General features: G+C 36.4%; 2 protein-coding genes, 1 long non-coding RNA gene and 1 pseudogene across 4 annotated transcripts; 1 reads left to right on the top strand and 3 right to left on the bottom strand.

Annotated features, from left to right (window-relative positions):
- Positions 1-22,330: 22,330 nt before the first annotated feature.
- Positions 22,331-23,857, bottom strand: LOC134282243 (uncharacterized). Its single transcript, XM_062764668.1, has one exon. It carries the CDS (start codon positions 23,855-23,857, stop codon positions 22,331-22,333), a length of 1,527 nt encoding a protein of 508 aa, XP_062620652.1.
- A 995-nt stretch (positions 23,858-24,852) lies between these two features.
- Positions 24,853-29,518, bottom strand: LOC134282244 (uncharacterized). Its single transcript, XM_062764669.1, has 3 exons — positions 27,991-29,518; positions 25,782-26,012; positions 24,853-25,619 (listed from the first exon to the last, which is right to left on the bottom strand). The coding sequence occupies exons 1-3, from the start codon at positions 29,516-29,518 to the stop codon at positions 24,853-24,855; spliced, it is 2,526 nt and encodes an 841-aa protein (XP_062620653.1).
- Positions 29,519-34,700: 5,182 nt separating this feature from the next.
- On the top strand, positions 34,701-43,426 carry LOC134282245 (uncharacterized; annotated as a pseudogene).
- Positions 43,427-62,099: 18,673 nt separating this feature from the next.
- On the bottom strand, positions 62,100-64,648 carry LOC134282240 (uncharacterized). Of its 2 annotated transcripts, none has more exons than XR_009995250.1 (3): positions 64,507-64,648; positions 62,589-62,697; positions 62,100-62,303 (listed from the first exon to the last, which is right to left on the bottom strand). It is a non-coding gene; the product is annotated as an uncharacterized LOC134282240 (long non-coding RNA). The 2 variants fall into 2 exon arrangements; XR_009995251.1 differs by lacking the exon at positions 64,507-64,648 and adding an exon at positions 63,821-64,465.
- Between the last annotated feature and the right edge of the window lie 7,441 nt (positions 64,649-72,089).

Here is a 72,089-nt window from a genome sequence, read left to right on the forward strand (position 1 = left end):
CCCCAGCAACCATCAACTCGAAAGCAACAATAACCACCGATCAGTCACTGCCATTACCCCAGCAACCATCAACTCGATAGCAACAATGACCACCGACCCCTGGTCCACAGAATGGATACCACAGCAATTACACGAACATCGTACATGGAGTACGTCAGAACTTAATCTTCTTTAATATTGTGAAGAAAAAAGCAATACCAAGTAAAAAACAAATATTTAATGACCAAATATAATAACAGTGCTATATATGTGAGAGTTTGTGTGCGTACACATTATCTGGTATGTAAATGAGGTTTTCATTTTACTAAAAAAATACACTTCACTTTGCTGTTTTTAATCGCGATTTTACGAAAACATCGGTGTCCGTTTTTGGTTTTAACATTTATAACAGAGTACTAGATTTACCGCTGATTCAGATAGTCCATAGGCTTTGAGCTTCAAAAGAAGTACTGTAAACCAACTTTAATTCGCGACGACTTTGTTTCGCGATTTACCAGGGGTAAACTAGTTTGCGACGATTAATTTTCGCGATCAAGCCTTTTTTGGATCTGTTACTAATAGACAAAGAGACCTTAAGGATCGGTTCGCAGCGAGAAATATTCGCGATGACGAGGATCTCGCGAACCTCGCGAAAATTTCTCGCACGCGAATAAAAGTTGGTTTACAGTAGTTCATGGGGAAGGCAGTCGAAGGCCTTGGAAAGATCCATTAAAATTGCTGCAGTATATTCATTTTTATCCAGTGCATATTTCCAGTCTTCGATTACTCTCAATAGAGTTGACTGACATCCAAAACCTGACCGAAAGGCTGATAAAAAGGGATTAAAAATATCATTTAAAAGTTTGTTAACTGTGTTTCTATTGCTCTTTCGTAAAGTTTTGATATTGTTGGAAGGACACGAACTGGTCTATAATTTCCCTTCTCTAAGGTACTATTTTTTTGTATTGGAGTAACCTGAGCAATTTTCAGATTATCAGGAAAAGTTGATGTTACCAGGGATAGATTAATTCCTTTGGTCAAAGGTTTACTGATAACTGGATTAGCAATATGCAAAAGTTTTGGAGAAATTCTATCAATAGCTTTTTTTACATTGATTTTTTAAAACTTTTACAAACAACATCTTCCTTAATGGACGAAAAAGAAAGTGTACTCAGTTGTGTTGTACCTCGAGTACTATCTCTGATTGCCTTGATGCTTGGGTGGTCCTCATCAACCTTTTCATCTTCATTTCCAATATCTTTGGCTACGTTTATAAAAAAAAATCGTTAAAAATCTCACTTATTTCATTTTGGTTATTAATAAGTTTTGAATTTTCTGACAGAGTTGCATCTTTTTGTGTGAGAGACCCTTTATTTGTTAAAAATGTTATTTGTCGCTATATCACCCGAAATAAGAACCATTTATTACCATTTGATGTTACATCTATGCCTAATGACTCTATGTCTTTGAATTCAAGGGTGGGTTAACGGTCTCCTGCTACATCAGATCTTAGGTATGCTAGCACTCCACCACCATGCTTATTTAAGTCGGCCCTCCATACGGTGTAATTATCAGCAGCAAACTGGGCATCAGGATAGGAGTTGTCGAGATTAGTTTCTGATAGGAACAGTATGTCAATAAGATTTCGCCGTAGTATATCTTGGATCTGTTCATGCTTTTCTGCGAGACTGTTAATGTTAAGGTAACCACAGATCGGCTGTGAAGGGTGTGTTCTCCTGACTTTAACAAGCTCCTGCCAGATGTCGTGATAGCTATTTTAGTCTTCGTCGTTGGATTCACATTTGTTTATGTGATGCACTGTTTCCGGCATCCCGATCCCGGTCCGATTCATATTGATTGTTTCAGCATCTGATGCTGTTGGCGTGGTGTTATATGACATGATATCTGGTAAAATTGTACATTTTGGACATAAACAGGATGACGATAAAGAAGCTTGGCTGCCATTATAACATTTAATGTGACATCTCACACTACATTGTATGCAGATCGCCAATTTCTGATTTGTTCGAGTTTGTTAACTGCAAACCGTCTAGACAGGGAAATTTTATTGGCCCAGGTTTTGTCGCTATATCACCCGATAAAGAATTCTCAGTATTAAAATATATTTTCCGACTGAGCCGTGTCTGAGAGATTTCTCGTTGTTGTTGATAAACAGAAGGAATTTCTGGCGGGTACAGTTCATATAATAAATAATCAACTAAATATTATTCATAGTTGAATCTGGACTTACAAATGTCTTCTACGGATGTTACAGAGTCATCTGTAGTAGCATTTCGATGAATAGGTGGTGTTAGTCTACAAATCATCGATGTGATGACCTGAGCTACTGGCCAGTGAACTGTCCGTTCCGCCATGTCTAGTGTCCATCTTCAAACTTTCCGCTTAAGTTTTTCAAAGTGTCCAAGTTTTCGCCAAATTTTTCAAAGTGTCAAAGTTTTCGCTTAAGTTTTTCAAAGTGTGAAAGTTTTTCAGTGTCAAAGTTTTCGATAAAGTTTTTCAAAGTATCAAAGTTTTCGATAAAGTTCTTCAAAGTGTCCAAGTGTTCGATAAAGTTTTTTAAAGTTGCAAAGTTTTCACCAAATATTTTCAAAGTTTCAAATTTTTCGAAAAGGATTTTCAAAGTGTCAAAGTTTTTCAAATTGTCAAAGTTTTCGATAAAGTTTTTCAAAGTATCAAAGTTTTCGATAAAGTTTCAAGTATTTATGCGTAATTTTAGAGTGACCAATACGTATTCTTGATATAATTTCTTCGTCTTGACGTTTAAGACCGAAGTCGCATGATTTGTTAACTTTGTTTTCAATAGCATAAAGCTTACTTTCATCGCAATAAATTTGCCAAAGAGAAACAATATAATCTTTTACAAGATATTGAAGAAGACAATTGTTTAATTCGGAAGAGGGGGATAACATCTTTCAGTACTTTTATGTCTGGAAAAAAAGGGGATATTTGATATCTAGGTAAACCATAATCAGAAATATAATTATCAATTTTTTGTTGGTGTGGCTGTGGGCTTCCACCACAACACCGGATCAACACGGCAACACCGTTCATCAAAATCAAAAACCGATACACAGAATTATGTATCTTAGTGTAGGCTAATTGTTTGCCAAGTTATATTCATCTTCGCTAGCCAAGGGTTTCTGATACGCTTTTCTCCTCATAAACCCTTGGCCTACGGTGTTCATAGAAATCGGGATTTTTTTCCAGAGTTCTGATTGGATTTCAGTACACTCAGGTCGACCAATCAGCAATTGTTTTTTGTAAATGACGATATTTGCACAGAACATCTTCACTCTTTAATCTCGGAAATGAAAAACGCAAGTAAACAACGATCCGTAAGATAACATTCAATTCTATGAATAGCCATGGTGTCATCCAATATCTTCTAAATATGTGATTAAGAATCTATATTGAGGCTTCATATTTGTTCTATAAATAATGAATAAACATAACTCAATTATTGCTTCTTAATTATTCTTGAAAAAACTTTGATTTAATTTTTTTTTAATACGTGTCTTTATTTCTGGCGATGACGCAATTTGTGCGTACCTGATAGATTCGAGATCACGTGACGGAAAACAATCCCGTCTTTTGACTTCACCGTATGCCTGTCAGTGCCGAAGATTTATATTGAAATCAGACCAAAACTGTAGGAGGAGTAGCATTTTGCAAGAATTTCACAGAAATTTATTTTTAGTTACCACGGCAACACCGTTCTTCGAAATCTAAAACCGATACACAGAATTATGTATCTTAATGTAGTCTACTTGTGTGCCAAGTTTTATTGAAATCAGACCAAAACTGAAGGAGGAGTAGCATTTTCTATTTTTAGTAACCACGGCAACATCATTCATCAAACTCAAAAACCGATACATAGAATTATGTATCTTAGTGTAGTCTACTTGTATGCCAAGTTATATTGAAATCAGACCAAAACTGTAGGAGGAGTAGCATTTTGAAAGAATTTCACAGAAATTTCTATTTTTAGTAACCACGGCAACACCGTTCATCGAAATACACAGAATTATTTACAGTTATTGAACAATTATTTTGGGTATCACGAGATATTCTGATGGGTGGCGAAAAAAAAGAAAATGACGTATTTGAAGGTTTTCCGAAGTTGTCTATGTCTCAGACAATGCATGAATATGGACTAACCAAGCCGAACGACATATCCAACGACATGGATATTATGTCATCAGAATACACAAATACTGGAAACTTTGACCTGGATTTTCTTGATTCGAAGCCTTTTGTGAAGGAATCTGCGGCAAGTAACCGTTTTATTACACCCCTGTCATAGACTGAAATTAAGGATTTGATAGAGTCCCATGAGAATCGCAATACCAAGAAGTTCATGGTAGCCAGCATAAAATAAAACAAGAGGCCCATGGGCCACATCGCTCACCTGAGAAGCTTTGACCATTCTGTTCTTTACCAGATTTCCCCCTTGTAATACATAAAGCATCCCCACCCTACCCCACTGATCATAATTTAGACATTTTGAAATCTACACTACCCCATGATCCTTCCATGGGCACATATGTTTCAGCTTTTTTGGCCCAGTGGTTCCTGAGAAGAAGATTTTCAAAGATTTTTCCTATATATTTCTATGTAAAACTTTGATTCCCTATACTGGCCCCGCCCTTCCCCCGGGGGTCATGATTCCTACAATTTAGAATTTACACTACCCCAGAATGCTTCCACATAAGCTTCACTTTTTCTGCCCCAATGGTTCTTGAGAAAAAGATTTTCAAAGATTTTTCCTATATATTTCTATATAAAACTTTGATTCCCCATTGTGGCCCCGCCCTTCCCCCGGGGATCATTATTTGAACAATTTAGAATCTACATTATACCAGGATGCTTCCACGTAAGTTTCAGCTTTTCTGGCCCAATGGTTCAAATTGAGAAGAAGATTTTCAAAGATTTTTCCTATATATTTCTATATAAAACTTTGATTCCCCATTGTGGCCCCGCCCTTCCCCCGGGAATTATCATTATTTGAACAATTTAGAATCTACATTATACCAGGATGCTTCCACATAAGTTTCAGCTTTTCTGGCCCAGTGGTTCTTGAGAAGAAGATTTTCAAAGATTTTTCCTATATATTTCTATATAAAACTTTGATTCCCCATTGTGGCCCCGACCCTTGGGGGTCATGATGTGAACAATTTAGAATCTACATTATAAATGCTTCCACATAAGTTTCAGCTTTTCTGGCCCAGTGGTTCTTGAGAAGAAGATTTTCAAAGATTTTTCCTATATATTTCTATGTAAAACTTTGATTCCCCATTGTGGCCCCGCCCTTCCCCCGGGGGTCATGATGTGAACAATTTAGAATCTACATTATACCAGGATGCTTCCACATAAGTTTCAGCTTTTCTGGCCCAGTGGTTCTTGAGAAGAAGATTTTCAAAGATTTTTCCTATATATTTCTATGTAAAACTTTGATTCAATAATGGCCCCGCCCTTCCCCCGGGGGTCATTATTTGAACAATTTAGAATCTACACTATACCAGGATGCTTCCACATAAGTTTCAGCTTTTCTGGCCCAGTGGTTCTTGAGAAGAAGATTTTCAAAGATTTTTCCTATATATTTCTATATAAAACTTTGATTCCCCATTGTGGCCCCGCACTTCAAAAGGGGGTCATGATTTGAACAATTTAGAATCTACATTATACCAGGATGCTTCCACATAAGTTTCAGCTTTACTGGCCCAGTGGTTCTTGAGAAGAAGATTTTTTAATGACCCCACCCTACTTTTGTCTTTTCTTGATTTCTCCCCTTGCGAGGGGATATGTCCCTTATTTTAACAATTTAAATTCCCCTTCACCCAAGGATGCTTTGTACCAAGTTTGGTCAAAATTGGCCCAGTGGTTCTTGAGAAGTCGAAAATGTGAAAAGTTTACAGACGGACAGACAGATTTAACGGAAATTACGGACAGACGGACGGACGACGGACAAAATGTGATCAGAAAAGCTCACTTGAGCCTTCGGCTCAGGTGAGCTAAACATTGTTTGACACGTCCTGTCATGTTGCTTTCATTCTCAGGTAGGCTAGGCTTACGGTATCATGTATATTTCGGATGTTATTGTACATGCAATAACTTCCGAAATATACATGATACCGCATGCACTTACCTCAGCCTCCTCAACGGTATCAAGATTTAATGCACAGCAATCTTCAAAGGAAAAACACCACAGCCATGATACAATGTATCTTAGTGTAGTCTAATTGTGTGCCAAGTTACTGTAGACGTACTTTTTTCCACGGGGTCATAATTTCGCGGAATCTCAATTTCTGTTTTATTCGCGGGTAGAAAATTACGCAGATTTTCTAGATTGTCACTATATGCCTTACATTTGTATTAAGTACGCTTGGACAAATTTCCGCGGAAAATTTGTGTTCGCGTACATAGCGTAAATTAATACCACGCGGAATAAAGTACTTCTACAGTATATTGAAATCAGACCAAAACTGTAGGGGGAGTAACATTATGAAAAATTGTTTACGGACGCCGGACGCATTACTATCGCATAAAGTCTTCTGGTCTCTGACCAGTAGAGCTAACGTTTATGCTGTTTGTCTATATTTTGAAATATTTATTTGCACGAACTAGATTATTTTCCTTGTAAACAACGATTTAAAAATCGCACTTACACCGTAGGAATATCCTCTCACAATTCGGCGAGGTACGCCACATACCACTGCACAAATATAAGAACCAAAACATGATCGAGACTTTTACTCCTGTCTGTTCAATAACTTTGAACTCTGTTTCATTTATTTTTCTTTTCAATACACAAGAATGGAAAAGAGAATTTCTCACATTGTTTCAATTCATTCTCATCCAGAGATCTCAATAGCCTCCATACATTTCTTCCTATACCATGAAGACAGCGACAGTTGTATAGCAGTTGTAAAGAAGATTACAGAAAATGAAACGAGAAATTTAGTTCATCCAACTGTCATTCATTTATTCAAGATAGATCAAAAATTTGATGCTGCTGAATTCTCTTTTGTCTCTGTGGGCAAATTAGAGGGAAAACTGTTGTATCTCTCAGGGATCCCAGACTTTCCATGTGTATCTAAATTGCCAAATATTTTTGGTCAGTGTTCATAGAACATGTATAATGAAAAATAAAGTCAGCTTTAATCAAATAAACTTTATCAATGAATTGATGTTTTTCATTTCCTTTTCAATTAAATGAACATTTGTAAAGGTAAAATTAACTAACTCAGGAATATTTACATGACTAGAACTTATTCTAATCATTTAGTTTTGACACAGTCACAGGCAACTTCTTTTTCATTGATTGATTTTACTGTTTCAAACGTAGATAAAAAATATACTGTTAACTGTCACACAAAAGATGGTCATTGCAAATGATTAGAAAGCTCCGATTTACCATGCTCATGTCAGGACTTTATTTGAAATCTTTACCAGAACAGGATCTTCCCTGGATTTTTCAGGACCTTTATAAATGATCAAAGTCTTGACATCAGGAATTCTCAGGACTCTGACATTTTCTGAACTTAAATCAACTGAATCAAGCAAGTCCTGGGAAATCTTGAGATGGGGACTGTTGAATTTTAAGGCCCTGCAATTACCGTGAATCAAGACTTTTTCATTTAATACTGATTTCAAAAATAAGAATATATATTTTCCAGGCATTTTCTCATGAGGTCCTCTGTATATTTTATTTTGAAAATTTTTAAATATTTCCTTGATTGATCAATATAGAAGAGATGTTTTAATTAACACAATGATTTCTTTAATGTTTCTTATTTTGAGTTAAAGTTATTTATACTGATAATGTTAACTTAAATCTGTTTACATTTTGTGTGTTTTGAATTTCCATAGCAAATGTTTGTAGTTACTTCTTATTTAGTTAAATGATTTTGATTCGATTTTGTTATAGAGTGGATAATGTTTGTATTGCTTGATTAGGTGAGTTAGGGCACCAACTTTTGTGATGCGTAATGCAGTTAGAAATGTAATTTAAATTCTATCTGGTGACTACATATATGATACATTTTTGTCGGAGACCTAATTAAAGTAGTATCGTTTACTTAATCGCTTATTTGTCTAATTTCAGAGTTGTCCAAAACCTATTTGAGCTGAACATTACTTCATTTGGGATCCTCTTCACTGCCAACGAGTTTAATCCCCAAAATGCATATCGTAACCAAAAGCAAGAGCTCCATGATGTCAACACAATCCAATGCCACTGAAGATTGCCACTGAATCGCTGCCGTTCTGTTTAGCTGGAGCCGCTGAGTTATGGTTCTTCTCGCTAGATGAAACTGTGAAGCAGTCCCTTACCGCTATCAAGAAGACCATCCACCAAAGATTTCAGGCGTCCTGAAGAAACTATCATGAGCTTGAGTTCAGAAAGGTGGCAGGCCGAGCAGAAGTTGATTGAGAGACGTCGGACCAATTCCCTTGCCCTTGCAGGAGGAGAATACGAACCTTAACGTGCTTTTTTAAATGCTTTACAGGAAATTAGAGACGAGATGAGAGCCAACCAGAGGATATTTTCCTCTAAGCAGCCCAAACGTCCTTGAAAGCTAAGACCGCAGAAAGGGTACCGACCACCACCTCCCCAGGGTTTTCATCAGTCACTGCCATTGCCCCAGCAACCATCAACTCGATAATAACAATAACCACCGACCCCCTGGTCCACAGAATGGATACCACAGCCTTAAAACAAGGGTACGTTTTGAGATTCTGGCTGTAATGATTCTTTATTGATTAGGTGTTTTTAAAAAGGTGTCCAGATTTAGGTAATTTGAACACACATTGCCCACAAAAACAACATCATTACAGTTCACAATACCCACACACCTTACAGCAATCTCAGCCTTATTGAATATATGTCAAAACAATAGGGGTGTGCGCCTGTCTTTGGAAGCAATTTTGAAGTTAGGCAACACACAGACCCTGTCTCATAGTAACATTTAGTTGCTCACATGCCCAAAACCACAATCCCAATGTAGGTGGTTGGTCGTAACACACGTGTTTTAATTGTTACATTATTAAATTAAACGTACATCCTGTTAAATTAATTACAAGAAAAATGAAGAAGATGATATTGCTACCAGTTTTTGTAGTTATATGAATATATTCATAAACTTGTATACCAATTTCTAAAATAAATCTGATAAATGTGGAGTCAACGCGCTCGGAGAAAGGACTTAAAGAGGCTTTGATTCTTGTAGAAAGGTTTGTAATATCTGTGCGACTGTCCCGTGGTACGACCTACTGACAAGGTGACGTCAGATGGCGGGACAGTCGCACGGACCTCTTTTTCCACCAAGGATGGCAAGGAAGACAGACGCATTTGACAGTCGGTGAGTCTCAATCCGGGCCAGGACCCACCCCGGCATACAGTGTATATTGTAACCTATATGTTAATAAACCGATAGTTACCATACCTTGGGGTTTACTTTACTGGCGCCCAATTCGCAGGGCCCGGTGCTATTGATTCCCGCGCTCCTGTCAAACTTAGGGTTTTTTTGGCCATCACCCTAGCCGCCATTTTTGTTGCTGAATGCGCGGGTTATTTTTGTACACTTCTTTTTCTAATCTAATTTCTAATTTTTTGATTAGAATGAACTGGAATCAATTTGTATCTGCATTTATAGCAAGTGATTAATTGATTTGATTTATTTGACATTTATTTTGTGAATTTTTATATTGTATGGATATGTCTTTGGAGGAAGCCGCGTCGGCCTTAGGTCTGGGAAGTATCCCGGCGGTCACACGGGCAAATGCCTGCCTCAGTCCCTATAAATGCGGGAGTGTCCCCTGTATTGATGCAGTCGGAATCGCCAAGCAACCTAGCCTCGTGGCCTTTTGATACTGGCGTGACTGCCGCCAGACCCCAGCCTGCACCAGTGTACGCGACCTCTATAAGCACACCTTTCCATGCGCCCCCATCTGCTCACATCAACCATGGGGGTGGGCATGCCCAACCCCCAATCCTTGATCCACCCCAGTCTGTGCTGTACCGTGGTGAGAATACCCCGGCCACACCCCCGAGTATACCTTTGCCCAGTGCCTTGCATCACCAGGGTATCCCCGCATCTATGACATGTAGCCCCGCCCATACTGATGCCCCACCCTGCCATTTTGGAAGGGAGGGGGTGAGGATAGCGCATGTGCAGCCAAACATGTATGCTGCAGCCCGGCGGGATACTCTGTCAATCGGTCAGTCCCGGCAAACCCAGCCCGTAACTTAAGTGCACTGACGCAGTATGGCTCACCTGGATACCACAGCACCATGCCATACACCGGAAGAACGGCCTCGGGAAGCAAGCCTAGGTACAAGGATCTCCAGTATGATGGCAAATCCAGTTGGAAGGCATTTTTGCACAAGTTTTTCAGGTTGTCTCGCAGTCAGCTGTGGACTGAGGAGGAGCAACACAACCAGTTCCGTTTTTCCCTTGAAGGGGTAGCAAGTGAATACTACACCTTGCTACTAGAAACGACTACCCTGCTCCCTCTAGGCGAGATTCTGCAGAGGTTTGAGATTTCCAGTCAGCTAGCCAGAATCCTGGAGAGGCCCTTCGACAATGGGCAGACCGGGTGCTGACCTTGGCGACCCGGGCCTTCCCGTGCGTGCCCGACGTGCACACTCATGCTATCCCCAGGTTGTTATGGAGCCGAGGACCGGGACGCAGGCCTTTATGCCCTGGACGGTCACCCTCGGACTGTGGATGGATGCTGTGTGCTGTTACATAGACAAGGCTCAGAACTGCTGGGATGAACATCTTGCCCAGATAGCGGGTGCCCTGCGCTCAGCTGTTAACAGGAATACCGGATTTACGGCAAACAAGCTTATGTTGGGCAGCGAGGTTAATATCCCGGCTGACCTGATGTTGCTCCATCCCAGAAGGATCCAGCAGTCGACCTTGAGGGCTATGTGGTTAATCTAGGGGGATGCTCCCTTGAGTGAGGCCCCTGGGCCTTCCCACCCGAGTTCATCCTCTGACAACCCTCCCCGTGCACCGAGAAAACGGGGGCGCCCGCGTAAGGTACGGTCGCCCTCTCCCGAGTCTACCAAGTCATGAGATGGGGAGCTGACTGACTCAGAATAGTATTGTTTCTGTCGTAAACCAGGTAAGGGGGTCTCATGATCCAGTGTGATCAGTGTGACAGTTGGTTTCATGGGGTTTGTGTGGGGGTCACTTTCCGTGAGGCTTCCTCTCTGGATCAGTACATATGCCCAGATTGTAGGGGGGGGGGGGGGGCGGGTAGCTAATATGGGGTCTGCTTTCTTTTGCAATACACCAGTGGAGGGTCAGTTTTCTGACCTATTATCACATGTGGCAGAGTCGCCTGTAAGAGGCTGGAGGAGGGAGCGCCCTCCCACCGAGTACAACCAACGGGTCCCGGAATGGAAGGACAGGTCCCCTGAGAGGACGGTGCCCTCATCCCCGGGGCGTCAGGAGTGTCCAGAACCTGTGTTTCAGCCATACTCTAGAGATACCCCTTGGCCCCCATCGTCACCACCCTCCGAAGGGCCTGATGGATCCAACTGGGTCCCGGACAGGCCTCCCAGACCCCAACCCACTTCCCATAGGAGCAGAGATAGAGCTAGGAGGGAGCATCCTCCCTCTCCCTGCCCCCTTCTGTGTGGGGCTATGACGAGGAAGTTGAGGGACCATATGTTGCGGTACCACCTCCCTGCCGTATTTCGACGCGGGGTACCCCCTACCCCGGAGGTCTCCGCCCTACGTATGGAGGCCCTCAGTTGGTTAGCCCACCAGGGCCTGGGCGAGGATGGGATGTTCAAGACCTGGCGGATGGTATCCGGGGGAGGCAGTCTTTCCAGATAGGAATAGCCTCGCCACACAAGACTTAGTCCAGGCCATGGATGCCTATGCTATTACGTCGGGGAATCCCCCCCGGCCGTGTACATTATGACGGGCCCACTACATCCCGCCCTGCTGCTGCCCTGTAGAGCCCATGCCCACGTTTTGCAGCGCCTGTCTCCCCGTCTCCGATGGGCATACCTTACAGCCTTTAATGGACGTAGGATCGGAAATCGTAGGGTCACTAGTTTTGGGACGAGCTTGCCTTCCGGTGTTCCCGGCGGACTCTCTGACCGATGTGTGTGGCGCCAGCCCACCCCTTCAGCAGCCCTCGTTCCTGTCCGCCGCCTTGAGGAGGATCCCCAGGAGGACACAGACAGTGAGGAGACCTCCTCTATTGAAGAAATCCCCCGTCCTGAGGAAGACTCTGCCCCCTCCCGGCCTCCACCTGGAACCAACACTGGGGCATTGTCACCATGGAGATGCCTCAATTGTGGCCTGGGGCTAGGAGGGTGACCCTCGCAGTAGTGCAGGAGTGGTGAGTTAGTCAGCCGACTTGGACTCACCCCAGTATTGTTCAGGATTCTCATTATCCGGGAATTATCCCGGACATAGGACATTGATTGCAACTGGGAGCAATCCTGGACCCCCTTTACTCAGGAATTCTCCTGAGCGTGCCTTATTTGGGGCTTGCCCCGGCCTTAAATGTTCCTGGGCGGTCTGCCCGGGCGGGCGTAAATAGCGCCCCATCGCTGGAGATGGTCCCGGACCCTCCTCCCATTGACGACCTACGCCTATAAAGAAAACGGGGGAAATGTAGTATATGTGCGACTGTCCCGTGGTACGACCTACTGACAAGGTGACGTCAGATGGCGGGACAGTCGCACGGACCTCTTTTCCAACGAGGATGGCAAGGAAGACAGACGCATTTGACAGTCAGTGTGTCTCAACCCGGGCCAGGACCCACCCCGGCATACAGTGTATATTTGTAACCTATATGTTTTATAAACCGATAGTTACCATACTTTGGGGTTTACTTTAGGTTGCTTAAACTGCTGAGGATTTTCAGTGACTTTATTTATGGACTGCTTTCATTGTTTCATATGATGTGCATTTGTTAAGTCAAATTATTTGTTACCAGTGACAGATGCTTTATAAATTGCTAAGATTTGACTACGTACTCGTAGTCTTCTTTCCTTCCGCATATTTCAAGACAATATTTTTTTATGAATGAACTTTTATTTTAAAAGAACAAAAAGAATTGTAGGAAACGTTAAGATGGTTGGATACTCGGGATTTGAAAGAGTCTAGTAAGTGTGCATCATATAGACCATTGCATGTACACGAGATAGTTCTGACAGTGTGTATGATTCATCAACAAATCATAGTGTACAATAATTGTTTATTAGATATGCCTATTATATCAAGATTATTGTTTTTATATCTGGTTTATATTGAATATAGGTTATTTGACATTATTTTCCCGTGTTCCGTTCCGCTTTCCTCCTGCGTTTTAGCAACACCCAAATTTTTAAAGTTTGTTCAGATTTATACAGTTTTACAAAAAAATGTCATTATATAAGTGTGCTTGCTTCTTTGTGTTAAGTTATACAATCATGATAGTTTATAAATGAATATTAAATTTCATAATAATGCTTCTGGGTCTAGGATAAACATTGTCTCTTCATCACTTTCAGCTAGCTTTGATAATCATTCTACCCTTACTCCTTTAGATCAACGACCACCATCTGCTGTTTCAAACCCTTTAACAAAGTTCACCTCATTAACAAATTCAGACTTTCCTCAATCCAATCCACGTGAAACATGTTTCGTGAAAGAACAGAGGTATGAGAGTCTACAGATGTACACTGATCAGGTAGGGAGGGATTTAGAATACTGGAGAGGAGAAGCCACCAGACTAAAAGACGAACTTGGATCTTTTTTTTATTTACATTACATGTAAATTTTTTTTTGTCATTGAATCCTCCCTTCAATTAACTGTTTATGTATGTATGTATTTTATGCATGTATTAACCATATGAATATATAAACCATATACTTGTTTCATAAAAGTTCTAGTGTCTTTTGTTTTAAGGTCGAGTAGTTCATATTTTTTACAGAATTTTTCTGGAAAGAAGACAATTAATTGTATATATGTATATTGTTTAACGTATAAAATTTTTCACTCATATGGAGACGTCGGAAAGAAGACGAGGAATAGTGTGCAAACAATATAGCATTATTATCGAGTGAGGTCCACTACAAATTGAAAAGAGGCATCAAGACAAACAAATGTCATTATGTAAGTGTGCTAACTTCTCTGTGTTAAGTTATACAATCTTGATAGTTTACAAAATGAATATTAATTTTCAAAATAATGCTGCTGGGTCTAGGATAAACTAGAACTATTCCACAGTACATGAATGCCCCGACGAGGGTATATTAGTAATGCAACATGAAAATTTGTATGAAATTTGATTAGAATATCTTGAAAAGTTATGCAGTTGAACTGCTTTCATCAGTATGTATCAGCATATCAGTATATGAAGTTTAACACTTATTTTAGAAAAGTGAGGTCAAGGTCAAAGGAAAGACCAAGGTAAAAAACGCTGATATAGTTGAAAAGCTCTCTTCAGTATGTATCAGCATATAAAGTTGAAAAAAAAATATGAATGGTTTCTTTAAAACGGACATAAACATAATTTGATAATAGTCAGGTCACGGTCAAATGAAAGGCCAAGGTCATGTTGATGTACATGTAGTTGAATCGCTTATGTATCAGCATATTAAGTTTAACACTAATTTTGGAAAAGTGAGGTCAGAGGAAAGGCCAAGGTCAAAAACCTTGATGCAGTTGCATAGCTCTCATCAGTGTATGAAGTTTGATAAAATATATTGGATGGTTTCTTTAAAACTGAGCTAAACCTTCTTATAAGAAGTGTGGTGAAGGTCAAAGAAAAGATCAAGGTCAAAAACGTTGATGCAGTTGAACAGCTCTCATCAGCATGAATAATTTATGCATGTCTGTTTTCTAAGTCATTTTACTCAGACATACGCAGAATTTCTAAGTGTATTCTGTTTTCTACGTTATTTAACTCAGACATATGCAGAATTTCTAAATGTATTCTAATGCTTGTCTGCTTTCTAAGTAATTTTATTCAGTCATATGCGGAATTTATGCTTGCATGTTTTCGAAGTAATTTACACAGACATGTGCAGTATATCTGCTTGTCTATTTATGTCGCCCCGAACGAAGTCGGGTGACATGTTGAAATTGTACGCATGTTTTTGTTTTCCAGGCTGTTTCTCGCAGATGGCTGGGACAATATTCCTGAAACTTTCCTCAAAGGACGACCATGGTTGTAGTTGTGTTGTATGGTCATTCAGTTTCAAAATGGCTACCGTTGCCATGGAAACCTGCAAAAAGCAACGAGTTTTGTCCACGAGTGTTCTCTCTGGTCCCTTGAACATTCGTCATGAAACTTTTTTTATTTTAGTGATAAGTAATTGTAGTTGTGTGATTCGCATTTAAAATTTTCAAATAATCTATTATTGCCATGGAAAACAGGGGAAAGTGAAAATACTTTAACTTTGATTTTTAAATCAAAGTACTGAAAGGACTGATACGAATTGATGATTGTCCAAGCTTAGCTAATGAGTATTATTTTAGTGATACGAAAAATGAAAGTCTTGTCCAGTATGGGGCGACATACGCTATTGCTTGGAATAGCAGACTTTCTAGTTTCTAACTAATTCTATACTCAAAAAAAAAATACAGAATTCTTCAGTTCTATTGGTTTTTCTTTGTTTTCTAAATAATTTTATTCAGACTTGTACAGAATTTACTATTTTGTAAGTAATTTATTCAGAAACGTACAGAAATTTTCAGTGTATTTTGATGATGGTCTGTTTTCTACGTCAATGTATTCATATATACATAGGTGTTTATTCTGAATTGGAAGTAAAATTGTTGTTATAGAGCAACAATTCTATTACAGTCCACTTTTAAGAAAGCTTGTCGTGTACAGAATTACTATGTACATGGAATCTCATACAGGCAAATCAATATTAAGTATTTAACACCTGTTTTAATCATTTCAGAATAAACCATGTCTAAACCACGGATATACTCCACATCTAAACCAACAACAAAAAGGAAAAAGTCATCTGCGATGACAATGAACAGTTCTAATCCTTCTGTGGTAGCAGCGATGGACTATGACCTTTTAATTGCAGTTATCATTGAACAGTCTCAAAATTCTAGCAACACTAACAGTGCTTCGAACATATGTGACAACAATAACATTTATAGTGCAGATTATATGAAAGCACTGCTGTAAATGACAGTGCAAACAGTACCATAGTACCTGTGTCTGAGGTTTCCATTCAACCATCACAAGCAATGTAATTCCAAAGCCGGAAATCTCTACATCTTCATCAGAAGGTCAACAAGACATCACAGACTCATCCACAAACATTGTAAAAATAAGTCAATGTGTTACTACAACAAACCTCGGGTGAGCTAACAACGTCAAAAATGAAAATGTTATTTCCATTTCTGATGGTATTCCTCTTGGTGCTGCAACACAGCAAAGGGTGAAAAACAAAATGTCGGCAAACGATTCATAGCTTTAAGCATTTTGTTGCAGCAGCGGGGAGGAACCAATATCCTGAAAGATTTGAACTGGGTCTGTAACAGTACAGCAAGGATCCTCGAAACCCATGCAGGCTCCAAGACGTCTATACAACAGTGGACTGATGCCTTTTTGATATATATGGCTATTAACATTGAGAAGTTCCCAGAACAAGCTCTCCGCCTTTTCAAAATACTGCTTTTATCAGGAAAATGAATAACATGTTAGGGGATAAGGCATGGAGGGTCTATGCTGAAAAATTTTGCATGTTAAGACAATTATCAGATTTACCTTGGCAAAAACCTGTTGAAAGTTTAAGGGTCAAGGCTGCCTCAAGGAATTTTCAATCCCTTTCGTAGAAATGCAGGCAGATCTACCAAATTCTGTTATTCCTTCAACAATTGTGAGCCTTGTTCATATAACCCCTATCATTTCATCCACAAGTGTCAATTATGTTCAATGTCACACGCGACAGGCAATTGTAGATTGTGGAAACAAAAACAATGTACAAATACAGCAATCAAATCCCAATCTAACATTCACTTCCAACTAGGTATCATCTTGAGTCAACCCCCCAAAATTAAGTATTGTTTAATCAATTATGACAGTGAGCTTTTCTTTGTTTGCGGGGGTATCAAAGTCGGTGTAATCAAGATGACAGTTTAATGGCTGCTAAGCAGAGGTTGCTGAAAAAATTTTGACGAAAACTGCAAGCTGCCGGGATTCCCCCAAAAAACAAGAACAACTCCTGGCAAATAATTGGGCTGTTCATTTGTGTAGTGACTGGGTTAAGTTTAGGGAAAACAACCCTGTATTTACGTTGTATAATAGTGTTATTTCGAAGAATATTTGCTCTCTCCTAAATGCAGCATTTAATATCTAAATGGAACCTTTACTGATCGAAATTCGTAGAAAGGATGGGATATTTTACCCTTCAGATTGTACTTTATTACAGAGTCAATTAAGAAGTAATTGCGATGACAGAAGAATAAATTTCTTTAAAGACGATGATTTTGATTATCGTGAGTTGAGACAAAACTCGAAACTCAGTCAGTAAAGCTACAATACTTCGGTTTGGTGGTCCTGTTTTATTTTTTTTTTTCTCTACAAGAGACAAAATACTTGAATAAACTTTTCCTAGTGATTTTAATTGCATTTTTTTCATCTCTTAATCCAAGGTAAAGACAACTATTGTTGCTTTAACAGCCTTTAGTAAAGCTGAACACGACTCAGAAATAGGCATACGCCATTTTCGGTATCATTATCTACGATACATCAACACCAGGGTAAACTCTTCAGATTCGTTGCACTTGACTGCTTTATTGTCACGAGTATCGGCGTGGAGTGGCGACCCGTGTTCAAGCTGGTCATCTTGCATTACCTTTGTTTACATTTTATTGCAGTTACCATCTCCGCTAGCCAAGGGTTTCTGTTACGCTACTCTCCTCATGAACCCTTAGCATACGGTGAAGTCAAAAGACGGGATTGTTTTCGTCACGTGATCTCGAATCAATCAGGTACGCATAGATTGCGTCATCGACAGAAATAAAGACGCGTCTTTAACAAAAATTACTGAGTAAATCAAAGTTTTTTTTCAAGAAAATTTAAGAAGCAGTAATTGAGTTATTCATGTTTATTTATTATTTATAGTACAAATCGGAAGCTTCAATATAGATTCTTAATCACATATCAAGAAGATATTAGATGAAACCATATCTATTCATAGAATTGCATGTTATCTTACGGATAGTTGTTTACTTGCGTTTTTCATTTCCGAGACTAAAGAGTCAAGAGGAATCCCGAACGCAAATACTGTCATTTACAAATAACAATTGCTGATGGTTCGACCGATCGAGAAAAAATAAACCCAACTTCTATGAAACCGTATTCCAAGGGTTTATGAGGAGAGGAGCGTGTCAGAAACCCTTGACTAGCGAAAATGTGCAGTAACGTGTATTTGTGTTTGTTTGTTTACTGCACTGACCTGTAAACTATAATTGTAAGTTTCTTTGCTATCTTACTCTCCTGCATTAGACGAAGTATTACATTATTATTGTCGCTACCGAGTGCTGTATAACATACGTCCGTCTACGCCGGTGTCGACTGATTACACCGAAAAGAGAATGTCTTGCCCTTTGATTCTCCAAACAAAAATGGCGGAGACATTCCTTTTACGAACCGTCTTCAGCTTTAAGTAAAGTAAGACAGAACAGACAGACAACAAAGCACCATGACAAAACGAGTGCTGCTGCTTCTACAACCCTTGTGAAAATGACACCTTTGTCAACAACAAGAACCACTATAGAACAACAGTAACATGTTCTTCGTTTATGTTTTCCGCAAAATGTTGCGCTGTGGCGGAAAAGAAGTAAGGGGTCGCATTATGTCAAGATTCGCATTCCCATGCAGGACATAGAGTTTAGTCCATTTCATGAAATCGTATAAGGAGTAAAAAGAAACGGAGATATGTGTCACAGCATCGGTCCTGCATGGCACAAAATAAATCTTAAGAGGCCCAAAGGTTGAGTACAGATCTTCATCTCCGGCAAGTGCTTGTATGACAAAAATCTAAATTTTCATTAATATAATAGAAAATTTCGTGTTAATTTATAACAAGTTTACTTGATAAGTTAGTGTATATAACTCTTCCTGGTACGACTTGTATGACGACATCGTGTAGGGAATAAATTAACTTGTACGTATTTGAGTCGGAAAATCGGATATTTTAATCATGTTTTAGCATTCAGTCATTAAAATTACCAATGATTTAAGAAAATAAAATATATGGAGAATAAAGAGAATTCTGTCTTGTATTATTACAGAATACCAGGTATGTAAAAATATGTAAGAAGGAACCGTATCGACCATATATATGTGAAGAGCAGGTAGCGAATCAAATAACATGAGCATACCATAGGCGCTCCCCACGTTATTCTGTAAATGACGTATGATAAGTATATATAGGTCTACCCCTGTATACTATAAAAAACTCGGCGCCATTGTGGATTTTGCCTGGGACCTCTGACTGACTAACTTCAAGGATTTCTGGGGTATAGTGGGCTGTTAATCAGCATCGGGTACTCTAATTTATTGAAATAAAATATTTGCAAGCTTTTATCCAGCACCATTCCGTCGCTTTCTCTTGTTTTCAAACATTTCTCTATTACTCCGTCACACATAGCTGATCTCGGCCGGAACAAGTCAATTTCGTCGATTTTCAACAACTCGTTCAAAAATAACTTTCGGAAGTTTGAAAATATAAGTGGGGGAAAGTACATAGGTGCTTGGTTTCAGGATGGTGTATTTTGTGTATTATGTGTTTTTTGGTGTGTCTGAATACCCTCATCAAAATAAAAATGAAAATTCGCTGAAATTAGCACGTTTTAAAATTGCCATATTCCTTCGATTTTTTTTTTCTCTCTGAGGTACAGTTTTTTTTGTTTTCTGTACACAAGCCTCTTTGAGAAAATAAAAAATAGTATCTCGGAGAGAGGTACTCATTTTTCTAACTGATTTATTTTCTCTACACAAGTCCATATGAAACAGGCACGTAGCAACAGGTGGGGGGGGGGGGAAAATTTTTTTTCCCAACATTACCTTTACCATTGAAAATTGAGAGGTTGCATGGTTGCCCCCCCCCCATTTCTTACCATAGTAGGATGATATAAAGGAAAATGTAGTATTGTATTTAAAAAAAATGGAAGTAAAAGGAAATTGGTCTTAAAAAAATTGGCCACTACCTCCCCCCCCCTCCCCCCCGAAAAAGCATTTTCGAGTTTGAGGGTTTTTTTTGTTTTTGTTTTGTTTCGTTTTTGTTGCTTGTCAAGTTTTACAGGTAAGTGGATTTTTTTTCTCTGGATGCCCCCCCCTTCCCACTTTCAGAAACGATGCTACATGTATGCCTGTGAGAGTATATGAGTATATATACTGTAAATATGGCAATTTTAAAACGTGCTAATTTCAGCGAATTTTCATTTTTATTTTGATGAGGGTATTCAGACACACCAAAAAACACATAATACACAAAATATACCATCCTGAAACCAAGCACCTATGTACTTTCCCCCACTTATATTGTCAAACTTCCCAAAGTTATTTTCGAACGAGTTGTTGAAAATCGACGAAATCGACTTCTTCCGGCCGAGATCAGCTATTTGTGACGGAGTAATAGAGAAATGTTTGAAAACAAGAGAAAGCGACGGAATGGTGCTGGATAAAAGCTTGCAAATATTTTATTTCAATAAATTAGAGTACCCGATGCTGATAAACAGATAACTATACCCCAGAAATCCTTGAAGTAAGTCAGTCAGAGGTCCCAGGCGAAATCCACAATGGCGCCTAGTTACAAGTCTTGGATATTTTATAGTATATAGGGGTAGACCTATATATACTTATCATACGTCATTTACAGAATTACATGGGGAGCGCCTATGAACATGAGTATATACCGCCGCAAGTTTTGTTTTTCCTTGTATGACAGTCAATTAGACAGTATCGATCATATATATGTGAAGAGCAGGTAGCGAATCAAATAACATGAGTGTATATATACAGACGCAACATTCTTAAAAGCCTCTGAAAGGGGAGATTTTCCCCGGAAAAGGGTTTCTTTGGGGGACATACAGATAAAAAATGGGGCTTGGATTTTTTTGGGGGATACATTCTTAAAATGATCATTTTTGAAATGAACAAGGCAAATTATAGGGAGTGTAAAGCCTTTTTAGTGATCAATAACTAAGGTGCTTTTCATCATGTGATTTATTGCAGAATAGTAGTAGGTATGTTGTAGTAAGAAACTGAAAAAATAAACAACACAGTCATAAGGACAAACAGGTAAACAGTACAATACATGCAACTCAGGCAGACTAGTACATATCACTATGTGTTTCATTCTATAAATGTCTCAATAAAAATACCTCTCTTAATACAAACTTGATTCTTATGACATTTTGTAAATAAACAATTAGCTAAACTTAATATGTAATGAGATTTAATGTTTTGACTAGATAATTCGAGTTGACAATACTGATAATCTGTCGTACATGAATTATTCGACTGAATACGTGACATACAAAGACCATGTGCACCTTAACCTTGACATTAGCTACCGTTTCTAAATTTAGACAAAAGTACCGAATCATGTTTCATAAAATTCTACACATACTACAAATGCATACATCTTCAACTTGCACAAGGTTTATAATAAATCACTAAGACATATAATGAACAAGAAAAACTTACTCTATGCGGGACTAAAACAGCCAAACATGACATAAGGCTTGCTGATTTGATGCGGGCGCCATGCCGTACACAAAACACAAACGGAAATAGTGTGTAAAAATCAAACAGATAACGGATTCAACCCGGAAAGCTAACTAAGGGAAACAACTCAATTTCATGTAACACTACACTCCCCGTCTGATTTATCACTCTTTACAAACTCTGCCCTACATTGACACTGATAGCACAAAAAATACTACTTGTATGTAGAAAATACATGTTAAACAAAAATGTCAAAACATGGTACACACAAAGAACGATACATGTAAATCAAGTTCATGTACTACATGGTTACACTGTAATCAAAGGAATCACTTCCGTAGCGGGCCTGATGAAGAGGTATGGCTTTCCTTCCTTGATGATACGTACTTCGATTTTGCGTACCAGACCGTCCGACTCACTTGGAAATACACGGTTTATGATACCAACTGGCCAGTCACCGCGCGCACTTTCTTTGTCATGAAGTAGAACAACATCCCCATCTTTAAGATTGTCTGTTGAATCTTGCCATTTCTGACGAGGTTGTATAGTGGAGAGGAACTCGGCTTTCCATCGCTTCCAAAAAGTGTTAGCCATGACCTGGACCATTTATCATTGACTTCGGTACATGTCCTTGACATCGAGATCCTGGAATTCACTTGGTACTTCATGAGTTTTCTGTGTCAGTAGAATCTGCGGCGATAGAACGAATGGTGCTTCAACATCTGTAGATACAGGCACCAGTGGCCTTGAATTCATTATAGCCATGACCTCTGCCATAAAGGTCGTCAAAACCTCATGAGTCAGCTTCCCATGTTTGGTATCCATAAGCATTGCCTCAAGGATGCGACGGGCAATGCCTATCATCCTTTCCCATGTGCCTCCAAAATGGGATGCGTGGGGAGGATTAAACCTCCATACAGTCCTCTTGTCTGCAAGAAATGTCTTCAGATTGTGGTCTTCCACGTTCACTACATTCATCTGCAGCTCAGCAGCAGCCCCCACGAAGTTTGTCCCTCTATCTGACCTGAATTCAGAGACCGCACCACGAACTGCAACAAACTTTCTTAAGGCGTTGATGAAAGAAGACGAGGTCATCTCCTCAATGACCTCGATGTGGACTGCTCTGCTATACAAACAGGTAAACAACACCGCCCAACGTTTTGAGTGTGCGCTGCCCCCTCTTGTTCGTCTCGTGATGACACTCCACGGGCCAAAAACATCCACACCAACAAAGGTGAAGGGTGCTGACCTTGTAAGGCGGACTTTAGGAAGATCAGCCATTTTCTGACATAATGGCTTCCCTCTCATCTTGCAGCAGGTCACGCAGTGATGAATGATTGATGACACCAAGCGTTTCCCTCCAGAGATCCATAGGCCCTCACTTCGTATAGCACCTTCTGTCAGATGACGCCCTTGGTGGTAGATTTTCTCATGATGATGATGAACCAATAGTCGGGCAACATGGCTCTTGCCAGGTATAAGGATGGGTGTCTTCTCCCCTTCAGGTAAGTCCGACAATTTGATTCGTCCACCAACTCGTAGCAAACCGTCATCAAGGTAAGGAGACAGAGTCAGAATTGTACTGTCTTTTGGAAGGGGTTTTCCTGCACGTAATGCGCATAGTTCTTTCTGATAATACTGCTGTTGAACCTCTTTAATGATCAACATCTCAGTTTCTCGACGAGATATTTCATCCACTTTCCCTGCTTTCTTCCTGATGCATTTCTTGATGAAGGTAATGGCCCTCACAAGGCTCAACCAACTACCAAAACGACTGAAACGTGATGTTCCTAAAGTTGGCTTGGTTGATACTGATACAGTCTTAAGGGTCACTATCTTTGGTCGTACTTCACTATCTTGATCTGGGTTCACCAAAGAAAATGTCTCATTCTGGAAATTGCTTGTATTTACTTTGAGGAAGTCTGGTCCCTTTAACCACAAACTATCACCGAGTTGTTCTGGCAAAAGTCCACGAGTTCCTTGATCAGCAGGGTTTTCATCTGTTGTTACATAATTCCATTGGTGTAGAGAAGAACTCTTACGTATCCTGGAGACACGGTTGCATACATATACATAAAAACGTCGGCGCTCATTCGACAGATACCCCAGCACTACTTTGCTGTCAGAGTAATACATGATGTCCTCTAAGGGTAAGTCAAAGTTCTTTTGAAAGCATCTCACCAAGTTCCACGGCTAGAACGGCAGCACAGAGTTCCAATCTTGGAATCGTGTGTCCACTTCTTGGTGCAGCTTTACATTTGCCGAATACACTGGTAATCCCACAGAGATCTTCTCATCCACGGTTCTACCTCTCAGGTAAGCACAGGCAGCTACTGCTTTTTCAGATGCATCACAAAAGATGTGTAACATTGTGTCAACACACTTGCTGTATGATACAGACAATAGGCACCGGGGAATATGAACACCATCAAGTCTCGTCAATTGTTCCAACCAAAGTTTCCAGGCACTCGTAGTCGCTGTAGGTAAGGGATCGTCCCAACTCTCAATCCCAGTAAATGCTTCTCGCATGATAAGTTTGCCATTTAAGATTATGGGCGCAATGAAACCAAGTGGATCGAATAACCCATTTACAGTGGACAGCAGTCCTCTTTTGGTTAAGGGCTTCTGCTCTTCTGAGGCTGTGTATGTAAAGGTATCTGTAGCTAGGTTCCGACCCAAACCCAAACTGTGGTGTACAGGTAAGTCATCTCGATCCAGGTCAAGCTGTTTCATGGATTTTGCAAGATCCGCAGACGAAAATTGTAGCATCACTTCTTCCCTATTCGATGCAATCTTGTGTAGTTTCAAATTTCCAGCTTCCAGGAGCGTTTTCTGAGTTCGCTTCAGAACATCAACTGCTTCACTAACGCTGGGAAATGACACCAATCCGTCGTCGACGTAAAAGTTTCTGGTAACAAACTGCTTTACATCTTCCTTACAGTCAGTATTTACACAACGTCTAAGTCCATATGTGGCAACCGCCGGAGAAGGTCGGTTGCCGAAAACGTGGACACACATTCTGTACTGTAATTCTTGTTTCGGATCGTTATTTCGATGCCAAAAGAAACGAAGAAAGTCTCTGTGAGGTTCTGCAACGTGAAAACAGAAAAACATCTGCTGAATGTCTGCAATCACAGCAACCGGCTCCTTTCTATCATCCTTTCCCATGTGCCTCCAAAATGGGATGCGTGGGGAGGATTAAACCTCCATACAATCCTCTTGTCCGCAAGAAATGTCTTCAGATTGTGGTCTTCCACGTTCACTACATTCATCTGCAGCTCAGCAGCAGCCCCCACGAAGTTTGTCCCTCTATCTGACCTGAATTCAGAGACCGCACCACGAACTGCAACAAACCTTCTTAAGGCGTTGATGAAAGAAGACGAGGTCATCTCCTCAATGACCTCGATGTGGACTGCTCTGCTATACAAACAGGTAAACAACACCGCCCAACGTTTTGAGTGTGCGCTGCCCCCTCTTGTTCGTCTCGTGATGACACTCCACGGGCCAAAAACATCCACACCAACAAAGGTGAAGGGTGCTGACCTTGTAAGGCGGACTTTAGGAAGATCAGCCATTTTCTGACATAATGGCTTCCCTCTCATCTTGCGGCAGGTCACGCAGTGATGAATGATTGATGACACCAAGCGTTTCCCTCCAGAGATCCATAGGCCCTCACTTCGTATAGCACCTTCTGTCAGATGACGCCCTTGGTGGTAGATTTTCTCATGATGATGATGAACCAATAGTCGGGCAACATGGCTCTTGCCAGGTATAAGGATGGGTGTCTTCTCCCCTTCAGGTAAGTCCGACAATTTGATTCGTCCACCAACTCGTAGCAAACCGTCATCAAGGTAAGGAGACAGAGTCAGAATTGTACTGTCTTTTGGAAGGGGTTTTCCTGCACGTTATGCGCATAGTTCTTTCTGATAATACTGCTGTTGAACCTCTTTAATGATCAACATCTCAGTTTCTCGACGAGATATTTCATCCACTTTCCCTGCTTTCTTCCTGATGCATTTCTTGATGAAGGTAATGGCCCTCACAAGGCTCAACCAACTACCAAAACGACTGAAACGTGATGTTCCTAAAGTTGGCTTGGTTGATACTGATACAGTCTTAAGGGTCACTATCTCTGGTCGTACTTCACTATCTTGATCTGGGTTCACCAAAGAAAATGTCTCATTCTGGAAATTGCTTGTATTTACTTTGAGGAAGTCTGGTCCCTTTAACCACAAACTATCACCGAGTTCTGGCAAAAGTCCACGAGTTCCTTGATCAGCAGGGTTTTCATCTGTTGTTACATAATTCCATTGGTGTAGAGAAGAACTCTTACGTATCCTGGAGACACGGTTGCATACATATACATAACCAGAAGTCTCTGTTGAGACTGTAGCTCTACTGGTTTGTACTTATCAAAAACCATTGCACTATTTTATGTATCTTTGTGTAGTCTACTTATGTGCCAACTTATTTTGAAATCAGACAAAAACTGTAGAAAAAGTAGCGTTTTTAAGGAATTCCACAGAAAATTCTATTTTGAGTAACCATAGCAATACCGTTCATCGAAATCAAAAACCGATGCACTATTCTATGTATCTTAGTGTAGTCTACTTGTGTGCCAAGTTATATTGAAATCAGACCAAAACTGTAGAAGGAGTAGCGTTTTAAAGGAATTTCACAGAAAATTCTATTTTTAGTAACCATGGCAACACCGTTCATCCAAATCAAAAACCGATGCACTATTCCATGTATCTTAGTGTAGTCTACTTGTCTGCCAAGTTATATTGAAATCAGACAAAAACTGTACAAGGAGTAGCGTTTTTAAGAAATTTCAGAGAAAATTCTATTTTTAGGAACCATGGCAGCACCGTTCATCGAAATCAAAAACCAATGCACTATTCTATGTATCTTAGTGTAGTCTACTTGTGTGCCAAGTTATATTGAAATCAGACAAAAACTGTAGAAGGAGTAGCGTTTTAAAGGAATTTCACAGAAAATTCTATTTTTAGTAACCATGGCAACACCGTTCATCGAAATCAAAAACCGATGCACTATTCTATGTATCTAAGTGTAGTCTACTTGTGTGCCAAGTTATACTGAAATCAGACCAAAACTGTAGAAGGAGTAGCGTTTTAAAGGAATTTTACAGAAAATTCTATTTTTAGTAACCATGGCAACACCGTTCATCCAAATCAAAAACCGATGCACTATTCTATGTATCTTAGTGTAGTCTACTTGTGTGCCAAGTTATATTGAAATCAGACAAAAACTGTAGAAGGAGTAGCGTTTTAAAGGAATTTCACAGAAAATTCTATTTTTAGTAACCATGGCAACATCGTTCATCCAAATCAAAAACGGATGCACTATTCTATGTATCTAAGTGTAGTCTACTTGTGTACCAAGTTATACTGAAATCAGACAAAAACTGTAGAAGGAGTAGCGTTTTAAAGGAATTTTACAGAAAATTCTATTTTTAGTAACCATGGCAACACCGTTCATCCAAATCAAAAACCGATGCACTATTCTATGTATCTAAGTGTAGTCTACTTGTGTACCAAGTTATACTGAAATCAGACCAAAACTGTAGAAGGAGTAGCGTTTTAAAGGAATTTCACAGAAAATTCTATTTTTAGTAACCATGGCAACACCGTTCATAGAAATCAAAAACCGATGCACTATTCTATGTATCTTAGTGTAGTCTACTTGTGTGCCAAGTTATATTGAAATCAGACCAAAACTGTAGAAGGAGTAGCGTTTAAAGGAATTTCACAGAAAATTCTATTTTTAGTAACCATGGCAACATCGTTCATCGAAATCAAAAATCGATGCACTATTCTATGTATCTTAGTGTAGTCTACTTGTGTGCCAAGTTATATTGAAATCAGACCAAAACTGTAGAAGGAGTAGCGTTTTTAAGGAATTTCACAGAAAATTCTATTTTTAGTAACCATGGCAACACCGTTCATCGAAATCAAAAACCGATGCACTATTCTATGTATCTTAGTGTAGTCTACTTGTGTGCCAAGTTATACTGAAATCAAACAAAAATTGTAGGAGGAGTAGCGTTTTGAAAAATTATTTACAGACGGACAGACAGACAGACGGACGGACGCCGGACGCATTACTATCGCATAAGCTCTTCTGGTCTCTGACCAGTAGAGCTTAAAACGTCGGCGCTAATTCGACAGATACCCCAGCACTACTTTGCTGTCAGAGTAATACATGATGTCCTCTAAGGGTAAGTCAAAGTTCTTTTGAAAGCATCTCACCAAGTTCCACGGCTAGAACGGCAGCACAGAGTTCCAATCTTGGAATCGTGTGTCCACTTCTTGGTGCAGCTTTACATTTGCCGAATACAAATCCCACAGAGATCTTCTCATCCACGGTTCTACCTCTCAGGTAAGCACAGGCAGCTACTGCTTTTTCAGATGCATCACAAAAGATGTGTAACATTGTGTCAACACACTTGCTGTATGATACAGACAATAGGCACCGGGGAATATGAACACCATCAAGTCTCGTCAATTGTTCCAACCAAAGTTTCCAGGCACTCGTAGTCGCTGTAGGTAAGGGATCGTCCCAACTCTCAATCCCAGTAAATGCTTCTCGCATGATAAGTTTGCCATTTAAGATTATGGGCGCAATGAAACCAAGTGGATCGAATAACCCATTTACAGTGGACAGCAGTCCTCTTTTGGTTAAGGGCTTCTGCTCTTCTGAGGCTGTGTATGTAAAGATATCTGTAGCTAGGTTCCAACACAAACCCAAACTGTGGTGTACAGGTAAGTCATCTCGATCCAGGTCAAGCTGTTCCATGGATTTTGCAAGATCCGCAGACGGAAATTGTAGCATCACTTCTTCCCTATTCGATGCAATCTTGTGTAGTTTCAAATTTCCAGCTTCCAGGAGCGTTTTCTGAGTTCGCTTCAGAACATCAACTGCTTCACTAACGCTGGGAAATGACACCAATCCGTCGTCGACGTAAAAGTTTCTGGTAACAAACTGCTTTACATCTTCCTTACAGTCAGTATTTACACAACGTCTAAGTCCATATGTGGCAACCGCCGGAGAAGGTCGGTTGCCGAAAACGTGGACACACATTCTGTACTCCAGTAATTCTTGTTTCGGATCGTTATTTCGATGCCAAAAGAAACGAAGAAAGTCTCTGTGAGGTTCTGCAACGTGAAAGCAGAAAAACATCTGCTGAATGTCTGCAATCACAGCAACCGGCTCCTTTCTGAATCTCATGAGCACTCCATCCAGACGATTCATCAGGTCTGGTCCTTGCATTAACACGTCATTCAGGGAAATGCCCTCATGTTTGCAGGAAGAGTCAAATACAACTCGTATTTCATCCTTTTTCTTGGGATGGTACACCCCAAATATAGGCAAGTACCAACATTCCTGCCCAGGTTGAATAGGAGGAGCAACTTCAGCATGTCCCGAATCAAAAATGCCTTGCATAAAGCTTACAAAGTGTTCCCGTTTAGTTGGATTTCGTTGCAGACTCCCTTGTAGCATCAGTGCTCGTTTCAGTGCCACAGATCGATTGTTTGGTAGTTTTTCACGGGTCTCCCGAAATGGTAATGGGGCTGTCCATTTTCCTGTTGAATTCTTAGTGAAGGTTTTGTCCATCAGCTCGAGGAATTGGGTGTCCTCTATGGACTGTCCTAATTCGTTGTCATTGGGTTGACGTTTGAACATTGGGTCATTGTCTATACAGGTATTTAGGGTTATATTGTATTCACAATTGTCAAATACACTAAAGCGTCCACTCTGTTGCACTGTGGTTTTCATAACGTTCACGTATGCTGGTGGATGGACATTTCCGATACAGACGTTTCCTATAAGGACCCAACCAAGAGCGAGCCTCTGTGCAAAAGGGGTACCTTGTGGTCCTGTACGTTGATCTTCTATGTGATGTGCTTCTGGCAGGTCCCTTCCAATCAACAACAGAACTTGGGCCTTTGAATCCAGAGGAGGAATCTCCACCTGAGTGGGGTACCTTGTGGTCCTGTACGTTGATCTTCTATGTGATGTGCTTCTGGCAGGTCCCTTCCAATCAACAACAGAACTTGGGCCTTTGAATCCAGAGGAGGAATCTCCACCCCACTCAGGTGTGAATGAAACTGAACTATATCTGGTGTTGCTATTTCACTCTTTTCCTCTGGAATCTGCTCACATTCTGTAACCAACGGAAGCTGTAATCTACAGGAACCGTCGTTTGACTCCACCATAAATCTGAGAGTCTGTCTTCCACTTCGTTGAAAGGTACCAGCACAGGATTTCAGTGAATACGTTGTAACTGAAGACATGGGAATGTCTAAAGCATCAAACAATTCCGGCCTCGCTAGTGTATGAGTACTGTGGTCATCTATCAAGGCGTATACATTGAAGGATCGTTCTGGATGGTCCATTGGGTAGACTTTGACTAAAAGAGTATTGGAGCAAGATCTTCCTGTGAAGTTTTTACCACAGAGCTCGGTACAGAGTGAACTCATCTTTGAACCCTCCCCGTCATGATGTGGCCTGGGTGAAAGGTCGGATGACTTGTTGGATGCCTCCCCGCAATGATGTGACCTCCGTGCAGCATCTGGCTTGGTAGACATATCAATGTGTAGAGCAGTAGGATGATTCTTGTTTCCGCAAATGTCACATTTCACAAGTGCACTACAGCTTGTATAACCGTGTCCTGTAGAATCACAACATTTAAAGCAGAAGTTGTAATCCTTCAGCAGTTTCTTTCTTTCACTTAGAGTCAATCTCTGGAAAGTCTTACACTGATTAAGTTTATGTCTGTTCACATGTAAAACACAGTTGTTTTCTAAGCTGGCACTATGATCTTCTTCTGTTGTTTTCACATTTGTTTTCTTCACCTGAACATCATTCTTGCGATAGGTGTCTTTACGTCGTGACTCAGTAGAAAAACTAGAGCGACTTGTGAAGTTAGCTGCCGGTTCACTCGTGCTTAAGTAATCAAAGCTGGGATTATTACGGGTCTTACTCATTTCCGTCACAAACTGGACCAGGTAGGTAAAGGGTGGATATGTGACTCCATGTTGTGAATCATAACTTGTTGCATGTGTAGTCCATTTTTCCTGCAAATTGATTGGAAGCTTTGCGACAATTGGGCGCATGCCTGTGGGTGAATCCAAGTAGAGCAGGGAACGATTTAGCGCAGGGTCCTCCATTCGCAGCTGCACTTCACTTAGTAGATCTGCTAATTCAAATAGCTTTTTGTTGTCTTTCACAGTCAGTTTGGGGAAATCCAACAATCTTGACTTCAACGAAGTTTCAAGTAGGACCGGGCTTCCATATCTGTCATCCAGGCGACTCCACAGCTTTTCCAAAGCATTCTGTGGGTTGTTGATATTGGCGGTCCGTATGCTGATTGCATGTTTCTTGGACTCGGGTCCTAGATATCGAATCAATAAGTTTAGCTCTTCTCTCGGACTGGCGTTCAGTTCTTTTGTAAGTACGTCAAAGCTATCCTTCCACGACTGATAAGTCTCTGGACTATCATCAAAGGTAACTAAAGACCAACGCAGCAAGTCTTTCTTATTAATGTAATTCGCAAAGTCATTGAGTAAGGCAGGTTGAGGCTGTATCGGATTGCAATGATCGGTCGTTGTAGGCGTAATGACTTGGTCCTCATGAAGTGGTCTTGTTGGACTAGACTGCAGGAGTGCAGGAGTGCCAGTAACTGTTGGAGGATGATAATTCTCCAGGCTTGTATGAAAAACTGGTACGCTCGTATGAACAGCTGGTACACTATCTGTTATTGGCTGATCACTTAAGTATTTGTTAAGAATGTCAGTATTATCTAATTCATTGCTCACAGAAGTCATTTCATCTTCATCCCACATTCTGAATTCCTCTTTCATTCCCAGGTACTCGGCGTCAGCTACTGCAGCTTCCTTTTTCACTGAAAGAACGTCCATTTTGGCCTTTAGTAGTGCCTCTTCTTGTCTCATCTTTGCTTCCTGTTCAGCAAACTTTAGTTTTACTCTGGCAGCTTCTCTTTTTGCTCGTTGCTTGCCTAGAAGTGATGCAGCACTTGATGAGTAGCTGGAGCTTCTTGCAGACTTAAAGCTGCTGGACTTTACTTTTGTCTCTTTAACAACATCTTTATTGTTCACTTTTCTATTGTTCACTTTTCTATAGAACTGTTCAACACGTTCTGAATAGGTGGCTTTAAGTAAAGCCAGTGATGACTGTTCACGAGCACTATCCTCAGTGTTATATCTTACGAGAAAGTTTAATAACTCAGAACTCATGTTATTGTAGGTGTGGTATATGTCTGTTACACGTTCTGTCAATGAGTTTGTGTCTGTTTCTTCATGCACTGATTCACCGAGCAGACTATCTAAATGTCTTCCAACTTTTGTAAGTCTGTTTGAAAAACGGTCCACCTGTGCTTGAAAGTATGCTGCTCCCTTCTCCGACAGGGATCTTTGTTGTCTTGTCTCCATGTTTCCAAGCTCTTGCTGGGTAGATGGAACCTCCATATCCAAATTCAGCTCCTGCTGAGTATCGGAATGATCCATATGTTTAGGTGATCCTCCTGTGGCCATATCTGACTGGAAGTCCTAGATTTCTTACTGTAAAGCCTTTTTTAGTGATCAATAACTAAGGTGCTTTTCAGCATGTGATTTATTGCAGAATAGTAGTAGGTATGTTGTAGTAAGAAACTGAAAAAATAAACAACACTGTCATAAGTACAATGTTACACAGACAAACAGGTAAACAGTACAATACATGCAACTCAGGCAGACTAGTACATATCACTATGTGTTTCATTCTATAAATGTCTCAATAAAAATACCTCTCTTAATACAAACTTGATTCTTATGACATTTTGTAAATAAACAATTAGCTAAACTTAATATGTAATGAGATTTAATGTTTTGACTAGATAATTCGAGTTGACAATACTGATAATCTGTCGTACATGAATTATTCGACTGAATACGTGACATACAAAGACCATGTGCACCCTAACCTTGACATTAGCTACCGTTTCTAAATTTAGACAAAAGTACCGAATCATGTTTCATAAAATTCTACACATACTACAAATGCATACATCTTCAACTTGCACAAGGTTTATAATAAATCACTAAGACATATAATGAACAAGAAAAACTTACTCTATGCGGGACTAAAACAGCCAAACATGACATAAGGCTTGCTGATTTGATGCGGGCGCCATGCCGTACACAAAACACAAACGGAAATAGTGTGTAAAAATCAAACAGATAACGGATTCAACCCGGAAAGCTAACTAAGGGAAACAACTCAATTTCATGTAACACTACAGGGAGCGAATCAAATAACATGAGTATATACCGCCGCAAGTTCTGTTTTTTCTTTGCATGAGAGTCAATTGGACCGTATCGATCATATATATGTGAAGAGCAGGTAGCGAATCAAATAACATGAGTATATATATATACAGACGCAACATTCTTAAAAGCCTCTGAAAGGGGAGATTTTCCCCGGAAAAGGGTTTCTTTGGGGGACAGATAAAAAATGGGGCTTGGATTTTTTGGGGGGGTACATTCTTAAAATGATAATTTTTCAAATGATCAAGGCAAATTATAGGGAGCGAATCAAATAACATGAGTATATACCGCCGCAAGTTCTGTTTTCCCTGCATGACAGTCAATTAGACAGTATCGATCATATATATGTGAAGAGCAGGTAGCGAATCAAATAACATGAGTATATATATATACAGACGCAACATTCTTAAAAGCCTCTGAAAGGGGAGATTTTCCCCGGAAAAGGGTTTCTTTGGGGGACATAGAGTTAAAAAAATGGGGCTTGGATTTTTTTGGGGGGTTCATTCTTAAAATGATCATTTTTTGAAATGATCAAGGCAAATTATAGGGAGCAAATCATATAACATGAGTATATACCGACGCAAGTTCTGTTTTTCACTCGACGAGCTAAATGAATAAATAGCATATAGCATTTATTTCTTAAAATCATATAGTTACTAAACTTCTTATTTTGTAATTGTGTAAAAGGGATCATTTTACTACCGACAATTCCTGACTGAAATATTTCTCGAGTACATATCATTCACTTTCAACCTACACTTCTACGCCTATGAAGGTAGCTAGCCAGTGAACACTTTTAACACCACAGTTTAATATAAAAGAAGAATCACAAAGAATTTGAATATAAACAATAGTATTTTAATAATAAAGCACAAATAAAAGTATATATAAAGGAACACATTCATTTCAACCATTACATGATCTTTGCCATGGCAGAGAGAGGAACAGAACTATCTACAATTTATGGTCCAATATACAAGACATTGTAGGTCCAGCGCGAGAATGGCCGTATTTAATAAGAAGATTATTTTGGACACCACATCTCCGTCACTTCCAAAGAATTCTGATTGTGACATTTGCTTTTGTAAATGGATTAAATTCTGTTATATTTTGGAATGGGTGGATGTCATGCATCTTGCGCGAGATCGAGCAGCAATGAGCCATTTCCATGCACTGTTCAGGTATGTATAAAATTCAATGAAATACTGTAAAATATTAGTAAAACATTAACAATTAAACAAAACATATATACATGACATAAAAAATATTAACAGGTAAACACAACAAATGTTAATAGAAAAGTGAATGATTAAACTGTAAACGAATAAAATTAGTAAAACATTTTAAATAATCATAAATTTCAGATTATTTGAGAACGGAAGGAACTATGTTTTATATGCTTGGAACGTCGCCATGCGACAACATCAATACTTGGACGGTTCAGTAAGAAGATATGGCAATAAGAAAAAGAAATAAATTAATTTGTAAAAATCTGAAATCGGTATTCTCTTATTTTTCTTATTTCTTGGGCTATTAATACTGATCTTTTTGTGAGATTAAATCAAGGTCATGTGCTTTATAAATGGTAATATTTAAGGGTTGGGCATTCAGACACGGGTAACACTAGATTTGAGATGGCTTCCAGAAAAAGCGGAGGCAATTACAGGTTGCGAAAAACTGATAATTTGATGGAACTTTCGGCAACAGATTTGGAAAATCCTTGGAATTTTCATTCATTAATGACTTTGAGCGACGAGTTAGTTTACGAATGGTTAAGAACGCAGGGTCTGTTAGCCACCTCGGTGCCTTGCATTGTCCCCGATTGTGATGGGACGATGCTCTTACATTCGTCATCAAGAAATCCAGGTGGGTCTATCTTCAGATGCAGTGTAGAGAGACTTCACAAGAGGAATTGCAGAGCGAACTCCTTCTTTGAGAAGACGAATTTGGCAATTCAAGATATAATTTTATTTATCAAGTCCTATCTTGATGGCTGCTCCCTTGGACAATGCAAATCAAATCAAAAAAGCTGTCCGGAATCATCGAGATCGATGAATCATTGTTCGGTCGTCATGTAAAGCACAACAGGGGAAATCCCAACTGTGGATTAAAGGTAATAAACAAACGTAATTTGCATATCTTGCAGTATGGGTTAAAGGTAATAAACAAACATAATTTGCATATCTTGCAGTATGGATTAAAGGTAATAAACAAACATAATTTGCATATCTTGCAGTATGGCCCCGTGGGGATCCGGGTTAGAATAGGTCCTCAGTACCCCCTCGCTTGTCGTGAAAGGCGACTAAATGGGGCGGTCCTTCGGATGAGACCGTATAAACCGAGGCCCCGTGTCACAGCAGGTGTGGCACGAGAAAGATCCCTCCCTGCTCAAAGGCCCTAAGTGCCGAGCATAGGCCTAAATTTGCAACCCTTCACCGGCAATGATGACGTCTCCATATCAGTGAAATATTCTGGAGAGGGACGTTTAACAGTATACAATCAATCATTCAATCTTGCAGTATGGATTAAAGGTAATAAACAAATATAATTTGCATATCTTGCAGTATGGATTAAAGGTAATAAACAAACATAATTTGCATATCTTGCACTATTTTGAAGAAATTGAAGGAAAATATAAATAGAAAAATTGAACAGTATACGATCTGTATATTTATAATAGCCAATGAAATAGCATGTCTTGCTGGGAAGTGACTGGAAATACTCGTAGCAAGACTGATAACACAATAAATTTATAAAATTTTCCTCAATTACAACGCAAAAAATAAACTGCATGCCTTGCAAACGAATACTAAATATTGTATAAAATAACAGGAATAAGAATAGAGAGATTAAATACAAATGAATAATAAAATTTAAAGTAAAGCGATTTTCATGTCCTTACATTTCAGATATGGGTGTTTGGAATGGTTGAGAGGGACACTAACACCATCATATTATACCCGGTAGCAGACAGGAGAGAGGAAACATTACTTCCCATCATTCAACGCCATTGTTTGCCAGGCAGTACCATTTACATCGATGGGTGGTCTGCATATTGCCCACTCAACGATCTGGGATACGACCACTTTACGTCATACACAAGTACGCATTCAAGAAAACATATGTGAATTTGGAGACAGGGGAAGATCAGCACATCCACACAAATCGTATATAAGGTGCTTCAAGGAGCATTTGAAGAAAATGTCCGGTACTAAAATATCCCAGTTTGAGGGTCACATGGCAGAGGTTATGTGGAGAAATCATGTGAAATCAAACCTGTATGATGGATTCTTCAATCTTGTGAAGTAAGTTATTTAATTATGTTCCATTAAATAATATTATTTAAAAGAGATATTACTTTGCTTTAATATATTCAAGAATGTTATTATATCATAGATCAGTATACCCACTGAATGCCCAACCTACCTTCAACTATACGACACCACTATTTGACACGTTGGCTGGTGTTCCTTCAAGCGAGTTTGGAGACTGGGATATTCGACCAGGTAAAAATTTAAACATTAGTAGAAAATTAGAAAAAATATACAAGTTAGTATAATTTTAACACAAAACATGATTAGTATTGCTGAAAACATAAAATTTATGAAGATTCCCTAATTTATAAAATTTATAAATAATTATTGAGTGTACATAATGAAAATAAACACTTCCTGTGATGTTTCATAAACTAGAAATATAAAAATGGTTTTAGGAAACACTGGTGCGGAAAGTGAATCAGAAGTGTTGAGTACACCAGAGGTTTCCTCCCTTCCTCGAGTTGAATCAGATTCTGACGATATCGAATCTATTCCGAGGAACCAAACTGCTAGTGACAACACCATTCGGAGGAGAGAGGAACAGGCCCAACAAGTCTCTGTTGTGGATGAACTGATCCAGGGATCAGATTTGGACAAAACTTTAACTCCTTTTTCAGGTAAACCTACAAATCAAATGTATAACAATAACACCATGTACGGAAATAAACTTCATTTTCTGGGATGAAAATGTTTATATACTTCATTTATTCTTAAATATCTTTACATTTAGAAAATGTGCATATTGCGGACATGCCTTCAACCAGTTCGGGAACTTCCATTAGGAAATCCTTAATGAGAAGAGGTGCCAGTCGCAAGGCAAAGTCAAGTAAGATTTCAGTTTCAATATGTCTTTCTTAGTAAGAATACAAGCAGGAAATAGAATAAATTGCAAACTCTTACAATGAATGTATCTCCTTTCAATACATTTCTTTTGTTTAAAAGGAAGTACATGTATGGTAGAAAAATAGTAAGAAAGTTATCAAAAAAAATTAATACTTACCTTTCTTTTCACATGTTAGGACAAACAGCTACTGAACCCATAGTAATAACCGTGGACAGTGACAGCGAGACAGATGAACAGGAACCCCACAGGCGAGCAGGTACAGGAAATCCTCCTATAATGTTAAATTATTTGACTGCCGTCACGAGAAAAGGGCCCTTACGGTCAAATTTTCACAAATTGACTTTTTGGTAAATATTGATAGGCGGACTCTTTCTGAATGCAAATATACATAAATTTTGAAAATATCTTTTTTTTTCGGTATTTTATGAGCATTTTAGTGAAGCGCCCCCAAAATAACTTTGACGTTACTCATTGAAAACGTAATGACGTCGCCTGTGTCTAATTCAACTTTCAAAAAATCTTAAAATTACATGTCATTTAAATAACTTCATTCGTTTTTAGAATTAAAAACTTGAGAAAGTATTTCATTTTTAGCTCTTCTGAGCAAAAGGCTCAAAGAGCTAATGCTATGGCCATTTGTGCGGTGTGCGATGTGCGTTAACTTTTTAGAATATGGGCCATAACTCAAGAGCCCCTTGGCCAATTATTGTCAAATTTGTCACAGGGTATCCTTGGCCCAAGGGCTACCATTTACACTAAAATTAGGGGTGGGACCTTAAAACAAGGGGAGATAATCACGAAAATAAAACTAAAAGTACTGGTTGCTAAAAAATCTTCTTCTCCATAACCACCAGGCAGATTTTCACCAAACTTACATACAAGGGTCAGGATATGTTGAAGATTAAAAATTTTTCAATGCATGACCTTGGGGCAAAGGGCGTGGTCTCAAGGTCACTTCAAAGTTGACAAAAAATTACACTTATTAAAAACGTTGATATTTTGCTTACTATAATGACTAGGATCATCAAATCTTGTAAGTTGATGCATCTCAGGACTTGACATCATGTTAATACAAAAATAGGTCACGGTGACCTACTTTTAAAATTTTACGGGCTTTTGTTTTCAAATTGATTTGGAGGCATATTTTGGACACCTTAAGGCCTATGATCATAAAACTTTGAACGTTGGTGCATCTTGGGTCCACAAACAACATCAACTTAAAAGTAGGTCATCGTGACCTACTTTTTGAATTTTATGGCTAATCTTTTCTAAAACAGTTAATCCCATTATTTCAGACACCGAGAGGTTTAGAATCACCAAATCTTGTAAGTTGATGCATCTAGAGGCTTGAAAACATATTTATCAGAAAGTAGACCACTGTGACCTACTTTCTGAACTTTGCAGGCATTTGTTTTCAAATTGTTTAAAAGGCATATTTTGAATACTATTAGACCTATGATCATCAAATTTTGTCAGTTGATGCATCTTTGGTCTTCAGAAAATGTCGACCAAAATGTAGGTCACTGTGACCTACTTTCGACATTTTATGGCTAGAAATAAGTATCACAGTGACCTACTTTTGACATTTTATGGCTATATTTTAGTATCTCAGGAACTTATTGGCTTAGAATCATCAAACTTTGTCATTTGATGCATCTTGGGTTTTCAGAGGACGTTCACCGAAAAGTAGGTCACAGTGACCTATTTTTGACATTTTGTGGCTAGTTTTATGTAAAGTAGGTCACAGTGACCTATACATGTTTTGACATTTTGTGGCTAGTTTTATGTATCTCAGGTACTAATTGGTTTAGAATCATCAAATTTTGTCATTTGATGCATCTTAGGTTCTCGGAGCATGTTGACCAAAAAGGAGGTCACGGTGACCCACTTTTGAATATCTCAGGTACTGATTGGCTAAGACTCATCAATCTTTGTCAATTAATGCATCTTGTGTCCTCAGAAAATTTCAATCAAAAAGTAGGTCACCATGACCTACTTATAGCATATTATAGTTACATTTAAATATCTTCAGCCCTAACTGGCTAAGAATCATCAAACTTTGTCAGTTGATGCATCTTTGGTCTTAGGATAGATTGTATAATTTATCAGAAGAGCGATTCAAGGCCCTTGGGCCTCTTGTTTTCTTCCAAGCGACTAGTATGTATTGTAATTATTCCTAAGGGATTTTGTATGTTATTACTATTTTCATGCTAATTTTAGAGCAGATCTATAATTTCTTAAATAAAAAAGGGGGGTCTAGGAACGCTTTATAACATAATCGTTAGGGAAATATAATATTTGTTTATATCCATACAAATTATTCTTTTTATATTAAATAATATAATTCAATTCATCAAATATATAAAGCACTTGTAACACTTCAAGATTAAAAGAAATATATATATAGAGAGAGAGAATCCCATGCAGAAGGATACCGCGCGCAAGACGGGGCACATCGATCCCGATATTTAAAAAAAATCTAATGAGACAGCATTCACTCACCAACACACACTCACGTAACTTTATTCCCTATGACTGTTACGATAAAAACACACCATGTATTTTCCGAAAAATTCAATTGAGAAATAATTTCAGATACGCCAAGGTATGTAAACTTGTTTTTAAAAACGTTTATTCCTTTTATAAACACTCATGAAAATAAATATACGTTTCCTCTTTCCATGCAAGCGGATTTTAAAATTTTTTCCGTTTTGGAGTATTTTATTAAAATTTTTTCCATTGTTTATACAATTCATTTTCTTCGCCTATCTTAGTTATGGTGTAGAAACATAGTAAATAAGCAAATAAAGGAAAAATGAATGATTTATATACATGTACCGTACCTTAAATTGATACTTTCTCTAAATTTATACCTCAATTGGAAACCGTCTGTAACTTCTTACTTTTTTTAACGTAAATTACAATTAAAATCGGTTACAAATATTTCTGCACATTAACACCCTTTTGTTTAAATTTTGTGGCACCTGTACCCTGTTTCACTTAAACACAACATTTGTATATTTCTTACAAGGACCGCTACTATGATCTAAAAAAAATGATTTATGTATAATATTGTATAATTTAATCAAATAGATGTTCTTGTCTCTTTTTATTATACCGGTATGTACACTAAAATGTGCTTGACTTATCTGTCCGAAATTACAGTTCCATTAAAATTTTGACGATATCTATTTGAAACTGAAACTGAATGAATTCTAATGTATTTTACGCAAGAACGGCAGGCCCCTAGGAAGCCATTGCAGTTGGGGGGAGGAGGGAGGCTAGCTATATTTTCATCAGTTGTGGGCACTTTCAACCACCAAATTTTCCTTGACAAGCAACACAATTTTTTTTACGGCCACAAACGGTCATCTATTCATTTTCCTCCGTGACAATGGCTAATTAACTTGATACCTTATAATTTTTTTTACATTTTGATGCGATTGTCTTATCCAATAATGAACTATTATGTCCAACATTCGTTAATGGTTTTTGTATGAGGCGATGCTGTTACTTAAGTAATAATATACCGCTCAAATTTGACTCTCTTTCGCTGAAAATATTTAGGCAAACCATTTTTCCCTAGTTATTACTTCAGAACATACCAAAAAAAAATAAAAAAAATAAAAAAAACTTGACTCGTACCTTCGCCTGTCCCCACACAACTCGTTTGAAAAAGATGCGGGGGGGGGGGGGGGTCAATCAGGGAAAAAAATTACCTTAAAAAACCTACTCAACCAAAAAAAAGATGGGGGTGTCGAGACTCAAATTCAATTTCAAATGGGGATGGGGGGTGGGGTGTTAAGTTCAGTCTTTTTTCAGTAACAAATTTTCGTAATCAAACATAATACAGTGCATGCCTTATTCTTTTGCCCTATAGTGAACGAATTTGACTATGCTGCAACAAAAAGTGTGTATGTGTTTGTGTGTGGAGGTGGGGGGGGGACCGGGGGGACTTTCAAAGTACCCCCACCCCCACCCCCACTTGCTACTTGCATGCGACTGTAATGGCCAATATTTTATCTCAAAGAAGAAAAATTTGAGTTTGTTTATTAATCACCTTCCGTAATCGTTCCGTAACATTGGGTATAATGCTTTTGGGAAAAGTCTACAATAGCTGTACTTAATCTCTTAACATATTGCAAAATAGGTTTCAGCGGGATTTCATCCATTCATTTCATCGGAATAATTTCAGAAATTTGAAAGAATAGTAATTTCTACTATACAATTCCTTTGAATGTATTTATTTAATCATTTTAAATTAGTTTTTGAAAAAAAAATTATTTTAGCAAAATTTTCGTGGCATCCCCATTTCCCGTATTTTTTTCCTTAGCATATTCTATTACTGTTAATTTAGTAAAAAAAATATATTTAAATTGATGTAGAAGGTTTGGATTTCCCATGTTACCAGTATCTTAATTCAATCAAAGAGGGATTATGTTTCTTAGCTTTAACTTTTACCGGTCTTTTTATTCGGAGATTTTTTTTGGCTTGTCTATCACCCCCCCCCCCCTTTTTACACACATTTTAAAATCGACAGTTCACCGAAGGCTGGTTATCGGGGTATATCAGTATTATTAACTATGAACTGAAATTAAAATGGCTAAATGCGCTTTAAATTATGGTATATATTTTCTCAGGGAAAAAGTAGCTCTTAAAAGAACGGTATTGCATAGATCTCTCGCTCGCTCTTCTCTCTCTCTCTCTCTCTTTCTCGGCTCTCTCTGAAAAAAATATACATGTATATGGAATATACCTTTTAATATCAAGACTTTTTAACACGGATTCAAATTCAAGCATTTGAAAATTGTAATCGCTGTTCCAGAGCTAGCAACGTGCATGTCCACTGCCTCGTATATCACATCAAGTTAAATACTTAAACAAAATTATGAATAAATTTACGTACTAAATTGTAAAAATATCATATACCTATTAAAAAATGTCGGCATCAAGTTTGAAATTTTTGTTATGCTTTGAAATTCAATTTTATTTCTTGTTAACAAAATGCAGTCAACAAAAATTACTTCCGTGTTTACAATACCGCGACTTTGACGTCGTTTTCTGAGCATTGTGACGTCAAAAGATAAGGGCCCTTTTCTCATGACGGCAGTCATTTATTTATTTTTTTTAAATAGAGAATTCCTTGTACAATACTAAATAATAAGTTAAGAAATAACAAGGTTTAATACTTCTCATACCTTAGATCGACACTAGGTTTCTCCAGGAACTGTACAAGTTTCGACAAAAGGAGCATCAGTCAAGTCCAGGAAAGCATCTGCAAGAAAAGGTATTCATGAACACTTTATAACTATTTTGCACCCTTAATTGGCACCTGTAGTAAAAATGAAAGATTTGTTAAATTTATTGCACATTCTTAAGGCACATACATTGAGTAAAATGTAAAAAGCAGTCTAGAAGTTCTTCTTTTAATGATTTTAAACTTCTTACATTTTAGAGGGAGGCAAAGCTACTTCAACAGCAGAAGGTGTAAAGCCGGCAGCAACGTCTAAGAAAGCACCTACAAAGAAAGGGAATTATTAATATAAATTTTAAGTAGGAGTAATATTTTATATATTTAAATAGTTTTCCATAGGCCTGAATTTAGGGCGAGTTACTTCCCCTTGGCAGCCATATTGGAGGTTGACTGGATGATTTTCCCTCTATCTTTTACAAAGTTAAGAGGATATAGCCAAAATATTTTGTAAAAAATCTTAATTAAATGATTTTTTCTAAGTAAAAGATACTATTAAAAAAATATACTTCGTAAAAATAATTATTCCTAATTTAAGATAGCAAATATCAATTTTTTAAATTGGCTAAACAGTGAAGGAATTTCAGGAAATATTGGTGAATGGAAATAACTCTTGCTAAATTCTCGTCTATAGAAAATTATGTATACTCAAATTATAATTATTTAAAGCAATAGTTTTTAGTTTCAATACTAAGTTATTAAACATAACGGAAAATCAAAAGGTTTGTAACCTATTGACACGAGTTTCCAATTTTCTGTTATTAAACTCAATATTTTTTTTTATTAAAAGGCAACGTACCAACCACCCACCATAGGACTGATAAAGTGTGCCATCCGCCGAATTTCCGGGAGAAGGATCCTGCAATCCCCAAAAGGAAAAGAAAACTCTCCAATCCATACTCCCGGAATGCCTTTGTTTGGTCAGATGATGATGACTTTGTTCTGTAATGTCTGCTGGTTTTTGGGCGGAAGACGGCATCATGCTTTTGTTGTACTATTTGTTGTTTATGAAAATGACACAACATTTATCTAATTATTCCCAAATAACATAAAATATAATTTAAAAGTCTTATTGATTTATTATTTTTTCATAAAACGTTATCAATACAAAATACTTACTTGGGTGATAAAGGATTTAATGCCATGGATATTTTTCACATCCTTCCTCTTCAATGCACCACCGGAAAAGGCTGATCTCTTGATGAACAATGTAAACGTTCTTTTCATTGGCTATTTAATTGTTACTTAACCAATCACAGAAGCGCTATGAAGTTATTATGGTATTAGGTAAATACTAATAACAGGAAAGCACAGAATTTACCAGAATTAGGCATTTAAGCCGTATAAATATTTTTTTAGGAAAGGCACATATTTTCATGTAATAAATGTTTAAATTATTTGCATTTCGATCTATTTGCTGTTTATTCTGTATCAATATTGAAAATTCAGGAACATTGAGAACAAAAATAATATTATGTTTATTCCGTAAATGACAACAGTAAAATGTTTGTTCACATTTTATAGCATATGAAATAACTAGCAAATGATTTCAGATGTATCAGGTTTGAATATTTGCAACATAATTTTTAAAACTATCAAAATAGAGTTTATTCCGTAAATAGCATATATAAAAAAATAATAAATTTCAAATAAAATTAACCGAATAAATAACAAACTTTATTCAATTATTTATTTTCTCATTAAGTCATCAATAAGCTAAATAAAATAAAATTGTGTTTATTCCGTAAATGATATAAATTTAGATATAAAATTTTACGGAATAAATAGCAAAACGTATTTTACTAGCTGTAATTAATTTATTGTCTGGTATTCATACAGAATAAATAGCTTAAAACTAATTTCTTTATATGTATTTTCTTTTTGTGGTATTATATACTTCATTTTACGTGAAAAGCATTAAAAGGGGAAAATTGCGTCGGTATATACTCATGTTATTTGATTCGCTCCCTATAATATACCTTGATCATTTGAAAAATGATCATTTTGAGAATAACCCCCCCCCCCCATTTTTATCTGAATGAAAAAAAAAAAAATCCAAGCCCCATTATATATCTGATTTGATTGACCTGTTCCATATATATAAAGAAACCCTTTTCCTTTGAAAATCTCCCCTTTTATAGAATTTTAGAATGTTGTCTCTGTATATATATACTCATGTTATTTGATTCGCTACCCATTCTTCATATATATGAACGATTATCTAAAGAATCCAGTATTGGAGCTCTCTCTCTCTCTCTCTCTCGTATTATTTTATTTCCTGCAATAGTAGTCAATACTACTAAATATTCGAAAATAATAATATAAACTGTATAACATCATTGGAATCCCTTTTATACAAGAAATGACGTTAACGTGTACAACGTCAAACTTATTCCATTCGCGAAGTGAATAACATGATTATGCCGTTAATTGTTTAGCTGCGTTGTTAATGCTGACTTTAAATACATTTCCTTATTTACCATAGGCATTTCAAATCTAAACAACAATCACATATTGACGCAAGCGTTAAAAATCGGCCGCAAATCAATTAATTATTCCTTTCATGAAGCAGTTAGAAAATTGAAATGCGTTATCTGTTTTTAAAATATCTTATATATTTATCTGTTAAGACATTGGATGATTTTCTTCATACATGTATATAATACATGTTTAGCATTACATGTATAAGCAAACTACCCCTGGTCCTCTGCGTCTTCACACTCAGTTTAGAACAAACGAAGTCTGGTGGAAGTTTGTTATTAAAGAAACATTTACATTAAAAAATAAAACTAAAAGTTAAAGTTATCTACAGTAAGTAATAATTTTATTTTAATAAAAACGCAAAAAAGTCCCCCTAGATCCGCCACTACATTTCGTCTCTTTCAGCTTCTTTGAGATGTAGCGGGAAAATTCTTGGCACATTGTAAAACACGCGTTATCCTCGTCTGCTAGAGCAAAATCTCGTAATATTCTGTCTTTTAATAAATTAACATTTAACAATATTTTTGAAATCTCCGTAGAAAATGTTTATATATACATGTGTACACGTCATTTTAAAATAAATACGTAAAACAAATTCTGTTTTAATAGAGAAAGTAATATTGTTTATATATAATGCGGTCTTTGCTAAAGACTATGCCCAACACGTGTCCTAATTTTCTCCGCACCTCTGTCATGTCAAAGTTTGGCAATCAGGATTGGATGAAATATTTACTTCCGTTGTAAATAAAAATTTTAATTTTATGGTCATTGTGCATTTTGTTACACATTTAGATACTCTTCTTAATACACTATTATATGAATGTTATTTTTTATTTAAATTGTTTTAACTCCGCAGAAACGCACGGCGACTTTAAACTTTCATGTCAAATAACCGGCCGCCTCCTGGCGGCCAGTAATAACCCTTAAAACAGCTGTACACGCGGATCTCGGTAAAGGAAACATTCAAAATATATCCTTCCCTCCCAGCTAATTAATTTTTTTTTCAAAAATCTCATATGGCTTAATTTTGAGATTTTAAAATTTTAAAATTTGAAAAAAAATATGTTAATAGGGAATAATCCTTCAACAAGTTTTAAGTACAGATTACATTTTTTGTTTAACATTACACAATTAAAAAGTAAAATGGACCCAAACAGTAAAAGCAGCCCATTGGATCATACTAACGACTCGTGTGTAAATCATGGTTTTGATATGATTTCGGTATAGGAAAATGTCACATGCAAATGAGCTAATGGATCATGATTCTTGCATGATTTGTTAAACACAAAAACTTGCGCAAGAAAACCATGATCCTGGTATGATCTTCTAACAACTCGTATTAAACTCATGATCCTGGTGTGATCTGGTAGAACTTATTCCTAGGACAATTATACATTCTTTGAGGAATTATAACTTATTTAACACTTTAGCAATTACACAACAAACATCTCTTTAATATTTCATATACAATTTCAGTTACGAATTAAAAATACAATTTCAATTATCAAAAAATGAAAAAAAAATATTATACATTATTATATATCACATAAACAGTATCTTTATGCAAATATAATCCAAACAATGGATCTTCCTTAATTCAGATGACATTAAATACTGTCCTTTAAACTTTTCGAACAATTATTTCATAAATTGTACAAGTTTAAGAACGTGCTTTTCACAACCAAATGTATTTAAGTAAAAATATTAAAAGGTTAAAATAGGAATAAAACAAGGTTTACACAAAATAATTGCCATTATAAAAGAAATATGTGAGACCATAAATGAAGCATTTTCAAGAAAATTTAACATTAAACCATAATTCAATATGAATCAATAATAAAAGATTAATATATACATCAACAAATTTTCGTTAAGGTCAGGCATCAATAACAATAAAGAATGAAATGGTGCAACAGAGGAGCTTTTAAATTGTAGCAAAATTTAGATTAATCAAAAGTACAATGGTGAAATAGTATTTGAAAACAAGAAAGGTTATAAACAAAAACTATAATACTACAATTAAGAAGCAGTAAGTCTCTTCTTAGTCCGCCTTGCAGAAAGTAACTGTTCAATCCTTTCTACAATTAAGAAGCAATAAGTCTCTTCTTGGTCCGCCTTGAAGAAGATAACTTTTCAATCCTTTCTACAATTAAGAAGCAATAAGTCTCTTCTTAGTCCGCCTTGCAGAAGATAACTTTTCAATCCTTTCTACAATTAAGAAGCAATAAGTCTCTTCTCGGTCCGCCTCGCAGAAGATAACTTTTTATTCCACGCAGCATTGAATGCTGCTGCACTCATTTTCAAAACAACTTCACCATACGCTGAAAATAAATTCAAAGTTTAAAATAATTGAAGTTATCATTTACATTTTTTCTCTATGTCTTAACTTTGTCAAACTGGCAGTATGTAGTTTATTCACACATTTGAGCATTCATAAGCAACTTTCAAAATATTTATATATTTGCATGGAAATAAACCTTGGAGGAAAACGGTGTATGCATAACACTTGGCCCCATGAAAATGAATGAATGAATTGTTTACTGTTTGATTATAGTTGATCAACTAAGGCCAAAATACTTATATTCAAGGGAGGTGTATATTGGGCTATCCAGAAATCTGGCGGTGCCCCCCTTCCCAACTTAATCACTAATAGTAAAGAAACCATCCATCAGGTGTTTTATTATGGTTTCCGACTTTTGAGGCCTCTTTTTTGATCCTGTTGTAAAAAGATGAAATATTCTGATATAAAACAATAAAAAATCAGATAGGTAATTCTGGCCAAAATGTGTTTATTTAAAAATCTCAAAACAGTTAATATAGAGAAAGGCAGTAACTCTTAAGGTGGAAAAGTAGTAGAAAGAGTTTTCAAGGTATTTATTTACATCTTTCCTTTCCTCAGACTGATGATAGTGCTCCACGAAGCCAAAGGGCATCTATCACTACTGGGGCTCCTGGAGCGAATTGTTTGTAACCTTCCCTTGTATTGGGGTTGACTGGGTCTGTGATGTACTGGAAATGATGTATAAAAATGTTATAGGTATCAGGTATCAGTTTTTCTCTGGCTGGTTTTCTGATATTGATGTTGCAATGTTAACTAGCTTTGTTTGTGAAATGAAAAAATAAAAATATGAACAAAACATTTTAATCATTAAAAAGGTGAATTTGTTTCATAATTTTATATACTTACATATTTCGCCATTTTCATTCGAGGCCGTGTTTGGGGTAATAATTTCGCTCTCTTTCATCAGCATTTGGTACCAACTCTGGACCTTAGTTGCAGTTTGCCTGGAGACTTATGAAAGAAAGAATCCATGCCTTAAAAAATTTCCTCACATATACTACCAAGTACATGTATATTTTAAACATATAGTGATGTTCAATAAATAAATCAAAGTAGTAAATTTTAAGCATACCTAGAACATTTTTTTTTTCCAAGTACAACTTAAAATTATGTTTTCCCTAAAGAATGAAATGCAATGCGGGAATGTGATTTAAAAAAAATATTGCTGATCTTTTTGAATCCAAACAAAGAGCAAAGAATTATTACATATCCTTTATATTTTGTTACAAATCTTTACGAGTTAATAATACAATTGTTAGTCAAGACAGATACCTTCAAGTTGATTTTTCAGAGAAGCAATCTCCATTCTCAAATCTCTGATTGTGACTTCATTTGCTTCACATCTCTCACATTGAGATGAGCTTTTCTCAATGCGCAATGAATATGAAATAGCAGAGCTAATAAATGGTTCAAAGAAAGTTTGACTATTTTAAGTCATAGATGTAGGTGTACTGCTTAGAAGAGGCTGGAGGTTAGGATTAGAAAAAGAAAGGTCTGAAGAGCTGGGGGAAGCAGTGGATAGATTTGAGATAGGAGGATGTAGAGATGGATTTTAGGGCACAGGTAGAACAGATGATTTGAGGAGAAAGGAAGAATAGGAGGTGGATAAGAGGAGAGAGGAATAACAGGAGGTGGATTAGATGAGAGAGGTAGAATAGGCGATGGATTAGAGGAGAGAGGAGAAGGAGATGGGTCTGAGGAGAGAGGTTGCATACGAGGTGGGTCTGAGGGGAGAGGTGGAACAGGAGATGGATTTGATGAGACTGGTAGATGACCTTTCTACTCAAATCCACCTCCTGTTCTTCCTATCTCCTCTAATCCACCTCCTGTTCTACCTCTCTCTTCAAATCCACCTCCTGTACTTCCTTTCTCCTCAAATGCACCTCCTGTACTTCCTTTCTCCTGTAATTCACCTCTTGTACGTCCTCTTCCCTTTAATCCACCTCCTGTACTTCCTCTCTCCTCAAATCCACCTCCTGTACTTCCTCTCTTCTCAAATCCATCTCCTGTACTTCCTCTCTTCTCAAATCCATCTCCTGTACTTCCTCTCTCCTCAAATCCATCTCCTGTTCTACCTCGCCTCAAATCCACCTCCTGTACGTCCTCTCTCCTCAAATCCATCTCCTGTTCTTCCTTTCTCCTAAAATCCACCTCCTGTTCTCCCTCTCTACTCAAATCCACCTCAACATCTACCTGTGTCCTCAAGTTCATATTCTTTTCTTCCTCAGACTCATCTCCTGTGCTACCTCTCTCCTCAATTCCATCTCATGTTCTGCCTCTTCCCTCAAATCCATCTCCACATCACCATAGGTAGAACAGGAGGTGGATTTGAGGAGAGAGGAAGAACAGGAGGTGGATTAGAGTAGAGAGGTAGAACAGGAGGTGGAATTTAGGTGATAAGAAGAACAGGAGGTGGATTAGAGTAGAGAGGTAGAACAGGAGGTGGAATTTAGGTGATAAGAAGAACAGGAGGTGGATTTTAGGAGAGAGGTAGAACAGGAGGTGGATTTGAGTAGAGACGTAGAACAGGAGATGGATTAGAGGAGAGAGGAAGAAAAGGAGATGGATTTTTGATTTCAATCATTTGTGAATTGATGCAGATTACTGTATAAAATTAAACTTTTAAAATTTGTCCTTGCCCAATATTCACTTTAAGGTAAAAGTGATTTAAAATGCATTGTTCCAGTTCAACACATTTTAGATTTGTGTTTATATATAGAAACTGATAAGTAGATGTAAATTCTATGATGAGCCAAATGATGTTGAGGTTAATCTTTGAATGCATGTTAATAAGATTTACACACATACCGAATAATTAATACTTATATCCCTGATGTGCAATATCTTGAGAGACAGTTTACTTGTAGTGAATTGAATTTATTTTGAAGACATTGGAAAACTGAACCTGATGACTGCATTGTTGATATGTGTATGGGATTTTATTGGAATGCTTTGTCTCTGTACAATGAATAAGATGCATTTGATTTATTAAATAATTAAACTTAATTTTCCCGTTCTTCTTTAACATATGGCTTTTACTTATGTATGTACAGTGTATGCTGTTTGATGCTCCATGCCAAGTGAATTTAAAGTTTGCATGTTTTACCTATATCATAGATGACAGAGTTCACAAACCATATCAGGGTCATGCAATCAAAACTGTCTAAGTTAACAAATCATGTAAAAACCATGGTTCCATACAGAGAAGTTAACAATCATGTGTAACTCATGTTGAGTTAAAGACAAGAAATCATATTAGGATCACAGACTTTTGGCAGTTTAAGGATAAATAACACAAACATACTTTTCACCTAGAAAATGAATTATCTTTATGTATTCTGAAGCCCTTCTCACTAAAGAAGAAATATTCGACCATCTGATAATTTTATGATTGAACAATTCACCAAAATTTTCGGGAAAGTTGGAAAATTTGTGTTTAGTTCAATATTTTCTTTAAAAGTTTCTATTTATTTTCTGCCATCTTTATGAACAACTTGTATTTATAAAGGTATGCAGATCATTATCATGGGTCAAATATTTTATGGAAGACGAACATTTTTTTTCCTATTGTGTTTCAGATGTAATCAATATAAAAAAATGTTAAATTGGATGTAAAAAGTTTACAAACAATCCTAAAACAAGTTTATATATTTATGGAGTCCTTACAGTGGTATTGCTTTTGAAGAAATAAGGAATTAGGTAACCTTTCGACACAGATACAACAAGAAAAAACATTTTCACCGAAAAATGACAGTTATTGAACAAGGTCAGGAAAGAGCTGTCTCTTCTTATGTCTGCATGAACACTGTCCGAACAAATATTATCATTTCCGTCAACTGAATATATTGATACCTTGCTGCTTCTTTTTTTTCTTCAAACACCTTTCTTAAACACTTATATTTGAACTTGCTAGTCAAGTCCCCGGACTTCGTTCTGTGCATGTTTACAATAGCTACAATTTCCGGTTTTATAAAATTAGAACCAAACACTGCAAATTCTGGAAAAAAATGTAGTTTAATGCGGAAGATAAGAAAATTTGTTTGTGGTACGTATCCTTAAGTTAATGGATCATTCCAAACTCAGGTCCCTTTCTCTTCTAAGTAAATGGCACATGCCAGAATCGCACGAAAATCATAGCAGACTCATCGCCAAGAAACATACCACATCAGGATCATACTTCCTTATTTGTCATCTATGATTTGCGTATGATCCATTTAATGGATTGTCTAAATCATAGTCCAGAATCGTGAATTTGTGAGTTTGATATGATTTGTATGTGATTTTGGCATGATTTGAGAAAAAAAAATTGTTTGGGGATGCAAAGTATCTCACATGGTTTGGGTTTGTTTTTGATTTTAACATATACCCGATCCTATTGGAGGCAATTTCTGCTCCGTTACACAATGCTGAATTGGGGAATGACGATATTGTGGATTGAAGCATCATCGTCGTGGTCGTGAAGTAGTCCTCTTGCATTGTGGTATCCGTTGCAAGTTTTCTGATCCTAGAAATATACTGCTCTCATTTTCTTTCTGGATGATATCAACAAGTCCCAAACGTAAAGGGATTTGTGGTTTGAAACGATTTAGGACGGCTTGTTCAAGGCTTTCTTGGGAAGATGTTGCGTCCTGAGTCAATGTGAATTACCAATCCCTTGCATGATAGGTAACTAGGGACATTCTGTAGTGGAACGTTCATTGGGAATACAAATGTTATTAATTGCCTACAAAATTGGATGGCAGAAGGTGACGTTGGCCCGCGTTAGAGGGGTAACAGTCTGACTTTGTACAGGTACTTGAACCATCTGATGACAGGGGTCTGATATGTAACAGGTGCTGGTGGTTCTATGGTTCAAAAGGTCATAAAGAACAATATACGCCTCGGATCTATCGATCCCGGCAAATAAAAATATACGCCTCGGATCTATCGATCAAGGCGCATAAAAATAATTCAAGTTGTTTTTAGTTTAAACTCCATTTCTTAATAAACTACTTTTTACTTTCTGTTTATATTTCAGGCAATAAGGTCAAGATCTAGTAAATGGAAGGTGCCTACAGATTTTTCAAATTTAAGAAATTAATTCCTTTAATGATGCTTTCTAACATTGACTTGGTCAAAATAGGTGTTTCGGAGCATAATTTGTAGAAAAACAAGATGAAAAAACATATTTTTAACTGTCATTTTCAATGAAAAATTAAGAAAACTAGTATTGAAAATGGGAGTTTTTTCATATCAGACAAAGAAAATGTATCCAGATTGCCTACAGTTTTTCAGAAAACGGTTACTGTAGATGTACTTTTTTCCGCGTGGTATAAATTTACGCTATGTACGCGGTCACAAATTTTCCGCGGAAATTTGTCCACGCGTTCTTAATATAAATGTAAGGCATATAGTGACAGTCTAGGAAATCCGCGTAATTTTCTACACGCGGTTTAAACAGAAATGGAGATTGCGCGGAATTATGACCCCATGGAAAAAAGTACGTCTACAGTATTTGTATGTTCTTCGTCTCTACTTTAAAATAAAGTTGAATTTAAGATAGGTATCGGGACTACTTTTCATGTGATTTCAAATTGAATTCAATAAAAATACTTTATTTTCTACATAATTCTATTAGAGACGTAAAGTACGGGAAAAAGAAAGTTGAAAGTTATTATGACGTCATAGTGGATTTAGCACTGAAAAGTTATTCTAAAGTCATTTACTAGATCTTGACCTTAAACAAATGTTTCTTCACATTGTCAGTTTTTTACTACATGTTACCTATTCCTGACGCGCTGTTCAATGACGTTAAACAGTTCAAATTTAAATAGAAGACCATCTTTCGTTTTTGCATGGACACTTGTATTAAAATACCACATACCACATTTCCTCATTTTTTTTCATTATCGACTTCTGATGAAGAAAACCGAACAATCACAGGTTTATCTCTAAATTCAATGTTGTTTGATGGGATTCGATGAATTGCAGGAATGTCTTTGGGGTTCAGCTGCAACCATAGAGGCTAGATCATATTCTGACAATTCCACTTAATCCTTCCGTAGACCTTGGTTTAATGTGGCCCGAAAGTTTTAAAAAAAAAATATTGATTTTCCAGGAGTACAAAATCATTGAAATTTGCCATTTTTTCCCAGTTTTGTATTAATGTATGTTTTGAGATCTTTCTTCAATTTCTCATTTTCCATTGCTCTGTATTTGTTTTCATAATTTTCTTTTAAGTCATCAACTCTTTTGTGTGTTTGTTTTGTAGCCTGTCTTCATACACAGTAAGCACGGTAGTCCAAAAAAAAAAAATTCGGAAAAAAAATTCCCACCCTCAAACAAAAAAACACCAGGATGGCAACGTGTTTTTGGGGGACCCACCTAAACAAATAGAACTGGGTTTGGCCAGGAAAAATCCCGACTAATTCAGTATCCGGAGCGTTAATGTTATTTATTAAGGTCAGACGAGACGTTCCTCGAAATCTGTTTTGTATATCTTAGTAATGTATGAAAAATATTCAAAATTTTAATAACATTCTGATTTCTAAATCAATTTCTAAACGTTTTTAAAAAATGCAAACACTTTAACATTTGAAATTGGAAAATTATTTTTCTTCCCCAAAGGATTATATAACAAAAACTACCCCTGATATCTTGCAGAAATGCCTGGTAAGGTACCTCAATTTTTTGTGAGTAAACATGTTTAAGTAGCTATACTTCAATGACAAACTCTTAGAAAAATTTATCTATTAGTAAGGAACGTCTCGTCTGTCCTTAAAGTCGAAAAATCCTATCTGTTTGACGACTACGGGGCCTTTTTCCACATAGATGGCTCATCCTGGACTCCATGCCACTAAACCGGTAGTAATATCGCAGTGTATATTTGATGTCTATAAAAGCTTGTTCAAATAAAGTAAAATAAATAATTGTTCAACGTAATTTGATTCAGTTACTTTAAATATAATTAAGGGAACCTTAAAAAGTTATCAATTCTTTTTCTTACCTATATGACGAGATGTACCAGGGACAAATAAGATTTTATAAGGCGCCAAATTTAATTCACTAAAAAGCCAAGTCAATAAAGAGCCAAACAGCTATAATTAACGACCTTATAAGGCATTATTTTGTATCAAAACATATATGTTTTTATTGATCACATATGGTAACATGATATTGTACATGAAGTTTTACATGCAATTTTTTTTGTTTTTGTTTTTTTTCTTCAATTACGTCAAATATTCACTGCGGAGTTTACTTCCGGTTTAGTGGCATGGAGTCCAGAATGAGCTGTCAATGTGGAAAAAGGGCCAGAAATGGCCCGTAGCCGTCAAGCAGATTGGATTTCTTAACTTGAATGAATAGCACAAACACTCCGGATTTTGAATTAGTTGCGAGATTTTCCTGGCCAAGCCCAGATCTATCTGTTTAGGTGGGTCCCCCCAAAACACGTTCCCATCCTGGTGTTTTGTTTTTTTTTTAATTGAGGGTGGAATAAAAACTTCAGACTCCTGTGCAGTAAGAAGACAATTTCTGTCACAACACACTTTAGTATTTCCTTCCCTACCAGTGATTCCTTGAGGGAATCAATGCCAGTTTTAGTAAGAAGATCAGATAACTGTACATGCACAGATTTATTTCTTGCTTTTGGATAAAAATGATTTCCACATACACTAATGATTATTTATTAAAAGGGCAACGTTTTTTTTTTTTTTAAAGTTTTTTGATATTTATCGATACTGATTTTCCACTAGAGTAATTCCACAACAAAAAGGTTTTTATTGACAATACAGTATATTGAAATAGTTAACAGTTTCATTAAGGATATACGATCCTCAGCCAGGAAGGATAACTCTTTAATTTATAATTTAATTCAAAAAGCATTAAAATGAGGCTTGAAATTGAAATTTTTTCATGCAACAATTTTCATTTTATGCCTCTACGTATGATTCAATGCTCTTTAAAGTTTTAACAAACGTTATTTAAAAAGTTGACATTTGTACCTCATAAAATGAAGTAAAACTTGCATATTTTAAAAAAATCAAATTTCTTTTAATTTAGCCTTAGTTACCAATGTTTATATGCATTATTTGAAATTAGAAGTGATTTACAGTGTTTTCTTTGAAAGGAAACACTTCATACACTATGCATTATGAAACAATAGAAGTAAGTAGGAGAAAGTAAAGTCCAAATAATTGAAAATTCATGCAATTTTTTTTAAAAGCCTGGATACCTATGATTTTTATTCCTAAAATGTATTGCTTGATCAATTATCAATTTAAAAATATGCAGTAGGTAGTTCAAATCGGATTTCCTGAAAAATTATTCGAGATTTACTAATTTTCCCTATATAATATGATTAAATTTAAAGATGAATTTTAAAGAAACACCGTGGGTAAATACATTTTAATTTGAGAATTTAGAGACATCTTTGTGAGCATTTTCAATTACTCAATGCCTGATTTTCAGAACCTGAGGATCGGATAACCTTAAGTGACTTTGTATATTATGTTTCCTTCCTGAACATCTATGTGAAATGTTCGTCTCACCCCATAGCCATATCACTTCCTTCTCTCGCTGATATAAGAAGTTATTCTTCTTCTGTCCAGATGTGGACATGAAATTCAGGAAAAATGTCAAAGCCAAATTAAAACTTTGATAAGATTGTCACCCTTGACAATAATTACATTGTATAAAAAATTGGAACTCCTAGTTTATGAAAACTTTTTGACTCCAATATTTACTTGGAGCTAACAAAATACAACTGATCAGAGTAAAACACGTTTTTCATTTCATAAATCTAATTCTGCGTCCTTAACAATATTACCTTGACACTACTTCTGCTAGCTTAGTGGTCAAAATCTCTGAAAATTCTTCTATAGTTACCAAGAGGCCCAGGGGCCTTATAGGGCACCTGAGTATCATGCAACAAATTTCCAACAATTGAATTTGATTCGTGTCTTAAACCAGATGCCATGAAATTCACAATTTTGAAAGAAGCACCATTGGTTATCATAACTATACACATAACATGCTAATTTTGGTTACTTAATACCCAGAGGTAGATCAGAGCAACAAAGAGAAAATGCATTTCCACTAAATAACCAGTTGTGCCCCCCATCCCACAGGAACCACTGACACTGGGGCCACATATTTCAAAATTTTGAAAATTTTATCATAAATTTTATATAATCACATATTGTTCATTAATACTTAAGTCCAGATTTCAAAACATAATTTATTTTCAGACAATGTAACCCCCTCCAAGTTACCCATAGGGGGTACAAGTAAATTAGGCACGTGGTGAATTCGACACTCAAAGAAAAAGTGAATTCGGCATCTAGTGAACTCGGCACCTAGTCAAAAGAGCCCCACCGTAACACTAAAACCCCCAACCCAGGGGCCTTGAAATTCACAGTTTTGGAAGAGGTAGCATTATTCAACATGTGACTTTGTATTTGGTTACTTTATTTAATTCCCAGGAACAGAGAATATTTTCAAAGAAATAATTCATTTTCACTATATTATTTATATAGCCCAGTCCTATAGCACTATAACACCCTGTTCCTTAAGCCATAAATTTCACAATTTTAGAAGAGGCATCCTTTTTCAACATAACTAAGCACTTAGTTTATTTAATGCCCAGGAGCAGAGAAGAAGAATTTCCAAGAATTTATGCATTTTCACTATATCATCAATAGAGCCCTGCCCTAATACCAGAACCCCCGACCCTGGGGCCATGAAATTCACAATTTTGGAAGAGGTAGCCTTATGCAACTAAACTATGTACTTGGTCAGTTTATTTTTTACCCAGGAGCATAGAAGAAGATTTTCAAAGAAATATTTCATTTTCACTACATAATCTATATAGCCCCGCTCTAGCACTAGAACCCCTGACCCTTGGGTGGAAGAGGCAGTCATATTCCACTTAACTAAGCACTTTGTTATTGTTGTTTATTTAATGCCCAGGAGCAGAAAAGAAGAATTTCAACGAAACAATGCATTTTCGCTATATAATCTATTTTTTTTAAAAACTCCTCTGAGAAACATCTAGTGGATGGACAGGTAGAAGGCCACGAGAAGGTAGAAGAAGAACCACATGTAGGAGATAATAAGTCATCAAGGTTTTTACCCCAGTAAATATTTAGATTCTTTTCTTCATAAACAGAGCAATTCTGTCCGTAATAAATAAAACTTGGCTGTACCTTTTCAACTCCACTAGAACATTCTGCTTCATTTGAAGCATCAGCCTCAGACTCATCATTGCATTCTTTCATTGGCGTACTGTTGTCTTTTTGAAATAGTTCTTGATGAACAGATTCTTTCACTGCTGGATCTGTAAAAATAGACAACTCATTTATCCCCCATTGATTATCAATTATACAGTTTTAAAACTGAAACAATGCATTAAAGCTAACATACTTATGCAGTGTGGACAAAAAAATTTAATTTTTTAAACACCTTACCACACTTAGGATCATTCATCATCTGCAATAATTCAGGGGCCATTTTGCATGTTTTCTGGATACCATTCCATTTAAATTTAACGGTAATACTGTTGTGGAGAAATGATAAATTGTATTCATTACAGCGTATTTGTATTAATTTTGTTCATGCACAAAAAAAAATCCCGCTCGACTAAAAATAGAAACCTGCAAAGTTTAAGATTTGCTAATTTAGTTATCTTTCTACGTTATGTTTTATCAGCTTTTTATAATAAAACCTTTGATATTCCTAATTAGTTATACTTACAAGTCTACTTTTTTTCCCCATACACCGACACCGCCATCTTGAAACTCTAATAACCCAGGCCTAGACGTGGGTCGTACTAGGGTAGAGTTTAAAATTAAAAGAATTAATATCACATCACTATACTCGCAACTCTTCCTGTTCGACTGTTACTCGAGTAATTCTGGCACTTGCTATAGTTCCAGTCGAAGTGGGCCGTGGTAAATCAGTATGTTTTGTCGTTCTGTCATCGGATTGGACAATTGTTCTCGGTAAGCGACTATGTGCGAAATAATAAAAATAGCCATATAAGGTAGATTTCTCCGTTATAATACTAAGACCCGCATATTTTCTTTCTATAAAAGAACATACTGTCACATACCAGGAGGAATTTTGCAATGATTGAGTCTTAAAAAAAGTCATAGATAATGCAATATTCCTTATAATTAAAATGTGTCAGAAATATTGAAACAATTCAAAAGGCGTCGTATTTATTCACTCATGTTTGCAAACTATCAAAATTGTTGTAGATTAGATATGATTCGTCGTTGAAAAGGGGGCCCCTGATAGCAGTTATGTCACCACATCCTTTGTTTCACCTCTTTCTAGTGAATCCTTCTGCCATTAGCTTCTGGGTTTTTTGCAAGGAATGCTGGTTCAAGTTAAATAGATACTGGTTTGGTACTGGCATTTCCTTCACAGGTTTCACCTTTGATTGTTTAAAGTGATTTCATCGCTTCTTCATATCAAGTTTGTTTGTTCTCGAAATTCATTCCTGTCAAAACGATCATTCTTTCTTCTTTGCTGATCGATGATCTTTTGAAAAATTAAATGCCAAAATTTCGGGGTGTAGCATTATTATTTTTTTTTCTTTATTTTGCATCAAAAATGGATATGTATTCATTGATAGACTGTCCATCACATCTTTTAAAATCTTCAAATTTTTTAAAGCTATTTCTAAGAAATCTTTAGCTTAATGTTTGTCCAAAAAGTGTATCAATGTTTTCAAACCCGTGTCTCTTTTAGACCCTAGTTTCTTTTCATCTAACTCTGTGATTCCTAATCATGCTGGGATATATTGCCTGTAGAGTTCATAACCTTTGATTGTGGGTTTTAAGAAGGGGGTTGATTTTTTTGTTGTTGACATTTCTCAATTTGCTAAGGTCTAACTTTTTTCTCAGTTACCTTTTACCAAACTCTGAATTGTTATAATGAAATGTCACACACTTGCCTTCACTGTCTTTAGTACATAGTATCCCAAATTTCCTTTCGCACCACGTTCTGCTACCATTGTAAGACCATGTCCTTTATTCTGCACCATACGTACACTAAAACTGAACTTTACAAGAGAAGAGCTCCATTATTGGTAAACAAGTTAAACAAAAATGAAAGAAAAAGTGAGCAAGCTGCTCACATACCCCACGCTCCCCCGAAACTCAAAAGTGCAGAACACCCCGAAAAAATTTTATGGAGAAATGGTGTTCATTCTGCTCATTTACATATTCGCCGTATTGGAGCTATAATGGCGGAAGATCCATAAAGATTTATATAGAGAACTTACAAAAAATGCAAATTTTTCTATACTCACTATTTCGGATAAAGTTCTTCCGCCGAGTTGTGGTTTTTCTTTATATCTTTTACCGGAAATAACAATAATGTTGATGCTAAAGTCAAAGTTGCGACCGCCTTTTTTATTTGAAAATTCGAAGCGAGAATACATTCTTTTATTGACACTGGGTGAAAAAAGTGGTTTCCCATCATGGGAAACTTTATGGAAACCACATGGAAACCTCAAGTTTACATCATGTTTCCCAGTGGTTTCCGTAGCGGATGCTAGGTTATTCCGCCAAGTTTCCGTGACACGGAAACCCCCTACGCTCCGATTCCATAAGGTATCCCGAACCACGGAAACCTCTGTAAACCTGAAGTTTCCCGAACATCCATGTAGTTTCCCGTAATGGGAAACCTGAAGATTCCACTGGTTTCCAGAATCAGGAAACTTGATGGAATCGGAGCGTAGGGGGTTTCCGTGGAATGGAAACGTGGTGGAATCTTTAGGTTTCCTATTACGGGAAACTACATGGAAGCTCGGGAAACCTTACGATTCCTAAAGTTTCCGTGACTCAGGAAACCACATGGAATCGGAGCGTAGTGGTTTCCGTGGAATGGAAACTTGATGGAATCTTGAGGTTTCCTATTACGGGAAACTACATGGAAGCTCGCGAAACCTTACGATTTCTAAAGTTTCCTTGATTTAGGAAACTATATGGAACTTGTGTAGCAGTTTCTGTGTGGTGGAAACTTGGTGGAATTATCTGGAGTCCCATTCCTGGTTGAAATTACTGGGAAACTTCAAGATTCCCTAACTTTTCTAAAGGAGCGATGTGAAATTATGTGTATTCTTTTCAAAAATCTATCGAAAAAATTATTACATGTAAGAGAAAAAAGCATTACCATTTTATATGTTTAATAATTCATTTGATGTACAAAAACTGTAACAGTATTTTTCAATTATATCAAAATACTAAATAAATTCATATATCTTAGATAAACAATGGAACAGTCTTTCACGTTTAAGTCCATTCATAAGAGTCATTAAGTACTTCTTTCAACATCAGTTCCCTGGTATTTTCTTCACATCATCTATGATCTGAAATATTCATACAAAATTATCATATGATGTGTCAGAATTATAATGCTTGAATATAACTTAGAAATCTGAAAGATCAGTCAATGTTCTTTAATATACCAATATCAATAAATTGAATAATTACTTTCCATGACCATGATACATATGATTTCAGCATTTAACGTGTCTCTTTAAAATTTAATGCTTTATGATAAGGAAAAAAATATTACATAATATAAATAATGTTTTCAGCCTTATTATGTCATTGAGAATATATTACAATTTCATAGAACCCTGCTTTAAGTTGAATTAGTTTGAGAGAAAACATACTCTTTATAATAACAAAAATATTAGAGAGAGAATTTTTTTAAATTTTGATATTTGACCTAAAACATTGTTTGAAGATCATTGCAGACCCTCCACCCCATTGCATAAAAGATAGATTACACCAAGGGAGAAATATACTCTGGACTACGACTTTGAATAAAGATATACAGTACATTTTGATACTGACCTTTGACCTAGAAAATTAGTCCAAGGTCACTTTTCATCCTCTTTCCACAGGCTCTCTGTAGTTTAAGTTTGAGAGAGAAATATGCTCAGAACAAGTGATATCAGATGATGTGATGGGTAGATACACTGTCTAAGGGCATCCACAGAACAGGACTCTAAAAACAATGCAATATATATGTATTACAGTATGGATATACATGTACTTGTATGTTAATGATTTATCATATGCTGCATTGGACACATATGCTTTTATCATGGTGTAAGTATACATGTATCTTATGAGTAATTTTATGCCAGTATTGCATGTACACTCGGTTTATAAACAAGTAATTTAATTTTTTTTTTACAAAAATTGACGCAACATTATTTACATCCACTCATTTTTAGATCTATTGATATACCATAGACAACTTTCACATTTACAAAAGTTATTCCCCTTTGCAGGATCAATCTGAGGTCAACCGGCTTAAGATGCTGTTTTCCCTCTATAACCGTACCAACTTTGAGGGTCAATATCTTAGAAATGAAATCTGTATGAACATGTTCATTATGACATAATGATAGTACACAATTGGTTAGACAAGGAGACCATAGTGATACACTATCATAAAACTTATCAAAATAAGGCCATAGAAAATGGTTCAATATAATCAGACTTCAGTATTTGCAAGCAAAAAATAACACATCCTTAATATTTTTTTCAAATGGTATTGATCTTTTTGTTCACTTAAAAAGGGAAGTTAAATGAATTTATAAAAGTTTTACACAATACTAAGAAAAGTAAAAATAAATAAGAATCTGAGAAAATTAATTACCTCTATGAGGAGTAGACCCTGGAAATGGCCCAAGCTGGACACTTCTCAGGAGGAGGTGTTGTTGTGTCCTCTCTACCATCCCTAACAAATACCAACTGGCGTCTGGCAGATTCGGTTTTCAGGACCTTGTGTCTATATGCCTTGTCCAGTGCCTCTTTTCCCTTGCACAGTCTGGTTGATTCCCAGGAAAATGGGAGCCTGACCCTCTTTGTTGAGTCTTTGTCATCAGTCTTCTTGGGAAGTTATGTCCAACCGAATGCACTCTGTCAAGTTCTTTTTAGATGTTGGGGTCCATGACTCGTCTAGATGTTCCACGGCTTTTTATCTTATTTCCAGTTTCTGAGGGAAAAAGCGCATAGTTAATCATACAGACTTTTTAAAAACATATCTGTACAAGTATCAATGATAATGAACTATGTGACCTGTCACCTTAGTTTTGTAGAAATACCCATTGACACAAAATATCATAAATTTCAAAGAATATTTAATTCTTCTACAACCCTGCTATACATGATGAAAGAAGACTGTAAATTAACAAATATCTTTGTAATGTAGGCAAATTAATTTAAAAATAAATCCCAAAAGATCACTTTTTCATATAGGATTTTAGTAAATTAGACTTACTGAATGCTTTCTTTTGCTTTGTTTTGACTGCTGTCTGTGAAGATCAGTCTTTCCATCTCCTGTCTCCGTTTCTCCTGTTTGTCATTAGTAATGACATTGGTGAACGCCTCTAAAATATATAAAAACTCCAATATAACAAACTGAACACAAAAAAAAAATAAACAAAAAACACCACAATCTTAGGGGACTCTCTATGTTGTCACTGTCACAACATGCCGTACATCCAGTTGAAGCCCCGTTTTGGTCTGAAATGCTTTTTTTATATATTTCTGTCTTAAACAAATTCACTTAAAACTGATAAATCACCAGGTATAGCTCAACATGCAATATTGAAATTGGATGCATCTCCTCTAGGCAACAAGAGTGGCCAATGTACCCCTTCTTATTAAAAACATGAATTGTTTATCAAATTTTCAATTTGTCAATTTTGACTTTTTTTGTTAATCAAAAATATATTTACAAACTAATCAACCTAAAAGCCTTATCATCATGATATTTGATCATTCTGTCATTCTGTGTCAAAACCCTGTAGTAGGGTCAGTTGTTTCTTAAACTGATGCTTCTTTTATAAAAAAAACTTATTTGCTTTTCAGCTGTAATCCAGCAAAATATATCCCAAATACTGCAGATTTAAACAGATAAGACAGATGTATCACCTCTACGTCACATAGAAGATACTCTGTATACACCCTGAATGTGAAGTTATACCTGCTGAAATTTAAACTCATGAAATCACCAAAATGCTCCCACAATAGTTGGAATTATTATATAACCTGAACGTTTGATCAACATTCTTTATCAAATGAATTGAATGGAAAACACACAGATTAAAAAATAAAGTAGGAATCTTATAAATCACCTTTTTCAGATGTAAACAAGATGCATTTGTAAAACACTATGCGTCCGGCGCAACAAAATTCAAAAAGGCTATTTTTTGCATACAGGTCACAGTCAAGCGACGCTCGTTACTGCGAGCTCTTAAAGCAACGACTGTGCGAAGAGAAAATTTGGACTACTGCACATTCATTCGATTACATTTTTTGATGCAGTAATTTGGATCCACAATGCATCACTTGTTAAAGCTACGTTCTCACGAGAATAGCAGCAAAAGTTCAACTAAAAGTAAACATGCCCTGATTTAATGGATTTAAACATTGAAGATAAATAGTAAACAATATGTTCTTCATTTACTTTCAGCACTGCTTGGGCTTCTTTTTGGAAATGTTACTTACATACGACGTCATGTGACATCAGAGTCTAGACGCACCAAATGTCACATGCAGTTTGATGAGCCAGATCTAAATTATAACAAAATATATATCTGCGCTCGCCAAAACAGTCTCACTGTCATTGTATTAGTCAAAATGTGGTTTATATAAGGACCCATGTCAAGTGATATTGACATGACCTCTCATGCTTGGTTCCTACTTTCTTTCTATGCCGTGGGTCAATATCACTTGACATAGGTCCTTATAACTTCAGGTTGGCCTACACCGGTCAAAAATTGTGAAATATCTGATAATTCAAGCTGATGATTCATTTGCATTACTTGATATACTATCAATATTAATTCACTATGTAGGCTTTTCTTTTTTAACATCTTCATCTCAGCAGGTCAGACATTAGAAACTTTTTCTTTTGTCAGTAAACTATTTCAATATACAAACCAATTTCTTCAGCGCAGTGGACAGGCTTTTGCCTACATCCACATTTTTAATGTATGTTTTCCTCCATATCATCCTCATGCATATGATTAGGGCTTATGATTAAGGGTTATGCTAAGGTACAATCTATTTCAACTGTTCTGATAATGATATCCTTCATGAATAATCGGAAATTTGCGATTAAACACTTTTTGTAAAATATTGATGCTTTTTCATAGTTTTGAAACAAAAATATCTCATTTATACGGTTATACCTTGTCATAAGTTCCAAAAAATGAAAACAGTTGGCTATCCGAGAACACATGAATTCAAACTGGATGTACTTTAGTATGTATTTAAGTACGAAACCGTGCTCGGTATAGATATTATCATCCGAATAAATAGAGGGGATAAAAAAAAAAAAAAAAATAAAAAAAGAAGCTTCGCTTTGAAATAACTCATTTATACACAGAGAGAGAACTATTATATTGTGCATTCATTCTATTAAAAAGCGAAAAGTCGCCATTGTACAACATACAGCATGGAACACATGTACGATGATTTTGGGCCTACATTGTCTATCTATTGCATGGAAATAAATTAAGCATGTTATTTCACTCAAATTTCCCTTTTATTTCTTGCAATATATGTTCTAAAGACTAAGAATTTTAGACATTCAACTTTTCAAAATGGCTTCAGAACAAAAGTGTCACCGATAGTGAAGATTTGTTGTTGCAAAATATTACAATTATTTACCGTAAAAAATAAACAAAAATATACGTACACTAATCCTTGGTTGTTGTTCATTGCATTTATCACAGTCTCAAAGACATTGGGTGGTGAAAACATCATTAACTTTTCACATTTACCGGCTGCTTACACCTTCTTCTTCGTCCTTCTCGATCCTCCAAAAATGGCGCCTCGGGAAATTGACCAATGAAATAAAGCGCCTGCAGAGCGATGCAGGATGGGAAACAAAAACTGTTTGAACGTTCACATGAGTGTGATTATGAAATCTTATATTAAAATTTAATGAAGTTTTTCCCTGTTCATGGAATAAAAGGGGGCTCCTAAATATTTTTGCCGATACGATGTGTAGGCCTAGTATATTTAGATAGAAAGCGTTTTTAAAAAATAATATGCGTGTGCCACTTAGAGAAAAAAGATTTTTAACACCTCAAATTATTTGGTTTTGGGATTGGGGTTTCGGGGCTTGGTTATTGCATGGTAGTGGCCGTCCTAACTGAAAGTATATGCCCCCCCCCCCCACACACACTTTTAACGGTTGTAATTATGAATGTATAATGTCACATCAAAACGATGTTTTGAAATTTTTGGAATTGTGAACTTTCCACTTGAATCCTAAGAGGCATGAAAAGGAGCTACAATATTGAAGAACAGCATTTTTTTTTTCTATTTTTAATAGTGATGATTGAAAAGTTCGGAGTTAAACATGTTTAAAAATTAATTGCTATAATTAAAAAAGCTTTTAGTAGAAAGAATCAGCCTGAGTGAGGTATGGTAGAATAGGATTAGGATACACTTGTGAAAATTAAGATAGAATACCATCAGATCTGATTTTTTTTTTCTTGTTTTGATTAAAAAAAAAATCAATGAACTCCCTCCTTTTTTGGTATAGATTTTGAGCCTGCTATCAATTATATATTATTACTGGTGGAGGTGATTACTGTGCATTTTTCCATTTATCGTACTTGAAAAATATTGGCCTTTAGTTAGGCCTAAATAAATTTCACACATCATTTTAACATGTAATATTGTTTAATGTATTAGAATGTCAAAAAGCTTTTTTTAAGGAGAGTTATCACAAGGTGGAACAAAACAAATATCTAATCAAAGGCATGCAGGAAAAATTAACAGTATATTAATTCAGTTTTTTAGTCGTGACGGGTATAAGTGAGGTCATTGGAAAGATTGTGTCAAAAGTCATCTACTGTCTATAGATATTTGTTAATGTGAATGGTTGTGAGTTTATGCACACAGCTTTAGCTGGTCCCGCCCTGTATCTCTTCTTATATACTTTTTTTTCGTAATAAGGAAATTTGGTCAGGTTTTCTATTAAAAAAATAAATTCCTGGTAAGTTTATTACGCAAACGGAAATTACTTTCCTACAGGCCTGTAGTTTGAGTCTCGTCAAATTTAAGAACACGCATTATAATTATTTCTTTAAAAGAGTAATTTACAGCATGTAGAATAGAAATAAAGTAGTGGACAACGTAGATAAAGAAATCTAGTTGTATTGAAAACCTTCACTTTTTTATATAATGTCATCAACAAAAAATGCACAGTAATACAAATGCACACTTAATGCACTATACATCAAAAGCCGTTGTTCTTGAGGAAAACAAAATAATGTATAATTTTATAGATTTTTCTTTAGTTACATGTAGAGCAATGGTTTTTTGGGGGATGCATGGTTTTGTTAAATATACATGTGCATTTAGGACCTTTGTAGTTTCATGCAGACTTTACCACACAGGGATCTACGAACAAATTTAAATTCAAAAGAAATAATAATAAAAAAAATGTTTTTTTATATGAATATTTTAAACATTATTTTACAGATGTCTTTGTAGTTGGATTACAAATTTTACACAAAACATCAAGACTATTAAATACCGTATTAATGTCATTGATCTATAAAGTGATTATGATTTAATATAATTATCATGATTATACACGATTTATATTTATTCTATACCTATGGAAAATTATCTAATTTTCTAACAGGAAGGTTTTATTTGAAATCAGTAATAAACATTGAAATCGAAATTCTAAATAGTTTGTTCTTTCATTGAACTTCTTAAAAATAAATGTAGGTTATTTTATGACTAAATTATGTTCTCTTGTATAACTTACGATTACTATACAATGATTTTTAATGATTATAAAAAACACAAATCATCATCTTAATTTTAGACAAGTCTGCAGAGACTGTGTGTGTACATGCTTGACACCAGCCCATTGTTTCCTGTAAGTAGAAAACCCTCTCAAATCACATAGAATATACAAAAAATACACAGTGACAGGTGTCTCCTGTCCCCAGGTGTCTTCGCGGCACGTGTCTCCACCTGATATGGCACGTGAGGACAGTTGCCCGTAGTTACACAGGCCGTACCAACGTTTTCAAATATGCTTTTTGGGGGAGGGGCGATGACAAGCAAAAAAAATATTAATAATAAAGAAATAAATAAATAAGAAAACTAACAAAAAATTATCTTAAACAATATTTACTATAGCAAATTACTAGCATTATAATACTCAGACCCCCACCTCACTCGATGAATGATTTTTTCTGACCAGTTTATATTTATTTCTATGTAACTATACTAAGTCCTACTCTTCTATATTTTGTCTTTTAATCAGAAATCGCAACTTCTCTTTTTATGATTGATTTCCATATAACTGCACTTACTCTTCTTTATTCCAATTCACGCATTCTACACGAGTTCACCACGACTAATGTGATAAATCCAGTTTAAAATTAACTTGCGTTCACGGTCATGAAATATTAAATTTTATAAATATAAATACACTTTAAGGTATACCTTTACTCAGATGACTAAAAATTCCACTGATAAGAACGAAAAAACACCTATTGCACATTGTACACCTATGATTCTTAGATTATATTTTAATTTCAAATAACTAGGTCAATGACCTTGTTTTCATTCTAGGGGCCTCTGAGTATTTCTCGGGAAATACCTCAATTTTTCACACTATGACCATTTTTTTCTTCACTCACAAAATATTACCAACAACAAGTCTTTTAATTATGAAATATTATAGCAATGGAACAGAGTTGCTCCATATAAAGAAATGAGTAGATTTTGGGCCTTAAACGTGATAATTATTACATCCGAATTTCCTCTGTCACATTTATATTCCCCCCCCCCCATTTTTAATCGAATATTTAAGAAATCTGACTGATAAGAACTCTAAATTATTTATAGCATCATATTACCTTTTTTGCCGTTATTCTCGTGGTATTAACATTATATGGGGTCAATGATCATATTATTGAGATATGTTGCCTGAAATGGTTTTTGTTCATATTTCTGAATTTCTTTATTTGATAGCATTTAATTATTTGAAATAATTTATTAGCTTTAAGGCAAATAAAATTTGCAAAATGATGTCTGAAAAAACATACAACCTTTACATTTAAAAATATTGCAAGAAATAAAAGATTTTGACAAAAATGAAAAATTTTAAAATTTAGTCCGAATTTCCTCTGCATTACCATACATTGACTTTTGTTCCTGTATATTTTCTTCAAATAATAAAGTATGAAAATTTAAAATTGATATTGTGTTAAAACTTCATAATTTTATCCATTTAAAACAATTTTTGATTTAATATATTATACTTTATGAAATTTCCTTTCTGATTTCCGAAACCTGAGTAAACGTCATCCTTAAGTTATTTTAACTGTATAAAGAGACCGATTTAATTCTTTTGATACAGTATGTGTACTCGTTTGAAAAAAATCTATAATCGGGAAAAAATGTAGAATCTTCAGAAAATATTTAACTTTTTGTGAAATAAAAAGTACATGTAGTTGGAAATTAGTATGAGATATAATTTCAAAGTTTCCCTACCTGGGAAACATGGGAGAAACTACAGACTGATGGCTTCCATGTCGGGAAACTATATGGAAACCATTGAGACATATATATGTTTCCATGGTTTCCTATCTTGGGAAACTTACAGGAAACCACAGGTTGATTGTTTCCATGTCGATAATCTACATGGAAACCACTGAGGCATGTTTCCACGGTTTCCTATCTTGGGAAACTTACGGGAAACCACAGGTTGATTGTTTCCATGTTGGGAATCTATGTGGAAACCACTATGTGGTTTCCATAATATGGAAACTATATGGAAACTACTGATGTCACGATTCCCATATGTTTCCATCGGGTTTCCAAATTTGGGACACCTGGCTTTTTATCCTGTGTGAAGAAAAGAGAACTGAATTAGTTTCTTTCTTATTTTTGGTGATGAAAAGTAAGTGTTTATTGCAAGATGACAAAGTTCTTACGCCGATTAATAGGTGCAAACGAATGTCTATTTTTAAAAAACATAAGTCTTTTAACATTTTATGAAGAGTTACGACCGCCTTTAAATTTAAAAACGGCAATTTCTTCATCCGTGTGACATACTTATTATTAACAGACGGTATCATTAATTGCCAACTGACAACCACGCTAAATTCTACCCATTGGCCAACAACTAGGACGGGGGGTGATGAAAAGTAAGTGTTTATTGCAAGATGACAAAGTTCTTACGCCGATTAATAGGTGCAAACGAATGTCTATTTTTAAAAAACATAAGTCTTTTAACATTTTATGAAGAGTTACGACCGCCTTTAAATTTAAAAACGGCAATGTCTTCATCCGTGTGACATACTTATTATTAACAGACGGTATCATTAATTGCCAACTGACAACCACGCTAAATTCTACCCATTGGCCATACAACTAGGACGGGGGCTTAAAGAAATAAAAATGAAATAGTCTTGCATGTTTTAATTTTTAAAAATTAAAGAAATTGTATATTTTGAGTTTTTGCAGGATCTTATGAATATTTATGAGAAGTAAATCACGTGGGAGCAACCTCATGAATAAACTGCACATCATTTCTCCATATGACGAATCGGAATTTTGACAAATTCCGTGCAGCGGTTTATGAGGATTTGCACTGACCAACTGTTCACCTCTATATTCAAGATATGGCAAAAAATCTAGGTTAAAAAGTGCCGAAATTCCTAGAAACAACAAAGAAATCGGAATTTCCTGGTAATATGCACATCTACACATTGCGTCCTAAATATCTGCAAAGTTTGACCAAATTCTGTGCATCGGTTTATAAGGAGTTGCGCTGACAAAAAAATAGGACTGACTGACTGGCTGACCGAAGGGTAAAAAACATTAAACAGTATACATGTACATAATTAGAGTTACTTCTCAGTAACTAACAGTACCCTTGTTCTAGACCATCTTTAGGATTGCTAAAAGAGGTGAACAACGCGAGTCACCTAATATCCATCTATTTACTTTCCCCATTATTTAGGGTATACAGATGAATTGGCCGAAACAAAGGAATCATGGGGTTGCCCCAGGTCTCTTCATATTAGTATTGGTAAATCTGAAAGAATACAGAGCTAAGTATATATGATTGAAAATTTGAATTAAAAGATTAAAATTCCTGGTTATGTAGCAATTTTCCGAGGATGGATCCATTTGGTTTTTTTTTCGTTAAAGCCAAAGTTAAAGTTAAAGCCATTTAAAGGATAAATTTAAGTTATTCATATATTATGCAATTAATATATGATTACCGAAGGTATGTCCACAATTCCCTACACGTTTATTGAAGGGAAACCCTTAAGGCTGGTGAAGTTGGGTACCTCATCTCCAGACATGCCATCTATAGAAGCCACTAGAATTTTACTTTTGACATAAACACGTTTTGATATGTAATTTAAATGTCTGATTTAAAAAGAACTAGAAACATTATAAAGAGAAATGCATGTTGAACGATGTGAAACAAAAATCGAACATTTACAATGATCTAGAAAGGTATTTCTGCTTAATCTTAGCGATTCTAACAAGATTTGCAAATGAATTACAATAAGCCTAACTTCCTTCACGGAAGAGCTCTAATCATAATTTTCATGCGTAATAAAGTTATTTTCCTTACTTAGAATGACACATTATATTTACATCATATGAAAAAAATAAAATAAGATAAAAACATTCTTGACACAATATCAAACATATAACCAATAAATGTGCGACCATGAAAAAAAGTATTAACTCTTGTTAATAAACAAAATTATCATTTCAAGTAATTTTAATTCAATACACAGTGTCTTGAGCTATCCTTACAAAATAATTTTTGTAATAATAACATGCGCATGTGTTTCTAAACAAAATTCAATTCAAGACAGTTTCTAGGTTTAGTGAATATACATTCATATGCATGTAGGTTCGTTCACACTTTCTATTATGATCTGCATTCTTTGACTGATAGTACTTACATATAGCAAAATTGTTAAATGTTATCTCCGATTTGCCTATATAGTTTTATCATTTTTAAAAAAATGGGCTATATTGATACATGTTACCCATAATGGCTGGAACTTTACATCTGTTCTTGATTTATACGGAAGAAATCTATAATTGGAAAACTATATATGATGATACACGTGTAGCATAGCTCTGTAGTACGCAGATTTTTTTTTCAGAGCCCACCCCCCCTCCACCTGGAAAACCGTTGCTACAGGCCTGTATCAAGCTGTATTTTGATTGCTGTATATCAAATTATTTTTGTAAGGCTTGATGCACAAAAAAATTGCCGAAGAAGACTTATTTTATCTTTTAAAACCTAGAACTATTCGTTGAATGAAGTTCATATTTCAAGTTGTTATTCTATATTCTGCAAGTTCTTCCTATACTTTTTAAAATGCATCTGTCGTGGAATCGATGTTTACTCTCAAGACCCTTATTTTGTCCTCTATATCACTTGAAACGACTTACTATATGTGAATGTTTCATCAATCCTGTCAATCTATTCCAAATTTTATTGACAAATAACCGTATCCATATCTAAGAGAAGAAGAAAACCAGAAAAAAAAACTTTTTGCATATTTATTACTATACACTTGTTACAAATATTCTTTTGCATATTATGGAAATACGAACAACATCAAAATTTAAATAGTAAGCTCCTAATGTACACGTGTTACATTTCTGAATCAAATATTAAAATTTATTTCTCATTGAATATCAATTTCATGTCACAGGGCCCAGAATGACTCCATCGTACTCAAAACAA

Source organism: Saccostrea cucullata, unplaced genomic scaffold (genome assembly GCF_032062105.1).
Source record: "Saccostrea cucullata isolate Sc308-1 unplaced genomic scaffold, CSIRO_AGI_Scuc_v1 ctg1219, whole genome shotgun sequence".
In the NCBI taxonomy this organism is placed as follows: Eukaryota; Metazoa; Mollusca; class Bivalvia; order Ostreida; family Ostreidae; genus Saccostrea; species Saccostrea cuccullata.

Coding starts and splice junctions, on each gene's coding strand:
- LOC134282244 (XM_062764669.1), bottom strand. CDS start 29,518: ATGAAAACCACAGTGCAACAGAGTGGACGCTTTAGTGTATTTGACAAT. Junction 26,013..27,990: donor CGTTCTAGCCGTGGAACTTG/GTGAGATGCTTT, acceptor ATGTAACAACAG/ATGAAAACCCTGCTGATCAA. Junction 25,620..25,781: donor ATCACGTTTCAGTCGTTTTG/GTAGTTGGTTGA, acceptor CATAACGTGCAG/GAAAACCCCTTCCAAAAGAC.
- LOC134282243 (XM_062764668.1), bottom strand. CDS start 23,857: ATGTATTACTCTGACAGCAAAGTAGTGCTGGGGTATCTGTCGAATGAG.